Here is a 66,788-nt window from a genome sequence, read left to right as displayed (position 1 = left end):
GGATGTTGGGAAGTGTTAGGATGTTAGTTTGGAAGTGTTAGGATGTTAGTTTGGAAGTGTTAGGATGTTGGGAAGTGTTAGGATGTTAGTTTGGAAGTGTGAGGATGTTGGGAAGTGTTAGGATGTTAGTTTGGAAGTGTTAGGATGTTAGTTTGGAAGTGTTAGGATGTTAGTTTGGAAGTGTTAGGATGTTGGTTTGGAAGTGTTAGGATGTTGGTTTGGAAGTGTTAGGATGTTAGTTTGGAAGTGTTAGGATGTTAGTTTGGAAGTGTTAGGATGTTAGTTTGGAAGTGTTAGGATGTTAGTTTGGAAGTGTTAGGATGTTAGTTTGGAAGTGTTAGGATGTTAGTTTGGAAGTGTTAGGATGTTAGTTTGGAAGTGGTAGGATCTTAGTTTGGAAGTGTTAGGATGTTAGTTTGGAAGTGTTAGGATGTTAGTTTGGAAGTGTTAGGATGTTAGTTTGGAAGTGTAAGGATGTTAGTTTGGAAGTGTTAGGATGTTAGTTTGGAAGTGTTAGGATGTTAGTTTGGAAGTGTTAGGATGTTAGTTTGGAAGTGTTAGGATGTTAGTTTGGAAGTGTTAGGATGTTAGTTTGGAAGTGTCAGGACGTTAGTTCAGTAATGTTTGAGTCCACAGTCTTCAGGGTTGATGCTGATTTCTTTTGAAAACATGACTGACTGTATTTGCCATCTCCCCTCTCTCTCCCTATCTCTCTCTCTCTCTGTCTCTCTCTCTGTCTCTGTCTCTCTCTCTATCTCTCTCTCTCTCTCTGTCTCTCTCTCTCTCTCCCTATCTCTCCCTATCTCTCTCTCTCTCTGTCTCTCTCTCTCTCTCTCTCTGTCTCTATCTTTCTCTCTATCTCTCTGTCTCTCTCTCTCTCCCTATCTCTCTCTCTCTCTCTGTCTCTCTCTATCTCCCTATCTCTCTCTCTCTCCCCCCCCCCCTCTCTCTCTCTCTCTCCCCCTCTCTTTCTCTCTCTCTCTCCCCCTCTCTCTCTCTCTCTCTCCCCCTCTCTCTCTCTCTCCCCCTCCCTCTCTCTCTCTCTCTCTCCCCCTCCCTCTCTCTCTCTCTCCTCTCTCCCCCTCCCTCTCTCTCTCTCTCTCTCTCTCCCCCTCCCTCTCTCTCTCTCTCTCTCTCTCTCCCCCTCCCTCTCTCTCTCTCTCTCTCTCTCCCTATCTCTCTCTCTCCCCCTCCCTCTCTCTCTCTCTGTCTCTCTCTCTCTCTCCCCCTCCCTCTCTCTCTCTCTCTCCCCCTCCCTCTCTCTCTCTCTCTCCCCCTCCCTCTCTCTCTCTCCCCCTCTCTCTCTCTCTCTCTCTCTCTCTCTCTCTCTCTCTCAGGGTCTGCTAAATGAGTCTGACACCGGCACGTTGCTGGGGAGGTTCACCTACGACCAGCATGGAGCCTCCAGCCAGACCTTCCAGCTGCCTGTGAGTCACTCATCCTCTCACCGGCCCCGTCTCAATACTGTCACCGGCCCCGTCTCAATACTGTCGCCGGCCCCGTCTCAATACTGTCGCCGGCCCCGTCTCAATACTGTCGCCGGCCCCGTCTCAATACTGTCGCCGGCCCCGTCTCAATACTGTCGCCGGCCCCGTCTCAATACTGTCACCGGCCCCGTCTCAATACTGTCACCGGCCCCTTCACAATACTGTCACCGGCCCCGTCTCAATACTGTCGCCGGCCCCGTCTCAATACTGTCGCCGGCCCCGTCTCAATACTGTCGCCGGCCCCGTCTCAATACTGTCGCCGGCCCCGTCTCAATACTGTCGCCGGCCCCGTCTCAATACTGTCGCCGGCCCCGTCTCAATACTGTCGCCGGCCCCGTCTCAATACTGTCGCCGGCCCCGTCTCAATACTGTCGCCGGCCCCGTCTCAATACTGTCGCCGGCCCCGTCTCAATACTGTCGCCGGCCCCGTCTCAATACTGTCGCCGGCCCCGTCTCAATACTGTCGCCGGCCCCGTCTCAATACTGTCGCCGGCCCCGTCTCAATACTGTCGCCGGCCCCGTCTCAATACTGTCGCCGGCCCCGTCTCAATACTGTCGCCGGCCCCGTCTCAATACTGTCGCCGGCCCCGTCTCAATACTGTCGCCGGCCCCGTCTCAATACTGTCGCCGGCCCCGTCTCAATACTGTCGCCGGCCCCGTCTCAATACTGTCGCCGGCCCCGTCTCAATACTGTCACTAACTGCTTTGTTATATGATTCACTTAAATATCCTATTAGAGACGACAGGGATAGCTAACACATAATGGCCGACCATGTAGGCAACTTCTCTGTAACTATTTGTGCACTCTCCTGTTAGTCATGTCTCTCTTATGAAGTATCTAGCCCATGTTTACTGCTCTGTAAATGTTCTTAGCCAATAGACAACCATTTTCCAGGAGCTTGCTCCATCGTCTCGTTGAGAGGGGTCAGGGAAGAATTTTTACAGCTCCCTTTTCTGGCCCCCGGGGGAAACTGTCTTTTTGCTTCCCTCTGGAATATGTAGGGGTGGGACCAATGCCCACCCCCCCATTGCTCTCTGTAAAGCGCATTGTGTTGCCTCTGTGTATGAAATGCGCTATACAAATAAAGTTTGATTTGATGTGCTCCTCTCTCTCAGGAGCAGAACGGAGCGGTGTTTGGCCTGGTGGAGGTCTCTGTGCTGACTAACTGGGGTCAGGTGGAGTACACCTGTCTCTACAGGTTCAGGGTTCACGGGGCCGTGGTCACTCCACACGCAGTCTATCAGTAATATCTACCATCACACAGACCATCACCATCCTCCTCTCTCTCTCCCTCCATCTCTCTCTCTCTCTCCCCTCTCTCTCTCCCTCCATCTCCTCTCTCTCTCTCCCTCCATCTCTCTCTCTCCTCTCTCCCTCCCCTCTATCTCCCTCCATTTCTCTCTCTCTCCTCTCTCCCTCCCCTCTCTTTCCATCTCTTTCCTCCCTCTCTTCCCTCCCTCTCCTCTCTCCCTCCATCTCTGAAGCGGTACAGACCATCATACAGACCTACAGACCGTCACATAGACCCTTCCCTCCACATGTCAAATAAAATGGCCTGAATGAAATATATTGGCTATTATCAGAGTGTATTAATATGCTGGACACTGTCTAGCAGAGAACAAAGGTGATTCACTCAACTAGAGACTCAGGACTTTCATTCAGATTTCGTGTGAGTGGATGGAAACAATTTGAGAGCTAAAAAAACAACCTGCATTGCAGAACCAATCCAAAGTCTTTAGGGCGTAGCTTTGTTCAGGTTTGAACCAATCCAAAGTCTTTAGGGCGTAGCTTTGTTCAGGTTTGAACCAATCCAAAGTCTTTAGGGCGTAGCTTTGTTCAGGTTTGAACCAATCCAAAGTCTTTAGGGCGTAGCTTTGTTCAGGTTTGAACCAATCCAAAGTCTTTATGGTTTAGCTTAGTTCAGCTTTGAACCAATCCAATGTCTTTAGTGAATAGCTTTGTTCAGGTTCGAACCAATCCAAAGTCTTTAGGGCGTAGCTTAGTTCAGGTTTGAACCAATCCAAAGTCTTTAGGGCGTAGCTTAGTTCAGGTTTGAACCAATCCAAAGTCTTTAGGGCGTAGCTTTGTTCAGGTTTGAACCAATCCAAAGCAAGCATAGTCTTGTTACCGGCCGTTCTAGCGACTAACATAGAAAACCCCAGACATTCAGAAGGCGGAGTTGATACCAGAATGTCTGGTATTGCGAGACGGGTTTGTTCTATGCAACGTGTTACTATCGCATAACTCCTGTGAGTGTACTGTGTTCTTCTCATTAGCTTGAACACTGTATTTTGAAATGTGTGCGTCTTCTGTTTGGACAGTGGTTTGGTTGGCTGGTTACGTTTAGTTGAGTGAGTGAGTGAGTGAGTGAGTGAGTGAGTGAGTGAGTGAGTGAGTGAGTGAGTGAGTGAGTGAGTGAGTGAGTGAGTGAGTGAGTGAGGTACAGGTACAGGTACAGGTACAGGTATTGATGCTTGTAGATTATTATTGTTTTCCTGCATATTTCACTGACAAGCAAGTACCTTGCTAATAATAATATTATTTAGGAAGGTAGGAAGGATATGATTTCAATGGCTTGGTACTTGGTAAACAAATATGTTTATGATTCTGATCAGGTTACATAAAGTTTCCATAGTACGGAAACAGTTGACAGTCACATAGCAAAGTGTGAATTATTTTGTAGACGAAAGTACAGCTTAGCCTCTCTGACAGGCTTGCTTTATGCTTCATGTATGCTTTCTTCATCTTTTACAGGAAGTTTAATCTATATTGGCGTTTTACCAACTATTTCCACAATACTTGAATTCATGTTTTTGGAGACCTCAAAAACAAATGTTAGATTGTTCCGTTAAAATGTCGCATTGAAGTTTACAGTACATTTACATACTGAGAATCCCACTATCCATTACCTATACAATATCATGCAAAAATAAGTACTTTGCAAAATATTTTTTTTTGAAGCTCAACGTTTGTGTTTTGTGTAATAACAGCACTGAACGCACACGAACAATAAGATGATTTGAACTTGCACTTTTTTAATCAAGTTACTTTGCTTCTGTGCACTTTTACTTTAAAGGTATTTCCGATGTAAAGATTTTGGTTTTAACACGTACTTCTGTAGACTGTAAATGATGTAGGTCTGTCTATGTATTTATCTGATTATGTGCTATGTATGCCCATTCTGCTCTCAAAGATTAATGTCGATTTTCCTATCTTGTCAGATAGGCATATATATATGTATGTATGTATGTGTGTGTGTGTGTGTATGTGTGTGTGTATATATATATATATATATATATATATATATATATATACTTGGGGTACACTTGATTTAAATGTGTAAATTTAAATGTAACAGTCCCATAACGGCAAACTGTTGAGATGAATCAAATCACCTCAAATACTTTGGACCCAGGCCCAAGGACGCCTATCTGTAACATTGTGTGTAACTCCCTCTGCTGGTAGGGGCGTGCTATAACAGATGACACAGGGGGTATTTACATTAACATTTTAGTAATTTGACAATTCTGTGTCAAACTCATATGACTGTATTTATGAGTATATTGTACTGTATGTAACATGATTGTTACATTTCAATTGACAATGTATGAAAGCCATAGCTGCAATGTTTTGTCTATTATAAAAAATAAATTTGTGCTATATCACTATTAACTGGTGTATTTTGTCAGTGCTTCTACACTATAATCCAACATTCTCATAAACCCTTTCAACAACTGTACCACCAACTCCCACGTGCGTTTTCAGACACATGAGGGCAGTCTGTGACAGTTAATTTGTTCATTAGCCAGTAGCATGTGTTGGAAATAAGTTATGTTTTGTGTATGTAAGTGTACTGCAATAGTATCTTGGTTTGTTGTTATATCCTGTATATGAATGAAAAGAAAACTCAGGCCTGGTGGTGGTCTATTGTTGTCAATCATTCCTCCAGTTCGGTGTCAGAATCTTCCTTTTAATGACGGTCGCTGTCCAGGTGCTGAACTGATGGCAGGGATGTCCGTCGCTGTCTACATGTCCATGGTGCTGAACCTCCAGCAGAGCTATCTTCACATGTCCATGGTGCTGAACCTCCAGCAGAGCTATCTCCACATGTCCATGGTGCTGAACCTCCAGCAGAGCTATCTTCACATGTCCATGGTGCTGAACCTCCAGCAGAGCTATCTTCACATGTCCATGGTGCTGAACCTCCAGCAGAGCTATCTTCAAACAAAACCGTCAGTTGCGAATTTCATCTTTCATGACAGAAATGTTCTGTGCCTGCGTGTCTGTCTGTCTGCATCCCCCCGTAACCCCACAACCGGGTCACTGTGTGTCGCTGGCGTACGGGTTCAGAATCAATGATATATCAGCTAAGTAACTAGCTAGTTAGTTAGTATTAAGTTCTATTAATACATCCATGGTAACTAGCTACAGATAGGGGGGCTTCCATTGACCAGCACAGTACTGAACAGGACAGCATCTAAGTGATTTAGGGACCAATATCTCTAGATAAATATATAAAGTAGCTTTATGTCCACAGTCTTAAAATGAACCGAAAAAGTGTGACCACTGGGTGGCGACACGTACACATAAAATACAGTAGGTCATGTTTTCATCATCTGGGAAAAACTGGGTTTCTTCTGACCTGAGAGTATTTTTAATTATTAGTCTACTGTCTATTAGTCCTGCTATTGTGCCTTTCACAATAAGTAGTCTCGCGAGACCATCATGATCTCATAAGCACAGTAAGATAATAGTTTTTGCCCTCGTTGGTACACTGGCGGAGTACCAAATATGGCTTTAAGTTTTACAGTAGCCTACTGCGCTTGATTGACAGCTGACACGTGTCACTCACACCGTCTAGGTAATGATGCTCACCTGAAAAGTGATTAACTCACAAATCAGTTCCGGGGGGTGGAGACTTACTACCATCTCATTGGATGATGGAGCCAATCGGTTCTGTTGAATTGGGCACTATTGCACTGTGGCACGAGAGACACCAGCTACCGTGAACCCGTCTATTTCAGGAGACAGAACCGAACCTGGAACAGCCTACACACACAACCAATGGATGCTGCGGTGTGGAAATCTCAGAGAATGACGGATGTCGACTGCAACAGCAATGCCGTGAACGCCGAGCTGGAGGTGAAGAAGCTGCAGGAGCTGGTTCGGAAATTAGAGAAGCAGAATGAGCAGCTCAGGACGAGGGCGAGCGCCGTTAACGGATGCACCGGTAGCGCGCGCATCCTACCTCCCTCGCCGGCCCGGGTTACCGGGAACACCCCCGGGGGATATCACCTGCCCAGTCCGCTAACTACTCTCTTGCGCCGGACTTCCCTGGGGTCATTTTGCACGGTGGACGGACCGTTCGGGTACTTCCATCCGCATACTGCTGCCGCCGAGGCGGACGGGGATGAGGGCGAGTCCACGGTTCTGGACGGGGATGAGGGCGAGCCCACGGTTCTGGACGGGGATGAGGGCGAGCCCACGGTTCTGGACGGGAATGAGGGCGAGCCCACGGTTCTGGACGGGGATGAGGGCGAGCCCACGGTTCTGGACGAGGTGGAGGTTCTAGACCTGGATTCCATATTTCCCTTTGAAGAGTCTGAGGATTCCTGGTAACGTTTCCCTGTCGCATAAACATGCCTTAATGTGTAGGCTGGCTTTATTCATAACTTGTGGCAGGTGGAACATTTTATTTTTATCTGAATTTGATTTGAAATTGATTTTACACCATGTCGTGATTTAGGCTCTACAGTGTGTCTTGATAAATTGATTGGGCCGTATAACATCTGATCACACCGTTGCAAGCAGCCAATACCCAATTCTTCATAATGACCAATTACCTTTGAAGGTGTGGCTTTGTAGTCTAGTCTTCTGCACTTGCAGGCCACTCCGAGATTTTACAAGATGAAAACACATCATTTCCTATAGGCTGTACTGCCCCATAGACTGGGCTAATCAAATTTGAATAAAATCCGAATGTATATGTGCCTGTTGAAATGGAGGCGCTGCTCTATTCCTCCGTTGGAAATCAGACATTCAGGGACGGTGGGTGTGAATAGAATGAAAACAAGCATTGGTGGAGCATTCAACATCCTATTTGAACACTAAAACCATCCCGTTTTGGTTCTGTTTATATGGCACATGTACCTCCTACCGTTTAGTACCATTGTGCTGTTTTTGTCGTAATTCACGTTGCAGGATATAAGACAGTTCAGTGAACTCTTATCTGTCAAAATCAGGAGAGAAGGAGGATTGGAGGCAAAAGTCAAAACAACTTTTTCCTCTCCCCTCTCTCGTTCGCACTTAACACGGTAGGGTCCAGGTCTCATGAGCAGATCCTTAGAACAGAGCAGGCTTGGAAAGCAGGTTTGAATCACTGAATACCCTAAATGGTAAATGGACTGCACTTGGAGTGCTTGTATCCAAAGTGCTTTACAATGGCCTCTCATTCACCCATTCACACACGCATTCACACCAATGGCGGCAGCTGCCATGCAAGGTGCCAGCCTGCTCATTGGGAGCAATTTGGAGTTAAGTCTTTTGCTCGGGGACACTTCGACACGTGGACAGGAGGAGCCGGGAATCTCACTGCTGACCCTGCTTGCCGAGATTCGACGACCAAAACCAAAACAACTTTCGACGGCCCCCAAGTGAAGAAGTGTGAAGGGGATGAGGTGGGTAAGGGCTCACTTTTTTGGACCGAGCGTTTCAGTAGAATCTGTCCTTCTCCCCTTGTCCCCCCGCAGGCTGTACGTGTCATCCAGGCCGCGGCCGCGGGGGAAAAGCTACGCCCTCTCCACCCTCCAGTGGTGCCGGCAGGTGCTGGACGGGCCCCGGGGTGAGGTGGAGGCTTCCAGACGCTCAGTGTGCCTCAGATTGGACCAAGGTGTGTGTGTGTGTGTGTGTGTGTGTGTGTGTGTGTGTGTGTGTGTGTGTGTGTGTGTGTGTGTGTGTGTGTGTGTGTGTGTGTGTGTGTGTGTGTGTGTGTGTGTGTGTGTGTGTGATTCCCCAGTGTAATTAGTATGATGACTAGGATAATTAACCCACGTGAGATCACACCACTGTCTCTTTACCATAACAAGCACACAGACTGCTGAGCGTCAGCGTGCTGCTCAGAGCTCCGTGTGGATGTCAGCCCGGGAAATGCTACCCACAGGCTAACCTGGCCCCTCACAGGCTAACCTGGCCCCTCACACAAACCCCCCCCCCCAAGTCCCAGCCACATGCGAGGATGTGGGTTTCAGAGAATGTCTTTTGTACGGAAACAAGGGGGAAACTAAACCGATCATTTGCATTCTTGTAAGTCAACAAAACAACATTTTGTCGACCTTAGATCAGTTTGTGCTGTCTGGACATTCGAAGGTGGATCCTCTTTGGAATCAGCGAACTCCTGTCTATTTTGGACGGAGGCCTAAGTACAGAAGCTGTCTCTCCAGACACCCCCCCCCCCACACACACACACACACCTACCTAGAGAGACCCCCAGGAGAGTTGCAGTCAAGTGTTAATTCTAAGTGACCCTTCATTTGTACAGTAGTACTCCATAGAGAAGGTATTTGGCAGGGCAGGGGACAGGTGAGGCAGCCTCACCAGGACCCGAGGGGTAATATAGATAAAATCCTACACTCTCCAGAGATAATGTAGATAATATCCTACACTCTCCAGAGATAATGTAGATGATATCCTACACTCTCCAGAGATAATGTAGATATCCTATTCTTTCCACAGAGATAATGTAAATAATATCCTACACTTTCCACAGAGATAATGTAGATGATATCCTACACTCTGAACAGAGATAATGTAGATACTATCCTACACTCTGAACAGAGATAATGTAGCTGATATCCTACACTCTGAACAGAGATAATGTAGATACTATCCTACACTCTGAACAGAGATAACGTAGATACTATCCTACACTCTGAACAGAGATAATGTAGATTATATCCTACACTCTGAACAGAGATAACGTAGATACTATCCTACACTCTGAACAGAGATAATGTAGATTATATCCTACACTCTGAACAGAGATAATGTAGATGATATCCTACACTCTGAACAGAGATAATGTAGATGCTATCCTACACTCTGAACAGAGATAATGTAGATGATATCCTACACTCTGAACAGAGATAATGTAGATCATATCCTACACTCTGAACAGAGATAATGTAGATCATATCCTACACTCTGAACAGAGAACCCCGGAAGGTGAGCGAGCATTAAAACGAGCTTACCACCTTCAATCTCTTAATACGGACTTTAAGCAACGACCGCTACGACAGGTCGCTACGGTGACCGGAAATGGATCAGTGCTCGATAGATAAACCTGCCTGATTCTACGACGGCAAAACCCCCTGTTTCGCGTAGAGGCTACAAGGTCTCAGAGACGCTTGGCCATAGGGACCGGTCGGCTGTTTGCTTAACGGTTTTGACCGCTACGGCGATAGCGTCATAGCAGATCTATTTCCGGCCACCGTAGCAGTCCTGAAAACCATCGTTGCTTAACCCTTTTAACCCTGAAAATAAAGTGACATTTCGAATATTAATTGGATTGACATTTCGAATATTAATTGGATTGACATTTCGAATATTAATTAGATTTTCCCTTTAATACTAGAAAGCGCAGTTTCTCAGCTTTCAGCAAGTGTTGGAGTGATGAATTTTTTAGATTTGTTAGATTTTTTTTTTTTAATATTATTAAATATTTGTTAGATATTTTTAAAATGTTGCCGGTGACGTGGTCGTATTAAAAGGGTTAAAGTCCCTAGTGAGAGTGGCGTGAAGAAAGACGGATCATGATTCCGCCGTAACGTTTCTGGAACCGAAATGGGAATTCCGGCATTGGCGTTCCGTCAGTCTTCTCACCTCAAAAGTGTGCGTGAGGTTTTTCAAATGCACTCTGGGCTCCGCCGGTATCTGGCTTCCCGCCGTCTAGGTCGGCTCCGCCCATCGCCCTGGTCCGCTGCACGCCGCGCCGACGCCACGTACGTCTTCTCTCTCTGCCGCAAGCCCTCATCTCACACGGGTAATTGGAATCGGAGCGAGACCCCGCCTCCCACCGGCTTGGCCTACAATCCAGCTGGCTGTCATATTTCAGCTCGCTCCGGGAAACCCCGGGCCGGTTGCCGTGGAAACCGTGTTTACGTGAAAGGAATATGCCCTTCCTTGATGCTGCGTGGCTTAAATTCCCATTGACGGGTAGCACCCCCCCCCCCCCTCTCTGTCTTTTCTGGATGCATCTGTTGGCTACTGTAGGGCCACACACACACACACTTTTTTTTTATTCATCCTTTATTCATTCTGTGCATCTTGGGAGAGATTGGTTATTTGATATTTGGTAGATCTGATATTTGCTTTGCATGTGTTCTTCCCAGGGTAAGCCTCTGCCCTGTGAATAGCCAATGAGGTGTGTGTGGTTGTGTGTGTGTAGCATTGTATGTGTGTAGCGTTGTATGTGTGTGGGGTTGTGTGTGTGTGTGGGGTTGTGTGTGTGTGTGATGCGGTTCTTGGTGGTGGCTAGTGTTCAATGGGTTGGATTGAGCAGAGCGTGAGTTGTGTGTGTGTGGGGGGTTGTGTGTGTGTAGCGTTGGTTGTGTGTGTGTAGCATTGTGTCCTCTGCCCTGCTCACCAGATGCTCTCCTTGGCTTCTGCTGAATGGTGGTTTTATGACGACCACTCATGTGACCCTCCGGCCGTGACGTAACTGGACATCACAGTAATGACCACTGTTCATAGTGAGTGGTCTAGAGAGCACTGACAGCTGTGTGCGCGTGTGTGTGTGTGTGTGTGTGTGTGTGTGTGTGTGTGTGTGTGTGTGTGTGTGTGTGTGCGCTCGTGCTGAGGTGGTTGGATACGGGTGCCCTCCCTCCACTGCATGTGTGCGATTGGAGGGGTCAGTTACAATACACTATATCGACTTATTCCCTCCTCCCTCCTTTCCTCCTCCTCCCTCCTTTCCTCCTCCTCCTCCTCCTCCCCTGTGCTCCCTCCTTCCCTCCATAGTATCCAGGTGGCGGGGGGGCTTCTCCAGCCCCTCCTCTCCTGCTCGGTCCCTGGGGGGTCGAGTAGCTGGCGTCTCCCCCCTCAGCTCCGCTCCCACCAAATCCTGCTCTACCCCCACAGCTCCTGACAGACCTGGTAAACACACACACACGCACACACACACACACAGGCTGTTTACCATTAGGTTACCCTAATCTGCTAGTTATTATCACTAGATTATCACAGTATTTTGTCCTGTGTTGCGATTCATCCTTATTATCCAAATCACCATCTCAAGTGAGCGTCTCGAGGCGGCCATTTTGATATAGCCTTAATAGTCTGGAATTTAACCTGCAGTAGTCGCAGTCGTTAAAATGGCGGTTGACATCTTGAATGGAGGTTTTTATGCCTTCCTCTAGTGGAAACCTCTCTCTCCATCTGTGGTTCATCCTCCTTTCCTCTCTCCCTCCCCCAGCCTCGTTCTCCCGCTCCCTCCATCCTCTCCTCCACCTGGCCCTGAGTCCCGTGGGGGCGGAGCCCTCCGCCCCGACCGAGAGAAGTCCCGCCTTCCTCCCTCACCCAGCCAATCGCAGTAAGCCGCTCCGCTCCGCTAGTTCGCCCTGTGTCCTCGTATCCCCATCCCTGCGATCCACACCGAGGGCTGGATCTCAATAGTCCACGGTGGCTTCCTCTATTTTCCTCCTTCACATTTAGTTCTCTTAGTTGGAAGACTCAGCCGACTTCTGTGGCCTTCTCCTCTTAACTGCGTTCCCAGATAGCAAGCGGATCTGGGCCATATACAGGCCAGATCTGGCCCTTGTGGCTTAGTTCCGGCCCATATATGGCCCAGAATCATTACACATCCGCTTGCTATCTGGGTTGTTTTCAGCTCAGTGCAGATGAGGGGAAGGGAGGTACTTGTAGTAGATGGGTAGTACTTTATTGATCCCCCAAGGGGAAATTACAGAGGCTCTGCCAGGGGAAAGGAAGCCACTACAGACCGTTGAGACGCCCCCCTCATCGTTCATCATTCGTCACGGCGAGGAACCCAACGGCCGCGGCTCATTCCGCGTTTCTGCCACTGCAGTTGTCTTTCATGTGAAGGTCTGTGGCGATGCGGCGGCCATATTGGGGAAATTGCCATCAATAAAGATGGTGGTTCTGTTGAAAGTCCCTTTGCAGGCTCACCCTTGGTAGTGTGAAATATGGTGTTTTTGTCACCAAAGGCGGTATTCCGTGATGCTTGTGCCCCGAATGTGTCACAGCAATCCTTGTTAAAGGCATAGTGACGGTTTTTGTAGTCGTTAAGTACATCTTGAATGTCATTCAATGTCACAATTTATGGTAATTATGTGTTCAGTAATTATTATTAATTGCTATATCAGATCCTTTCACTATAATATGGTATCCTATAAGCCTTAAGAAAAGCAGCTCATACTATAATATGTGCTAGGCCTTAGATACACTGTACTGTAGCCGGGTGTATATAATGTGCGCGTGTGTGTGTGCGTGCGTGTGTGTGTGTGTGCGCAGGACACAGCCTGAGGCTGTCGGCCTTGAGTCCCCAGTCTTCGCTGGACAGCGAGCTGAGCGCGTCCGAGCCGGAGGACGACTCCGTGGCGCTGGGCTACAAGCTGCAGGACCTCACGGACGTCCAGGTCATGGCTCGCCTGCAGGAGGACAGTGAGTGGCTCTCGGCTCCGCCCCTAACGGCTCCGCCCCTAACGGCTCCGCCCCCATCAACCAGGCCCCATCCATCACCTGCGTACTAGCGGAGATTAGGGATGTTAATCCACTATCGATTAATTGTCAGAATTTATTCGAGTAAGATTTGGTTACTCGATTAATTGGTTGTTAAGGGGACCAACGTTATCAACGGGAGTTGCGTGAAATGTTATCATGATTTAGGGTCTGATTGCACATGAGGGCGCCACACAAGGCTAATTGGGATGCTGGGAAATTTCAACGACACAGCGGAAGACGACACAAAAATTAAGCGAGCAAAGCGCAGTCCAGCGCGGGATGTTCTTATCAATTAAACCACTATCGTTTGTTAAGGTTAACAGTTATCGATTAATGAGAATCCTTGAAATTTGCAACCCTAGCGGAGATCAGACCGAATAAGATGTGATGGGCATAAGCGATATGGTAACGGCTGTGACATGCGTTCGCTTGGCTTATTTTAGCTGAAGACATCGCTTATACCTGTCTAATGCAGTCAGATATCCGCAAGTGTTTAGGGGGTGGGGTTTAGGGTTTGATCCAGGATATACCTCTGGAACTGTTTTTGGGTGTTGTAGAAGAAGTGTGCCCTGTTCACTTCCCCTGTCAACACCCTTTTTTCCTTTTTCTGTCCATCTCATTCGCCCCCCCTCCCAATAACATGTTGTACTAGACCTCCGAGCCCTACTTTAGCTTTATTAACCCTAGGAGATGAAGAGTGTGTGTGTGTGTGTGTGTGTTGCACGCTTTTACACATCTCTCCCCCCCCAGGTCTCCGTCAGGACTACGCCTCCTCCTCCGCCCTCGGCCGCCGCCGGCGCGCCAGCTTCTCCCTGCATCTCTGCCCCCGGCGGGGCGACGCCCACCTGGAGGAGGAGGAGGAGGAAGACTACGGCCAGCTGCCCCCTCCTCAGCCCCGCCTGGTCCGCGCCGGCCCCTTCCAGCGCGGCCTCCCCTGCTCCCAGACCTTCTCCAGCGCCAGAGACTGGCGAAGGAGCTTCTCCACGCCCACCACGCCCTCCACCCCCCAGAACCCCTCCGCCAGGATGGTCCAGCCCCAGGACAGCCCCGCCTCCAGCCCCGCCTCTAGCCCCGCCTCCAGCCCCACCTCCAGCCCCTACATGTCCAAGCAGCGGCGCTTACGGACGGGGTCAGGTGAGCAGGAAAGACCCAGGCTCCTATCACATATTATGCATATATTCCTGATCAACACTATCTTTTAATGTAAGGATCAAAGAAGCATAGTATAGTAGTAATGAGTCAAGATTGAATTCAAAGAAGTAGCGAGTAATGATTGGATTCCCTTTCCAAGACGACTTCTAATGAAATGTTTGTGTGTGTTTGTACTATGTATGTTTAAATGTACGCACGGTTATTCGCCATAATGATTTGGATGAATCTTCCATTTGGAAATGAGCAGAATACGAGCTCTTGTGTGATATCTCACGTTGTCATCAACCTCTTTCGTATGTTCAAGAATAGACCGCTGCGAGGTTGGCTTATCGGTCTGCTGTGCGCTGCTCAGACGAGCGTTCTCTAATGTGCTAACGGCTCTAATACAGCTGCCGCTAGTAAGCCTCTCGCACCGGCGTTACATAAGGTCTTAGACTCGAGGCTAATCCGTTCCCCCTCCCCGAGCTGAACAGGAGAGGGACTCTGCATAGGGCGAGGAGATTAAGCCACAGCAGAGCCGAGCCATTGTATATCTGGAGGCTTTGCTTCTGAAAGAGCGAGCGAGGCAGTGAGGGAGTGGCGTCGGCGTAGCCTTCCTGAAGAGAGACGACCCAAAAAGTCGAGTCGGAAATATGAAACGACGTGATGTTGATGTTGTTTGCGTGAACCTTCGTACCCCGTTTTAGAGAAACTGCGGCGGAGCATGCCGAACCTGGTCAGAGCTCCCAGCATGCCTAGCGTGCCCAACCCAGCCAATCACTTTGGGTCCCCCTCCCTGCTCCGGAACAGCCAGAGCTTCGACTCGTCCAATGGGCTGGCCAGGCTGCAGTGCTCCAGTAAGACGCCTGACAAGCTTCCCTTTTAACTACACCTGATGTGCACCTGTTTTAAAGGAACAGTACTGCACTATACACACTATATGCAGATAGTCACAGCCTTATGTTCCTCAAGGAACAAAGAGGATTAAGTAATTAAGTATTGTATATGTATATGACTTAATTTATTACTGTACTGTATTTTCTACTGTTTATTTGTATTGTATTTTACAATTGTAATAGGACATATCATTCATCCTGTGTGAACATGATGCTGAAGTCAAACTCAAGACTCATCTATTACACTAAACTGTTCAAGCTGTTCCAGGGCCATAGTGGTGTAGTGAGGTTTTGGGATCTCTGTGGAACAGGTAGATGACGTTCTCCTCCTCTCTCCCTCCAGTCCCCTCCCCGGGTCATCTCCAGAACCGGGTTCAGAGCGTGGGCAACTTCCAGGCGTCGTCGCGGCAACCCCTCAAAGCCACCGCCTACGTCAGCCCCACCGTCAAGGGCTCCGTTTCCATGCCGATCTCCTCCAGCCTGCAGTCGCTAAGCGGCGGCGGCGGCGGTAGCAGCGGGATCCCGTTACCCGGGAAACCCCCCGCCAGCTCCCGCAGCGGCTTGCCCCGCCCCGCCTCCTTCATGGGTACCAGCTCCGCCCCTCGCAGCAAGATCGGCCAATCCGCACGCAGGTAGGCCGCGCGCCAAGTCCTCCCGTCAGCTGGACAGTAGATCCAAAGGAAGGGGAACTATAACTGCACTTCCTGTCCTGGCCTGACCCCTCGTACCTTCATAAACTACGTTCATATTCAGATTGAGTTTGTAATTAGGGTTGTAAAATTCCGGGAACGTTCACAAACTTCCCATGGGAATTGGGAATATGGGAATTAACAGGAATAAACTGGAAAACCAGAATTTATTCATATTAATTCCAGAATTTATTCACATTAATTCCCTTAAAGTTCTAGCTCACCTGATCCGGGTGGCGAAGCCAGGCTAAATACATTTCCAGTTTATTCCCATCAATTCCTGTTGGGAATTTGGGGAAGTTTGTGAATATTCACAGACTTTTGCAACCGTAGTCTTGGTATATTGTCTGTTCTGTGATGACGATCATGGGTGTCACGGGGGGGAGTGGAACTGACTACCCAGGGCCCCACTAGGGAGAGGGGCCCTTGAAAATCCTGGAATTTGTTTGGATTCTGGGGAGGGCCCATGGTTAATGTATAGGGCCCAGAATTTTGTGGAACACCCCTGATGACGATGCTCATTTTCTGCCTGTGTCGTGTCTCCTCCCCCCCAGTCTCCTGACGCCTCCGAAGAGCCTGTCCACCCTGAGCGCCCTGCGCTGGAGAGACGGGTGCTACTGAGCGCCCCATGGGGGGATGGATCAAATGAATCGATTGGGGTCCAGTGAAGTGGAGAAGAGTGGAGAAGATTCTAGCAGTGTAGCGCCACCCTGCTGGCTGGGGTCACTGACTGCAACCACCAAGTGTTCTTGAGGGTACGTAGCCTATAGGTCGACCAAACAGAACCTCAAGTGTAGACTGCTCATCAACTGAGCTCACTATTAGAGATGAGTGTGTTTTGAGATGCACAGTTCTTGCGAGATATTTTTAAAAAGCATCCTACTGAATGAATGTGCTAGACGCTGTTTGAGGCGTGGTGAATATGCGGTGATCTGGGTAGATCCATCTTTTTATCTGGGAGCCCAAATATTGACAGGGCAAAATTGAATGGGTGTGTCCAATTTGGTCTGTGTCGCGGGGAATCGATCCTCATGGCTATATTGTGCAATAACCACAGGTTCGAGGGCAACTCTGACTTACTAAAGATGGCTGCCAATTCATACTAACCAAGCCTCAGATTTTCTTGTGTATTTTTAAAGTTTGACTGATTAATAATCAGGTGTGTTTTCTCCCAGTGGAGAGCACCAAAGTTGCTGCTAAAACCTAAATCTGAATCGCTCCTGGTTGTTTGGGTATATTTGGTCTTATTTATACAAAGCGAAATATAAATATATATATATAATATTTATTATTTGTGTAAACTTTTAACTATTGAGTGCATTGTATTGCTGCAATATTCTTGAATTTTTAATGTGAAGCATTGTAACCAAATTATAGCAAATGTCTGAATGTGTTTCTCACCAACTTAATCTCTCCACTGTGACAAAGTTGTTTTGAAATTAACACTTTTTACGATAAAGTTCTATTCCTTTATTGTAATTGTTGCACCAATAGTGTTTGAACGAAAATCTATTGTTAATTTTTCTTTTTATGATTGCACTTTTTTGTTCAGAATTAAGCACTGAATTAGATGTTTGTTGGGATTAAGGATTGGAAATGTAGCATTTTCTCACAATTTTTTTTTTTTAAGATGTTTTTTAGATGTTAACTGCACTTCACCGAGTACATTTTCACACTGCACATTTCAAAATCTCACACCAACACTTTTTGTCACTATATTCAATTGAGTGAGTGTATGTCCTAAAACAACTTGAATAAATTCATTTTTACATTTGCTTTGTTGTGGTTTTTGGAACAGATAGTTTCTCGTGCTTTTGAATTGCACTTTTTTATTACAATGTTGAATTTGTTTTCTAAAGGGGGAGTTGTTTTATTCAGTTTCCGTTTACAATTATAAGTATTTTATATAGCCTATATACTATTCATGGAAAGTAATAGAAATTCATGACAATTAGTTAAGGCTAGTTTTTTATTTTTATATATATACACACACACACACACACCCCAATGACGGCATATATGGGTCGTAGTAAGTCGTTTTCATCAACAGATTTTGTTGCTTATTTACAAAAGTGTAATTCCCATACCGGGAGTCGAACCCGGGCCGCCTGGGTGAAAACCAGGAATCCTAACCGCTAGACCATATGGGAAGTCATTGCTTCTCACACGGCTGCTGCGCTTTTAAAGAAAATATATTTAAACACTGAATTTTTGTGTAAGATATGTCTGTTTTATTTACATTGCTCACATAGAAAGGTCAAAAGATACATTTCCCCGAAGAACGAGTAACAATCTGAGTATTTTGCCAAAATACACAAGGGTGACGTCGCCTATAATTTACGTCATCACAAGGGGTCGACGTTTTTACGTTGATGGTTTGTGGCACTGGAGAAATGTGCACAAGTCCCACTCGTTTTTAGCTTAATCAGACTTTTTAATCATATTTCAATAGATTGTAATTAACAATGTGAGTACAAACCCATTCAAAGCTTGTTTTGTAATTAGGTATTTAGTTAGGTACGTTAGCCTACTTGCTGCATCAGTTCATACAGCTAGCTGGTTGTGTAGTGGCTAACGTTAGCTGGTAGCTAACCGAGTTGTCTGAGTAAGATTGCTATTTCTTTTAAAAAAAAGAAGTTTGCCCCTACTAAGTGCTAATGTGTTATATTATTTGACTTTAAGGGCTGATTATTGGAAGTCACAACCGAAGAAATTTTGCAAATACTGCAAATGTTGGATAGCTGACAACAAGCCTGTGAGTGACAATGAATACTGGGATTGTGGAAGTGGGATTCAGCCATAAATTACTAATGCATGCTCCATCTCATACATTACTAATACACGCTCCATCTCATACATTTACTAATGCACGCTCCATCTCATACATTTACTAATACACGCTCCATCTCATACATTTACTAATGCACGCTCCATCTCATTCACTTACTAATGCACGCTCCATCTCATACATTTATTAATGCACGCTCCATCTCATTCACTACGTATTTATAGGAGTAATATTTGTTTAGCTATCTCAAGCAGAGTCGACTGTACGTCGTTAACATCAACATACCTGTATTCCCTCTTGTAATACCTTTACCCCCATACCTGTATTCCCTGTTGTAATACCTTTACCCCCATACCTGTATTCCCTGTTGTAATACCTTTACCCCCCATACCTGTATTCCCTGTTGTAATACCTTTACCCCCCGTGTCTCAATGCAGAGTGTGGAGTTCCACGAAAGAGGGAAGAATCACAAAGAAAATGTCTCTCTCAAGATTGCCGAGGTGTGTTCTAGTGATATCACTATTGTATTGTGTTGTCTGTCCAACATTAGTCCCCACACACTTCACACCGACATCATTCTGAAGACATTGCTCAAATATATCCAAACACATTGTTTCACTTTATACTATTTTTTGTGCTTTTTTAACCTCTCTATATTGCTAAATGTTTTCTGAATCTAGGAGCTAACAGACGAACATGTCACAACCAGTACTCGTACCTGTATGATGTAGTATGTGACAAATCAAACTGACTTTGAAATGAGCTAGTCAACTCCTTAGATAAATACAGTGACTTAGCAGTAGGGGTCGCTATAGCTTAGAGACATGTTCATGTGGTACAAACAGACAAACACAGATATGACAGACTGACACTTGAAGTCCTGTTTTATTGTGGTTGGGCACGTCTGTGTTGCGGTCGTAGCCAGCACAGCCGTGCCCAACAACCACGGTAACCATGGTAAGGCACAACCTCAAGTGTGTTATTGCTTTTATACAACAGCACTGCACTGTCGTTCATTTTTGTGTGTGAAAAAGATGGGTTTGTAGTGTTCAATTCCGCAAAAAACTGTTGCTTTCAGACACGCGCAATCCGAAACAGTTCTCCATTACCGTTGCTATGGCAACTCATCAGCCCCAGATAGCAAGCGGATCTGGGCCATATATGGGCCGGAACTAAGCCACGAGGGCCAGATCTGGCCTGTATATGGCCCAGATCCGCTTGCTATCTGGGGCGTTTATGGAGTCATACCTTTACCTGTGATTGGCCCGTTGGTATATCGCGGTTATCGGCACGGCATCCGAATGCCTCTTGGCCAATCGCAATGCGCGGTCAGAACTAACCGTTGTATAATAGTACATCAACTGAGCATTACTTCGCTTTCAACTGAGATAAGGTCCGGGGCGGCCATTGCTGTCTCCTGATTGGGTGAGTGATATCTGGGACCTCTCCTCTGCCCTCCATGTCTGCGCAGATGCAAAAGAAGAGCATGGACAAAGCCAAGCAGGAGGACCGCCAGTCAAAGGAGTTCGCAGCCATGGAGGCGGCCGCACAGAAAGCATATGAGCAGGATTTGAAGAGGTTGGGGATAGAGTCAGGTACTGTAAATCATATGTAGCTACAGTAACGGCTTCATAGAGACACTGAATAACCTGACTGCTGTGTTACTATCACAAAACGATAGCTAAATGTCCAACTGGGATTGTCAGTTGGCTGCTTTGGGTTTACTGTAGGTTACTCTCTCTGTTAATGATGGTATCTGATATTCGATGTGTCTTCGCGCGTTCGTGTAGGTTCCCAAGCCCAAACTCAACCCCAAACCCAAACCAAACCCCAGCCCCAAGTTCAGCCCCCCCCTCAGAGAAAAGAGAAGAAGCAGAGGTCTGCAGGGAAGGCGTCCAGACAGCCCGTGAGGGAATCGGACGCCTGGGTGGAAGGGCAGTCGGACGACGGAGTGACGTACTACTTCAACACTGTGACCGGAGGTGATGGCCTGTCTGATGACCAGAACCGAGTGGTCAACTCCACATCCAAATGAACAAACCTTCAAAACAATCCTACAGTCCTATGAGAGACTTAGATCATGCCTGCAGCAAGTATTACTAGGTATTTGGCAAGGCAAGTTTATTTATATAGCACATTTCAGCCACAGGGCAATTCAAGGTGCTTTACATGAGATATTAAAAGCATTAAAACAAAAAGCAAGACATTATAGACATTTAAAACAAAAAGCAGGACAAATTAAAAGCATTAAAACAAAAAGCAAGACATTATAGACATTTAAAACAAAAAGCAGGACAAATTAAAAGCATTAAAACAAAAAGCAAGACATTATAGACCTTTAAAACAAAGAGCAAGTCATTATAGACATTTAAAACAAAAAGCAGGACAAATAGAATACAGGAATAAAAGTTACAGTGCAGTATACAGACAAACATAACTCCTCTTAGAAAGCAGTGGCAAAAAGAAAAGTCTTCAGGCTTGTTTTAAAATAACCAAGAGTTGCAGCAGACCTGCAGTTTTCTGGAAGTTTGTTCCAGATATGTGGGGCATAAAAACTGAACGCTGCTTCTCCATGTTTTGTTTTAACTCTGGGGACAGAAAGCAGACTTGTGCCAGACGACCTGAGAGGTCTGGATGGTTCATAGCATATGATCAGATCAGAAATATATTTTGGCCCTAAACCATTCAGTGCTTTATAAACCAACAGCAGTATTTTAAAGTCAATTCTTTGACAGACAGGAAGCCAAGTTTGGGTACTGAAAGCTTGTGATTAGAGATGATAGTATTAGGATAGGATTATTATAGTATTACTGTGCCCCCCCTTTCTAGAATCACAGTGGGTCAAGCCTGAGGATGCAGAGAGAGGAAGTTCCACCTCCACCCAGAGTGAGGTAAACACACACACACACACACACACACCATAAAACAACCAGTTGTCTATGGGGTTTTATCACCTAGCATGTTGTGTGTTTTACGATATCAATAAAGACTCTGGGTGGGGTCATATGTACCATAGTTTAATATTATTATTATTTATATTATTTATTATTTTATATCTTCTCTGCGCAGTTCCCACAGAGCGCGGGCAGCGCATGGAGGGAGGCGGTCAGTCCTGACGGGTTCACCTACTACTACAACACCGAGACCAGAGGTGAGCCACACCCCCGCCACGCCGCCACCCGCCACACATTTAACACCCGAGTCTGACCGCAACCACGTCCCTCTCGCTCTCTCTCACGCAGAGTCCAGTTGGGAGAGACCGGCTGACCTCCCTACCGGGTCAGGCTCGGGGTCGGAGGGCAAGGATGATAAGTCCCCCGCCCCCAAGCCAGGGCCCCTCTCGGAGGGCTCCGGCAGAGCCACCGGCGCCAAGGATGGGGAGGGCGAAGGGGAGGAGTCCAAACAGACCACAATCGCCAAGATCAGCTTCAGGGTGAGAGTCGCTCATATCTCTCGCTCATATCTCTCGCTCATATCTCTCACTCATATCTCTCACTCATATCTCTCACTCATATCACTCACTCATATCCAGGATTCAAGATTCTTTTATTCGTCACATGTAATGTGCCGTGTACAGTCACAGTGAAACGTTGCTGTCGGCTCCAGGATTATGCTACAGATAAACTGTAATACTCAATTCCCAAGTTACAAATCTACAAGTCACAATTTACAAAACTACAATATCTGTGAATGTTAGTAGGGTCAACTCGTTTTCTCTTTCTAAAACCCTTGACCTTCAGACTCGGCTTGCGTGGTTTCTATCGAAACTCATAGACTCTAAAAACTCTAAAACGAACTAAAGACTCTAAAACCTCTAAAACGAACCTCTTAAATGAACCAAAGTCTTCCTTCCCCCAGAAGAGGAGAGGGGAGGAGAGCTCGGAGAAGGAGCGAGGGGACGAGAACGGCGGAGGTAAGGAGGAGGGCGACGAGGGGAGAGGAGGCGAAGGGGACAAAATGGCGGCCGCTCCGCCCGTGGAGGAGAAGAAGGTCCCCGCCAAGAGGCCCCGGAAGACCACCCCTTACGGGGCGTGGGAGCAGATCAAGGAGGAGGAGGACCCGTAGTAAGTACTTCATCCCGCCCAGAGTTCGAAATGAACACACGCCAAGCGTGAAATGCGTGTATATTTTTCATTTGGCGCGTTTGTTTTGGAAGCCAGTTTGGCGGGAGATGTTTTTTGCAGCAAAATATCAGCATTGATGGTTCTGCGCTTAACATAATATCAGCCCTTGCTATAAAGCAAGCAATTATTATGCAGATTAAATGTACTGTATGTCTACGTGACACAAAAAGGCTATTTATTTTTTGGCTGGTAAAAAAAAGGTTTTGGCGGGTAGACTTTATCTACCAGACATTTGGCTAAAAAAAGTTAATTTCGACCCCTGATCTCGCCACAGTCATCTCTCCCATCTGTTGAAAAGTGCGGTACTGTGAAGTCGATGCGTAGCCGTAGAAGGAGTGGTTGTTGGTTTATATGCTCACGTGGAATCAGTGTACTCAGACTCAAGCTCGTCTCTGCTCTCTACCCCCCCCTACAGTGAGAAGGTGGACCTACAGCTGCCCAAGGTGGAAGGAGCGTCCAGCGCCCCCGCGCCCACAGAGCTGCCCAGAGAACCCAAGCCCAGGTTTAGGGAGCGCACCATCACCTCCCTGGGGGAGGACGGGGCCGGGGGGGCGGCGGCGTCTTTCAGGAAGAGGAAAGCGGAGAGCGGCAAATCACGGAGCCTCCGGCAGAGGGGCGAGGACGACTGACGCCCCGGACACAGATTTTGGTTAAAAAAAAAAGAAGAAAAAAACAACAATAAAACACATTTATTTACGCGCCCTCGGAGAGCAGAGATGATGTTTGTAAAGACTGAGATCACCTGAGGGGGAATATTAATATAAAACCTCTCGTGGATTCAACAGTGGATGTCCTACAAATGTTTGACTACCCAGCTTCAGTCAGCTGTCAGCACCTCGAGGCAGTTTAGGATTTAGAGTATTTACTTGCTTGTGTGCTTCGTGTTTCCTGTCAGGAATAGTTTTGGTTTTTCCACCAGCCAGCCAGTAGAGGGAGCACTTGAGTAATGTTGGACTGGAGCAGAAAGGACAGCAAACTGCCAAGTATTCTTAATAATGACGTCTCTGAAAGCCTTGGCGCTGGGATACTGTCGTCTTCTACTCTTTCTCTCCCGGTTCTCCTCTCGACAGACCCATCTCGAGGCCCCCCACCTACCATGTTTCTTAGTGTAGACGCCAAGATATTTTCATTTATTTTGTTCGCCTCAAGAATCGATAAACCATTTACAAAGACATTGCAACATATTTTCTTTACCTGCGTAAATTATGAATGGCCCTTAATATGTTTGTGAATTTCTCCTTGTATAGGGTCACATGAGATGAAAATGTGTCCATATTTGATTGGACAAGTGAGATAAGGAGAATGAATGTTTTCTACAGTATGATTATATGAAATGACTAAATATTTTACCAATTATACTTTTTTTTTTTATTGCAAGTGTTGTTGAATTAAACATTTTGCCGGTGTGTGCCATGTCTCTCTCGTCTACTGGACAAGGTGGATATATACACGTCTGTTTACTGCTGAGAAACCACAGCATACATTCACAGAAGTGACATAGTTACTAAATACACAGAAGTGACATAGTTACTAAATACATTATCTGTTACATCACAGAAGTTACTAAATAAATTATCTGTTACATCACAGAAGATACAATGTTAACCCCCCCATGTTGCTTTTAACATACTAGCTGATCCATGGTCAGCGGTTTAACACTTCTCCCATGCTTGCTGTTAGTCCACCTGTCCATCAAGCTGATCTCCAGTCAGTGGTCTTGTAGCGTAGTCAGGGCTTTAGCTCAGAGGGCGTGTCCAGTCTTAAGATCCGAGATAGTGGACAGACGGCCCCCTGTTGGCCGTCAGGAGTAATGCAGCCGTGCGCCTTGTGTCTACTCAGCCGTGGGCGCCGGTCCAGAGCGCCTCGGACAGAAGCTTTCCAGCAGGGCCTCTCCCTGTCCTCCAGCAGGTCTGAGATCAGCTCTCCAGCAGGGCCTCTCTCTCCCTGTTCTCCAGCAGGTCCAGCAGGGCCTCTCTCTCCCTGTTCTCCAGCAGGTCTGAGATCAGCTCTCCACCAGCTCCAGCAGGGCCTCTCTCTCCCTGTTCTCCAGCAGGTCTGAGATCAGCTCATCCAGGGGCTCGCCGCCCCTCATAAACTCCTGGCCACACAACAGGGAATAAACGTTAACCTTCTGGAAATCACAGTCTGGTGGAATAGGTCTGATTTGACAATAATAATAACTTTAATTTATATATCGCCTTTCATGAAACCACTGGCTCTAAGCACCTTGATGTCTCGGGTTACGTAGCCGGTGCGGTGGTCCGTGACCCGGTCTTGACTGAAGTTGTAGGTTCGAATCCTGTCGGATTGGGAACGCGTGCCCACCTGGAGTTGGGAGAGAAGGAAGAATCAAGCTATCGGTACTAAGGGTTGAGACCCAACACCTCGCGTTCAGAAAACGTCCTATGACGTCATATGAAATGGGGAGGGGGCGGGGGGGGGGGGGGCGTGGCGGCGGTGGTCACCTGGTGTTTTCTCGCCGTGTGTCTCTGTTCCGTCTCTTTACCCATCATGCACTGGTACAGGCGCGCTCGCAGCGCCTGCATGGCCGTGTCGCGGTTCTTCAGCTGGGAGCGCGACTGCTGACACTCCACCGCCGTACCTGTTGTCAGGGGTCAGTAAAGGTTAAAGGTTAAAAGTCCCAATGATTGTCACACACCATTTGACCCATCCCCTGGGGGAGCGGTGAGCAGCAGCGGTGCCGCGCTCGGGAATCATTTGGTGATGTAGACCCCCAATTCCAACCCTTGATGCTGAGTGCCAAGCAGGGAGGCAATGTGTCCCATTTTTATAGTCTTTGGTATGACTCAGCCGGGGATCGAACTCCCGACCTCCCAGTCTCAGGGCGGACACTCTAACCACAAGGCCGCTGAGCTGGTAACTATGGCGACGTGGCGCACAACACTTATTCGCTTATCGCTGAATAGCCACCACACAGCTGATCGATCTGGACAGAGGTGTTAAGGACAGGTACGCGTGTCACCAACGTGCCGCTCGTGGCTACTCCGCAGAGGAAGGGGGCGCTGTGACCTGTCCAGGTGCGTCGGTCTTACCTGTGGGCAGGTGAACTATCCGGACGGCGCTGTCCGTCGTGTTGACGCTCTGCCCGCCCGGGCCCTTGGACCTGAACGTGTCGATGCGCAGGTCCTTCGGGTCGATGGTGACGTCCAGCTACGACACAGAACGAGGACAGAGCGTCGTCCGACAGGCTACTGTAGCTCACGTTTCTTATTTTGTGTGCAAGACATACAATACACGCTGTATAGGGTTGAAAATTTCAAGGAATTTCATTCATCGATTGTTGACTGTTAACCTTAACAAACAATAGTCGATTCATTGATAAGAACGTCCCGTGCCGGACAGCCCTTCCACTGTGTCGTTGAAATTTCCTTAAATCATGATTACATTTCACGCAACTCCCGTTGATAATGTTCGTTGAAAAAAAAAAATACAAAAAAGTTCTGTTGCATTAACAAGCAGTTAATCGAGTAAAGAAATCTTACTCGAGTAAATTCTTATCGGCAATTAATCGATAGTCTAACTGTTCCCAACACATCCCTAACACTGTACATAAAACATCCAGTCATAACATCAACACATTTCCAATGCGGTATAAGACACATTCTCACACAGGGGTGACAGTATTTATTTCCTTGATTTGTTTGTTTTTATAACTGTCTTTCATATGCTCTGTATGATGCTGTGTTATTGTTTACTTTCATCTTGTGTCATTTTAGGATGCCTATTTATAACATCTTGGCCAGTGACCACTGATGAAAATCAGCCTCCTGGTTAAATCTGGTGTATTAACATTTGTTGTTGATTGATATTTCATTTCATTTCAAACCTTTATTCAACTCGTTAAGACACCGAGGTTTCCCTCGTTTGCGGTGTCGACGAGCTAACACACAATCATACACAAAACAATTAAGAGAGAACAATAATAAAAGAACAACAGATCAATGTACCGCGTTACAGACAGATGATATGCATTGTCCCTTCTCAAATAAAGTGAAGTGAACCAGGGGTACCTCGGTGGGCTGGGGCAGGACGATGACCGTCATGGTCCCGGTGTGGATGCGCTGCATCCTGGAGGACAGGCCCACCTCAGGGATCCTCTGGACCCGGTGGATGCCCCCCTCGTGCTTCAGACGGCCGTACACGCCCTCCCCGGCCACCCTCACCGCCGCGTGGTGCAGCCCACCTGCAGGGGGTTAGCGGACAATCAATCTGTCAAATCCGTCAACTGTGGATGAGGAGGGTGCGTTTGTTCCCAATGGAACTAGATAGGCAGACAGACAGACAGAGAGACAGACAGACAGACAGACAGACAGACAGACAGACAGACAGACAGACAGACAGACAGATAGATAGATAGATAGATAGATAGATAGATAGATACAGTAGATAGATAGATAGATAGATAGATAGATAGATAGATAGATAGATAGATAGATAGATAGATAGATAGATAGATAGATAGATAGATAGATAGATAGACAGATAGATAGATAGACAGACAGACAGATCCAGTACAGACAGACAGGGTCCCAGACAGACATACAGACAGGGTCCCAGACAGACATACAGGCAGATACAGACAGACTGACTGACTGAGACAGACTTACCATAGTCCGCAGGTGTGTAGTTGAAAATCTCAAACTCCCAGCTCCTGTAGCTGGCGTAGCCTTGGTACATGTCCAGCATCTCCCTGGTGAACTGCTGGCAGATGTCACCTGGATCATCACAGCCAACACACACAATAAGAAGATAAAGACAATAAATCAAGTAAGATACAATATTTTTCTTACCAATACAACATCACAAAGCACCAAAATCCCACAAATGTGTATAGGACTTCTTGTTGTGTCATAAAACCCAATTATCAATTTTTAAATGTATTAATTTTAAAAACATAGCACTTGCAGCCGGGTCACCCACCTCCCGTTGTCCGCCCGGAAAGCACCTCCAAAAGGACACTGCTGTTGTCATGAGGATCGCTGGGAACAAGTGTCTGGATCAACTGGGAAATATTCACAAGCGTTAGAAGAATTCAAACTGATTTCCCCTCTAGGATTAAGACATAGGTGACTTTTTTCAATGATAGGTATCAAATAATGAGTCCTTACGTGTTTTTTCAGCGCCTCTATTCTTTGGGTGAGCTGTGCCTGTTCTTCGTTCAGAAGCTGGATCATTTGTTGGTCCTCTTCTCTGGTATCAGCTGTATCTGCAGGGAGAGCATGTGAGATACAAACAAACTGACAGAGATCCGTGCACTCCAACAGAAATGCCTATGACAGACCACCGAAGGCACAATCACACTGTCACAGGGATGATAGTGAAGATACGACAGCACAGTAGGTAGCAGTATACATCATTCAACCGTTGTGGAAGAAATGGCGACACCCTGTGGACAAACGCCGCAATGACAGGCTCTTCTGATCAAATAAGCATGGCACACAAACAACCACACCTACTCCTAAGCAGAGATTCGACTTCCTCCAGATCTTGCATGGCCTTTATGGTGCACTGGGACGCATCTGCCACAGGTGACAGTTCCGCCCGTCTGCAGCTCAGCTCCTTCCTATCCGAGTCGCTGAGACACGCATGCTGCAGCTTCTTGGTGACGTCTCTGTGTTCCTCCACGAGCTGCTGAAGGTATCTTTGCACAGAAGCACTGCGATATAAATCCGCGTGACAGTATCCTCGCAATGAGAAAGCCCAAGGCACAGTAGTGTTAAAGCAAAGCGTGGATCTACGACTTGACTGTAGTGCAATCCACCCTCCTCTCTTTTTAATGTCTTGATGAGAGGTAAGACGCGCACGCGACACGCACAGTCGAATCCATTTTTGCGCGAGCATCTGTCTACATCAATCAATCAATCAAAGCTTTATTACATGGGCCTAGCCAAAGCTGTAATTACGATAGAGGAAATATTAAAATAGTTACATATGTTTATCCTCTAGTGTTTGGTAACACTGTGACAGGCAGCATGAGAAGTAGGAAGCAAAGCAAGGTCAACGTTTGCTTTGAACACTGGGAAATGTAGTGCCGAAAGGAACCCTGCGCGTTTTGTAACAGCGCCCCCTCCCCGCGGAGGCCGGATCACACACTGAAATCTGATTGGTCGGAAAAGAACCGAAATAATCCCACCTCAAATTGATCGATAAAGAACATTGCATTAGTTTCCACTCCGAGTAACGGATATGTGTTTTATATATGTGGAACACATATGAACTATATTCGACTGAGAAAATGGAGAGAACTATGGAGAGAACTAGTCCAGGATTACAACACTTTCAGCAGAGTAGAGGACAGACTTCAAACAAGGCATTTATTATTGGTTCCCTCGTTGTAATGGGACTGCTCCAGATGGCATCAAGTGTTGCATTCGTTTTGCATTTGACAGGTTATCTTCAACACGTGAGTAGCACTTAAACTATCTTTACCACTTATGATCATAAGGCGGACATCTAACGTTCAGTCTACTTTGGTCATTATTGATTATACAGCTCTAACCTACACACACACAAAAAACATCATCATCATCATGAAATTGCGCTCTTAAAACGCAGTTTAAAATCGAAATAAGTGCATAAATATTCAACACAATATGATAAGATAGACAGCCAGCCACACAGTGAAGCTACAGTATACATTATGCTTTGGGCGGTTAATTGTATGGGATATTAAATTGATTGGTGACCTTGCTAGTGTCAGTCATATGACATGTGTCAGCTGTACCTGAACCCTTATCTTGACATATCTTGACCTCTCCGGCGTCACCAGGATCACGAGCCAGCTCTCAGTCTGACTCCGCCCCCTGAGAAGCACGGTGGCGGTGAGCAGGAGCTCCTCACGAGGCTCGGGGAGGTCACACCTGCAGCCCACCTGCCCATCCAGCCTCCTCGAGGAGGCGCCCAGAGTAAGAACGAGACACGAGTAGAGGAGAAATGTGCTTTTTTACCATCCTTTTATGACCATCTGAAACTCAGTTCCTGGTCTTCACCTCTTCCTCTGCTCCCCTCCTCCTCCTCCTCCTCCTCCTCCACCTCCTCCGCCTCTCTTCTTCTCCAGAGGACCACACCACCATGATCCACTGGAACCACGCCCAGGGACGCTTGTTCAAGATCGGATACCACGACGGGCGCATCCTGGTCCTGGAGGGCGGGCTGTACTACATCTACGCCAAGACCTGCTTCCGATACTACAGCGACGTGGAGGAGTCCGAGCCAGAGAGAGCTCGTGCTCCGGGAACTTCCCAAACCCCGGCGGGGGTTGAGACTCGACCTCAGAACGGGGCTGGGGTTGGGCCTGGTTTTCGGGCTGGTGTTAAGCCAAGGCCTCAGACTGGGACTGGGCCTGACACTGGGGGAGCCGGGTACTTGCTCATGCAGTACGTGTACCGCGAGCAGCAGAACCCCCGCGGGCCGGCCCTGCTGATGAAGAGCGGGAGCACCAGACACTGGAGGAGGGGCCCCTACTACTTGTGCTGCCAGCAGCAGGGAGGGGCCTTCCCCCTGGGGCCCGGGGACGCCCTCTACGTCAGCGTGTCCTACTCCTGGATGCTGGACCCCGAGGCTGAGGGAAGCTACTTCGGAGCTTTTAGAGTAAGCAGTTGAACGAGAAAAACCCCCCTCGGCAGCACCATACTGTACGTATCAAAAAATAGTATCACCTGAAATTACAGTTGCACGTCATCTTTCGCAAAATAACATAACGTATCCCCGAAATAATTAGCTGAACCTGGTTCAGCTGATCAGGTTTTATTATTCATTGCTTGATTTGTAGAATCAAGAACGTTAAGAGTGTGGATCGAGCAAACTTAAAATGTCAGGGTGAACAGAAAGAGTAGTGGGAGGAAGAAAGACAGAATTCTTGCTACACAATGAGCCACTGGCCTGGATAAGGTGTGCTTAGATCTCCCGTTAGACAGCTGGGCTGTCTCTGTTATCATTTGATTGTCTTTTTTTTAATCAGAAACTGTGAAATTAAAGGAGTAGTAAAGGGAAAATGCATGTTTAGCCCTGTTTTAAGGTTACTTATGATCATATACAATGGTTCAGATCAAAACGTTGACAAAACTAGCACTTTTGAGAAAAATCTGATAATTGCTCTACCACCGTTTTGGTCATACAATGGATGTGGGTGAAAAATCTTTCAAAAACATGTTAAACTCTCAATTTCAAAGACAAGAAACTCACCGAGGTGTTAGTTGGCGTTCTGACATATAATTCGCCATAAAGTAAGATTCAAGTTCATCTGGAAAGGCTTTTTAAAATATTTAGCATAGAACTATTTAGTCGCAGCACATACGTGTGTAAACTTCCGCAAACTAGGTAGCCTAGCAACATAAACAATAACAATAGCTACCGTAAGTAGTTCCGCTTCCTGAATCCCCTCTGCGGATTGATCTACACATCTACACGCTTCAATACAAGTCAATGGATTTCATAAAATGATCAATAAAACCCTACAGGATTCATACTTTGCGGCAAATTTTATGTCAGAACACCAACGGACACCAATAACCCCCTCGGTGAGCTTCTTGTCTTTGAAATCGAGAGTTTAACATGTTGAACATGTTTGAATAATTTTTCAAGGTGCCCACCCACATCCATTGTATGACCTAAACGGTGGTAGACTTTCTCAAAAGTGCTAGATTTGTCAACATTTTGATCTGAACCATTGTATATGATCATAAGTAACCTTAAAACAGGGCTAAACATGCATTTTCCCTTTACTACACCTTTAAGTTGTTTTTGTCTTACTATTTTTTTAAACAGTAAATATTATGTACATTGTAATATTGTGTGTATTGTATTATTACATTGTAATATTGTGTGTATTGTATTATTACAATATGTATGTACTGTAAAGCATAAATTATATTATTTTCACTGAACGTCTTATGTATTCCGATCTTGTGAATGGAGTGAGCAGCTAAATGCTTATGAAGCCTGAGCTAAATCTGTTATTTGTACCATATCCATCACTGATTGTGAGTACCTGCCCAGTACATTTGTACACAGTGATCCTGTTTTTAACCTTTTCTGTGTGGGGAATCGGCCAGCCCCATCACACACAGATAGCAAGCGGATCTGGGCCATATATGGGCCGGAACTAAGCCACAAGTGCCAGATCTGGCCTGTATATGGCCCTGATCCGATTGCTGTCTGGGCATTCTCTGCAAATGAATCCTAAATAAATGAATCCACGACTGAAATTGTAAATGCATCTGTTATAGCTAATTTAAAAACCTAAAAAACCTCCTTAGCTCCTTAGTTAGAAAACAGGGCTTCCAAACGATCCACAGGCCTGTGATTCTTTACTGAGAATAATATTGACGACCTCAGCAGATTTCTCAACCTTGAACACTTTCTGACTGAGGCACGTGAGGGAGGGTGACTGGTTTTATGGTCTCTGCGGTTGAAAGAGAATAGCTTCACCATCTGATTAATGCCGCATGCTGGAAGACTGTAATTCTGGCACATTCCCTCAATTTCATATTGGAAACAATCGAGCTTGAATCAGCTACTTTTACCAGACGGATCTCAAGCACTTCACCTTAGTCATCAAGTGACTACAGTATGTACTGTGTTCTTAAACGTGATTGTTAACGAAATGATAGACCCTTTACCAAGACCATTTCTGATGAAAAGCAGAGCATGAATGTTGTTTCCCAAACCACAACTCATCACTGGTCACACACCAATGGCAGTCTGTAAACAAAATATATTAAAAATAAACCTTATAGTCAACAATCTTCCATTGTTACATGTTCCAGTAGAGATTGCGAGATATAGTTAGCTTATACTGCAGCCTATCTCTTCAAACACAATGCACTGTGGGTAAACAGGAACCATGAAGATGGACACTTTGGCACACGGGAGAGTTTTTGACGCCTGGGAAGCGAGAGACGGTGCCAGAGATGGTGGGGGAAGGCAGTCAAAGGGAGGGAAGGGGGAAAACCCCGGTGAGTCATATAGAAGGCTAATGCTCAACCCATCCTGTTGTGTCTAGACCAAGGTCGTTTAAAAGCCGGTCTGATCTGCCTCAGTGACTAAGGGTGGGTTAGGGGGAGGATTCTCACATTAATTGAAATCAAATGCATACAGAAACATTATGCATGTCACTTGTAATAGAAATTGTAATAGATACATTCAAATGAGTGTATTCTCTGTATCAAGACATTGTGTAAAGCGAGAAGCTGCCCTTTGTTTATTGCCCTGACCCCTGACCCCCTATCTCCAGGCCTTCTAATTGACTTCATGGCAGGAGACCTCACCAGGGGTCCCCTCCGCCAAACTATCTTTGATCCCTGTCTTTGTTCACTTAAGCTGTTGTCACTGTGTCACTGATAATTGGCTAGTGAGGTATTGGCATATGCAGGTATGGTCACACCCACACTGTTTAAAATGCTCTGTTTTCATGATAATCTTGGCTCTTGGTGGATGGTCCTTTCTCTTTGAGCCCGACTTTGCAAACTAACCAGCTTGGGCTTTCAGAGAGGAACCTTGGCATTCTCGACTACTCTTTTCTTAATTATTAGAATGATTCTACTACACACTCATTCCATAATCTATACAACGTTAGATCTTAATTTACAGTTCATATTTGGCTAGGCTCACCCACTACCTGGTTTTATATCCAAATACAGATAGGATCATTTTGTTGGTTGATCAGACTAGTGCACAGAGCCCGTGGACACATTGTGGTTTGTCCTGCACATTCTATCTATCCATCCATCCATCCATCCATCCATCCATCCATCCATCCATCCATCCATCCATCCATCCATCCATCCATCCATCATCAGTAATTAAATATATGACCCATACATTCATGTATAAAGCATTACAACACCAGGGGGCGACAAATTGACTAAATAATTAAAAATTCACACCAGAAATGAATCATTTACCTCCAGCATACATCAAAAACAAAAACTATTTTTTTCTTTCATGCCAGAAACCGACACAAATACCGATTGTTGCCGGTTGTCTGTTTCTGCCATTATAGGGGGATTATAGAGAGATAGGTTACACATATTAGGCTTACAGATATTGACGTCTCTGCATATTCCAAGGTATACCTGGTCCAGGGTGATAGTCGGGGCTCCGGTAAGGGCTTGGGCGAGAATCGAACTCCAAAACTCCCACTTCAGAGGCAAACAGGCAAACAATTGCGCCAATAGGAACGTACTTCTTGGAGGGACTGTTAGCGCTCATTTGAGGAGAGCACTCGCTACCTCTACCTGGGACTAGGGTTGTAAAAGGAATTTATTTGGGGAAATTAACAGGAATTTATGTGAATTAATGAGAATAAACTGGAAAATAAAATTGATTCCCATAATTAATTCACATAAATATCCAGTTTATTCCCGTTAATTCCCATTAATTTCTACCTGGGACTCACAAGGACACTTTCACTCGGTTACATCAAGAACATTCATTGCACCATTTTGTTACTCACCGAAGTGAAGACAGTTTTCGAACAATACAAGCATTTTCTCCTAGTTGGCTTCACTTGCAGCCCCCTGCTTTGTATATAAAAACACTTTTTTTGCATTTAAACAGCATAAGCATGGCTTTGCGATGCTGACCACGTGATCATTGTTTAGTTTCTGATGGAGAGAGATCATGTGATCAGATCACGTGATCATTGTTTCTCGAGAGAGTGGCGCTAAACCATGGCTAACCTTAGAAGCAATGAACATGGTACTGCTTGTTAGGTCATTTTAGGTTGTTTGGAGAACTGTGCTAGCGAGATTATTACCAGTATTATAGTTCTATAGTTTTAATTATTCGGTTTGGTGCACAGATACATTGAACTGTGTGTGTATGGTGTGCTCTAGCTGCTGAGCTAGCTTGGCCTAAAGTTAGCTAGGCTATATAGCTAGCTAGCTTAAAGGTGCCATTGTAGCTTAAAGGTGCCATTGTAGCTTAAAGGTGCCATTGTAGCTTAAAGGTGCCATTGTAGCTTAAAGGTGCCATTGTAGCTTAAAGGTGCCATTGTAGCTAGGTAATAAAACAAGTGTTTTTGGTTCTGTTTACAGGTGCAGAGATGCAAGCAGGCTCTGAGTGCACACTCACTGAAGCAATACAGGGTGTTGCTCAACAAGGCCGCGCTCAGACGGTGGCCCTCCAGGAAAAACAACAAACACTTATCAGTCTTCAGGTGAATCCTGGTTCACTAGCCTAGGATAGTCACCAACACAGACTAACCGCCTGACTTGACCAGTACAATAGCAATAAGAAAACCCTGCCCCCTGACAGACATAATCACTTTCAGCAGCTAGATGGATAGATAGATAGATAGATAGATAGATAGATAGATAGATAGATAGATAGATAGATAGATAGATAGATAGATAGATAGATAGATAGATAGGTGAAGGTATATATTGTAGGAGGTAAATGTCCTAGGGACCTATCTAAAATTGGGTTGGTGGCTGAGTGCATAAGTACCCCAGATAGCAAGCGGATGTGTAATGATTCTGGGCCATATATGGGCCGGAACTAAGCCACAAGGGCCAGATCTGGCCTGTATATGGCCCAGATCCGCTTGCTATCTGGGACAGGAGTGACCGAGTGACTTACGTTATGTCCACCTGCTTATATCCAGGCCACACTCTCAAGCATAGAGGAGAAAGGCGAAGAGGCAGATCAGCAGTTGAAATCCAAGGTCCGGCAGATCCTCGTCCTCCAGACAGAGATGGAGGACCTGCAGTGGACCCTGCGCGACCTCGCCTCGCGCTCCTGGTCCGCCTACAACCAGAACACCGAGCTGAGGTTCCAGCTGGAGGACGAGGAAGATCGGTCCCGCTCCGACATGGCGAGGTACAACACCTACCGCAACAAGATGGAGGGCCACAGGGCGGCCATGTTGCATGCAGAGAGCCTGACGGTGGCCCACAAGGAGCTGGAGGCACAGGTCAGAGTGGAGAGAGCGAGTCGAAATGCGAATTTGTGTTCTTTCAGAATAGTCTATGAGGAGAGTAGGCATTTCACACTCCTGAGGTATTTTCTTACATTACATTTTTACATTACATTACAGTCATTTAGCAGACGCTTTTATCCAAAGCGATTAACAATAATTGCATTTAACGTAGGAAAAGCCAATGTACTACTACTTGCCAGAACTCACAAGTGCATCTCCTTTCTAAAACAAGTGACTAAGAGCATAATCTAGTGCTGAAGGCAAAGTGCAAGGATAGCAATCTAAAATACAATAGGTGCTTAAGAGGGAGGTTTGTTGTAGTACTTCTTGAAGAGACGAGTTTTGAGCCTGCCACGAGGTTTTTAACTTTTCTTAGCCCCTCGTTTGGATCCTTCTCTGTTCAAAATGGTATTCTGAATCTGTTTCGATGGTCAAAAGCTATGTGCCTGTAGAGTTCTCTCTCTGCAGAAAGAGATTGATGAACTGAGGGAGCAGATCGAAGCGCTGAGAAACGCACTCCCTGAGAAACGGGAGCTGCTCCTGAAGGAGTTTGAAAATCACACACTCATCAAGAAAGATATAGAAGTACGGTTTGTATAGAAGGATCAAATCCCGAGCTAGCTTTAGATAATTGCCCTAGTTTCAATTATTGAAACTGTGTGTGTGTGTGTGTGTGTGTGTGTGTGTGTGTGTGTGTGTGTGTGTGTGTGTGTGTCGTCTCAGATCCAGAACAGACGATATGAGGCTATAGTGAAGCGTTTCCATTGTCAGCTGAAGAAAGCCCAGTCATGCCACTGGCAAATCTCAGCGGACATCTGCCAGATGGAGAGACAGATAGAGGACCTCAAGACACAGCTAGAGACACCATAGCTAGTTTAATTAAGTATTTTCAATCTGTTATTCTCAGGGATAAAAAGAAGGATATGAATCACGCAGTAGTGAAGTGGGCCGTTCAGTCTTGGCTATTTTGATGGCTGTTTCATAATTTATATCAGCCTCTGTTTGTATGGTATTTTGTTTATATGTTGTGTTCTTTCTTGAAATTTGAAAGCCATTTGAAAGAGGAATAGTTGGGATGTACCTTTGTGTCGAGAACATTTTGTGGCAGTTGGTGATAGTGAACAGCAGAGGGCAGTAGAGTCAACCGAAAAGCCATGAGAGAACATTCTACTGAGCGTTTTAAAGATGGTGTGTATATTTTGTAACACCAAGTCATGGCCTGTCAGTCTTCTGGCAGAGTGTGTTATGGGTTGTTTGAGCTCAAGACAGCGTGAAGTCTTACAACAAACGGACGCACTGCCTCTAAGGCCATTAGAGGACTTAGTTAGCCGTTACTTGAGGGCCTCATGAAATAAAGAAAGCTATGTCATCACTGTCTGTTGTCAGTTATAATGTCATGTTTCTCTGTTCAAGGTCGAAGCTCTGTTTGGGAGCTTACTTGCAGTTTCATTACACACCATATTGCTACTCGTTATGGTCGTCGGTTATGTCTATGATTTTGTGTTGTGTGTTGTGCTATTTCCTTTGAGCCATGTGATTTCAGAGAGTTTGAACAAGCTGTACACAGTACATTTATTCACAGTTGTTGGTTGCATTAGTTAAATTAATGCACTTTGGGCAATGAGTTCTCACCCTTACTATATGACGTGCTTATCAACAATGGACATAAGGTATAATAACATTTAACTCTAATTTGAAAGAGAGGTTGGCTACCCAGATAGCAAGCGGATCTGGGCCATATATGGGCCGGAACTAAACCACAAGGGCCAGATCTGGCCTGTATATGGCCCTGATCCGCTTGCTATCTGGGTAAACTACTGTAAAACAAACATCTGGTCTTGGGGGGACACATAAAGAGAGTTATCCTAATTGATTGAGAGTTATCTTTATTGATTTAAGGGCACATTTACAGCATGTAAAACAGGATTTACTAGCCTAACGGCCGTGTCTAATGGTGGATCAGCTTGTCCAGGAAGTGGCCCCTGGGACCTGGCTGGTCTTAACGAAGCCGAGCGCTCTGCGGTCCACAGCGGTAGCGTGTCATTATTTTGGTTCACGCTGCTTCCGCTCCGGTGGGTCGGCTGAGTGGATACGAGCCGACAGTCCTCTGTCCGCTAACAAGGGTGCGACTGTTTCAGCCGAGCGCCCAGTGACTCTGCATCTGCCTCTCGTATCACTTGCCTCATTAGCATGTTCCCAGCTAAGGGACGTTCACGCTTAAGCCTCCAGGCTCTTCTTCCCAGCTGTCAAGCGTCCACACACACACACACACACACACACACACACACACACACACACACACACAGCAGACACTGAAATGCATAAACAGAGGCTTACAGTACACACACAAGTTCCCTGTCCATATATACATTACATATGTATATTGTGTAACACCTGCTGGGCAGATGCACCAGACAGACCCAAGAATCACACATAAACATAGTCACAAAAACACAGGCTTACTGTATATAAACCCCTAAACATACAGTACAGTCACATGCAAAATAGAATACATAGTCTACATTCATGAATTATAATTTATTCACATACTGTGGGCTTAGGACACAAATATCCTCTTTCTTGCATAACACATCACATTTACATGTACACACATTTTTGCGCGCTGGCCTCGCACAGGCAACCCGATCCGACACGCTCACATTCTGTCCGTACACGGATCCGAAAACAGAAACAGAATGTGAGTGTGTGGGAACGGGATGGTTTTATCAGGCTACCCATAACCTACAGCTACCTGACTCTGAACAGTGAAATACTCTGACATACTGTAAATATATTGGATTGCCTTTGAATGCTTTTGTTGCATCTGAGCATACTGTCCCCAGATAGCAAGCGGATCTGGGCCGTATATGGGCCGGAACTAAGCCACAAGTGCCAGATCTGGCCTGTATATGGCCTTGATCGGTCTGTCTGGGTCTCTACTGTACAGTGAAGCAGCTTTTCCTCTATGGATAGAGGAACCGACGCGCCTCGTACTGCTATCACATGACCTTCCTGCATCACGAGGATGCATGCCACGTCTTGTCTCACTTGGAAATAGCAGGTACAATCACATTCCTATAAATACCATTAAAAAAAACAGCAACATATGACACAGCGTCTCCCAGTAGTTTAACTGGTTACACTGACTGACATTTTAATGAGTAAATAAGTAGTAGGCTAGTAGTAGTAGTAAAACTTGACTTTTTTCCCCAAGGGTGCCATTTGTTTTTGCAGCAGTAAAACTAGGAATGGTGCTCAGAGAGCACAGACCTCCGGCCGTGAATGCATTTCGCGGCTCTGTGGGAGTGCACGTACGTGCGTGCGTGCATGCGGGACATGTTTGGTATTGCTGCGTTCGTTAGGTTGAGAGCTATGCCAGTCCAAACCCAGATAGCAAGCGGATCTGGGCCATATACAGGCCAGATCTGGCCCTTGTGGTTTAGTTCCGGCCCATATATGGCCCAGATCCGCTTGCTATCTGGGAACCCCGTGTCTCTGTGACCTTCTCATGTTGAGATTGCCGTTTCAGTTCCCCCTATTGACGATGACGAGGGGGGGGATTTTTCACTTCTTAAGTCCAAAAAATGAATGGAGGTGAATGGTGTTTAGGCGTCTTGTGGACCGGCCCCGTGATTCATAATCCGCTTCAAAATGTCTAAGTTCCCAGATAGCAAGCGGATCTGGGCCATATACAGGCCAGATCTGGCCCTTGTGGCTTAGTTCCGGCCCATATATGGCCCAGAATCATTACACATCCGCTTGCTATCTGGGTTGGCCCATGCTCCACCCCCCCACTGAGTTTCATGAACATCGGTAGGGTAGTTTTTGCGTAATCCTAGTTCAAAAAATGAATGGAGGTGAATGGATAAGCCAGGAAACAGCTCGTTGACCTGCCCCATGATTCGGATCGGCTCCAAAAGTTTATGGGTTTTAAGTTGCTCGCTCAGTAGTTTTAGTGGTCACAGTGACTGACATTTGAATGGAAACAGTTTGAGAAGCAGTAAAACTTTATCTGTCTCCCAAGGGTGCCATTGGTTTCGCAGTAAAACTAGACATGCTCCCATTAATGCATTGCGTGGCTCTGTGGGAGTGCACATATGTTAGAGATGCGAATATTGAGGATATATCCGCAACATGGGTGGGCCAATAAAAATCAAAAACTCCATCCGCGCATCTCTAACGTGCGTGTGAGCAGGACATGTTTGGCATCGCTGCGTTCGTTAGGTCGAGAGCTTCATGCCAGTCCTCTGTGACCTTCCCATGTCGAGATAGGACTGTTTCAATTGCCGTTATTGACAGTGAATTACAAATTACAAAATTGAATGGGTTGTTAGATGACCCATGCTACATCCCTCCACCGAGTTCCATGAAAATCAGTTTGATAGATTTAGCGCAATCCTTTCTAAGAAATGAATGGAGGTGAATGTCTGGCTGTGTTTGGGCAGCTGGTAGAACCTCCCCATGATTCGGATCCACTCCAAAATTGAATGGGTTCTATGTTGGACACTGCTACACCCTTCCACCGACTTTCCTGAAAATGGGTCTAGTAGTTTTCGTTTTGTAATCTGGCCAACTGACGTAGGAACGAACAAACCCACCCACGCCACCGGAAACATGTCCAACTTGTCACCCTGCGCTGTCGCCGGGCGGGAGGGATGTAAACACAAGTACATCCCTCAAATATGAATATTTTGTGTAAGTCTTAATAATCTCTCATGTACTCAAACCTGAGTGCCCTCCAAACGAATTAGTCACCTGGGACTTTGCTTCCCTCTGGAAGGGAGGGGTAGGATCTATGTCCATCCCCCTTTGCTCTCTGTGCGCGTTGTGTTGCCTCTGTGTATGAAATGTGCTGGATTTGGGACTTCTTTGTAGCATTTCCTCATATGATTTGAGAACAGCTCGAAACAATATGTCACAATATACATCATGCAATATACATCTACAGAACAGATGTTGTAGACATAATGTCAAAGATCATTCCTATAAGGGAAAAGGGGTGAACACATACTAGAACAGTGTCACACCGTGTCCTAACTGCTTGCGACGCGAGCAACAGAACGCAACATCGCATGCTTGCTGTCCTAACTGAAACCGTTAAATTTCCTGTTCTGTTACGTCATTTGTCTATATTCCCAACTGAAGACAGTTAAAGAACGAACGCCTGTCAACGCGAGCGACAGGAGGAAAATAGGAACAGGGCGAGCGTCAAAAGGGCAGTTAAAACGTCGCTCGCGTCCAGTTTGGACATAACAATAGAAAACAAAGCAACGGAACGCATTTTGTCGCTGACGCTCGCTCGCGTCGCGTGTAGTTAGGACACGGTGTTACGCTAACAAATATGAATGCCGTTAGGGCGACGGTGTCAACAGACAGATACAGAGGTTTGCTCATTTATGTGCTGACTGCTGTGGGTCGTGCACGGTGCTCTTTAATTAGCCTACTTAATTAGCCTAATTGCCTAATTCAATTATTACTTGCACCACCGCAAGGCGATTTCCGCACGCTTAGATCCACACGGTGCACTTCCCAGATAGCAAGCGGATCTGGGCCATATATGGGCCGGAACTAAGAGACAAGTGCCAGATCTGGCCTGTATATGGCCCTGATCGGATTGCGGTCTGGGTTAATTTTGCTGACTAAGGCTTCCGGTCTGGCAGGGACCCAGACAGCAATCCGATCAGGGTCATATACAGGCCAGATCTGGCACTTGTCTCTTAGTTCCGGCCCATATATGGCCCAGATCCGCTTGCTGGTACCGATACTGTGCATGGAGATTGTGCTTCACATTTTGTCCCCTTGCCCTCTTTCATAATCGATAGAGTTTTAATCTACTCTGCATTTACCCTTTCAATCTGACTATAACCCTAATCCTGATCAACATTCGATCTTCGCTGAGGATCTATTTTCATCATTAAATTGCAAAGGCCCACCTGTGCTTCGGTTCGTTGACGGCCAGACGACTCGATACTAACGGTACGCTGTGCATAAAGGTCAGGCGAATCTAGGACTTCCATCATGTCAAACCACATGAGGCGGCCTATCATGTGTCCGGGACTCCTATTTGCAGCACCTGTGTCCTTTAACGAGCGTGTCGGAGGTACATCCACACCCCAAAAAGGTCACACCGATGAGTATTTTTACGCATATGAACAGACGGGCAGGTGCTTGTCGACGGCCCTCGCACCTCGACACGTTTCTCACGTACAGATAATGAAGAAAGCCAGATGGATGTGTGTGCCGGGGCTTGAGAACCCAGTGCCCTCCCAGATAGGAAGCGGATCTGGGCCATATATGGGCCGGAACTAAACCACAAGGGCCAGATCTGGCCTGTATATGGCCCAGATCCGCTTGCTATCTGGGCTGTACGCAGTACAGTGTGTATATTATGTACGTATATAAAAGTAGCCCCGATAGAAAGCCTCTGTGTTTGAAGTGGATTGGGTGTCAGGTTTGGACTCAAACTCCTGATGTCTTTGTACAGGCATATATACACTGACCTCTCGGAAGACTAAAATGTCGCCGGCGATGACAGAGGGGCTTTTAACGAACAGCAGATGCATTGTGGGTCACTGCTTAAGTAATAGGATGGTGTTTTCTCCCGCGGCGGTTAAAATGGTCTATATCTCCCAGTTACTTAGCGTAACAACCTGCAATGAGTTGTATTTCCTCGTATCAAACCGCGCTGATGGTACCGTTACGCTGCTGCTGAGAGTGGTAGAGAACACGGTGGTTTTGACCTGCGGAGGGAATTAATGGAGCACACCCAGATAGCAAGCGGATCTGGGCCATATACAGGCCAGATCTGGCCCTTGTGGCTTAGTTCCGGCCCATATATGGCCCAGAATCATTACACATCCGCTTGCTGTGGAGGGAACAGATGGCCGGGGTGAGAGTTGAAAACACGGGAGAGTGAGAGACTGAGGGAGGAGAGAGTTGCTCTGCCGTGTGGCTGTGTTGTCCGGGGACCCAGCCCTGGTTTTCTGAGGGCCCCGGAGGACCCGGCCAAAACCAACTCTGGTTCCTGCTGCGCTGCATCCTCCCCACCTCGTCTCACACCTCGACACTCCAGACCCCCTCCTCCCCCAGGGCGCCCTCTCGTTCGCTCCCCTCCCCGTCCCAGGGCCCTGGCTGCTTTCCAGCTAGGGCTCTGTGTATAAACACTTATTTTTTAAATGCCCCAAGGGGTCGTTAACCAACCACACGGAGACACACAGGTACTCACAGGTGAGTGGCGACACAGTGCACAACACACACACGCAACTTCGGGGGTCGCCAGTGGAATTTGTCCTCTGCGTTGTCCCCATCCAAGCTGCCTGGGGCAGTGGGCAGCCTGGTCAGTGGCGCCCGGGGACCAAGTCCAAGTGCTTAGTCCAAGTCCTGGTTAGGGACAGGACTGAGGAGCATCTGTTCTCCTGCATGTGTTTCGTATTGGGTTCTTGGGAGGAAACCCTTGTGAACACGGGGAGAACATGCCAACTCTGCACCCCAACAAAACAATACGCACTTTTTCAGACCGTTTTTATACGTATGAAACAATGCAGAAGGCATTTCGAAAGAGAGAGAGATCAAAGTCTCTCACTCTGCTAACAAACTTCCCTTCCTTTCCCACTTAGATTTATATTTAGGCTGTGTGATTCAGTTTGTGTGTGTGTGCGTGTGTGTGTGCTCGTGTGTGTGTGTGTAAACACAGACAGAGGGCAGTGACCCACATCTGAGTCAGGCACACAGCGGTCTTCGCCAGAATCAGCTGAGGAGTCGGCTGTCGAGTCACTGCTATTTTGGGGGAGCGGTGGGGTGTGTTGTGTCGGAGGGAGGAAAGTTTTCATTCAGCAAAGGTACAAAGACAAAGAGGCCCACGTTAGATGTGATGATGGTCAGCTGGACCGGGGCTAACTGTTGTGGGAAGGAGACAGACGGTGTGTGGTCGGCCGAGAGCTTATAGACGCCAGCACTCTCACTGTGGGAAAGAAGCCGGGCCCAAAAATAGACGGTGAAAATTAGACCGTAATAGACTCATAACACAGCTGGCTGCGCCCTGCTGGGCTTGGACTGCGATACAAACAAGAAGGGCGCCCGCGGAGAGCGCAGACCCGCGACGCGTGACGTCAGCGTGTACCCAGATAGCAAGCGGATCTGGGCCATATACAGGCCAGATCTGGCCCTTGTGGCTTAGTTCCGGCCCATATACGGCCCAGATCCGCTTGCTATCTGGGTATAGTTGTCGAACGGGAAGGCGGCAAATCACACCGAGAGCCGTTGCTAGAAATGCGTCTCCAGTAAAACCATTGGTCACACTTTACAATAACGGTCACAAAAAACATTAGTTAACTGTTAACTAATGCTTATTTAGGGTTAGGTTAGGTTACTAATGTTAATTAATACCTTAGTTAAGGTTAGGGTTAGTGTTAGGGTTAGGTGAGTTAACCTTAGTTAACATAAATAACATTAGTAAATGGTTAATAGAGACATTAGTTAACTGTTACTTAATGCTTAATAATGCATTAACTAATGCTTATTAATGTACCCTTATTGTAAAGTGTTACCAAACCATTGTTTTCCTGTGTACGGTTTCCCTACACGGACAACCGAGTTGCGGAAAAAACTTCAAAAGGAGAAACATGGCCAATGATGTCACTGGATGTGTTTGTCCATTATTTCCTCAATCCCGTCTTCCGTGTGGGGAAACGACTACACTGGCAGTGGTTTTTAAAACACCTACACTGAATTTAAACATTTAATCCAAATATCACCTGAAACAAGCGTGACTGCCCCTTTAACAAAAGTGAAAAATAATCTGTGGATCCACCCATGATTCAGATGCGCTCCTAAGTTGGCGCATGCTGCACCCCTCCACCCAGGTTCATGAAAATTGGTCTGGTAGTTTTTGCATAATCCTGTTTACTAACTAACAAGACAGACTCACAGAGGCGCGGCACGGAAAACATTACCTCCCCCGTCCTGGGCAGAGGTAATACACACACACACACACACACACACACACACACACCTCCCCCGTCCTGGGCAGAGGTAATACACACACACACACACACACCTCCCCCGTCCTGGGCAGAGGTAATACACACACACACACACACACACACACACACACACACAGCAGCACTGAAAACATTACCTCCCCCGTCCTGGGCAGAGGTAATAAACACACACACACACACAAATACAAACACACACACACACACACACATACACACACACACACACACACACACATTCACACACACACACTCACACAAATACAAACATTACCTCCCCCGTCCTAGGCAGATGTAATAAACACACACACACACACACACACAAATACAAACACACACACACACACCTCCCCCCTCCTGGGCAGAGGTAATACACACACACACACACTCACTTTCACACACACACACAAATACAAACACAGCAGCAGTGATCATCAGATCACAAAATGCTAACTGCAAAGAGATCCACATGTCTGTACATGCACACACACACACACACACAATTTCTGAACGTATATCTCAATGGGTGTTTGCAATATGAGTATTATGACAACCACATGTCCACATCTGGTTACACAGTAGTCTGTTTAACTTATAGTCCTCCAGTCCAATATACCTGGTTTATGTGTATGGTTGTAGCAGACCTGTTGAATATATTGTAGCTCCCTTGCCTACCAACCATGGAGAAAGTTGTCAACACAATCCCACATAATACCATGACACTATTGTTGTTATTAATGTTCTCTTTTGTTATAGATAACGCAGATGCTAATCTGTTTTCCAACTTATAGAAACACTGTAGCAATGGCGGCAGTTGTGTGTGTGTGTGTGTGTGTGTGTGTGTGTGTGTGTGTGTGTGTGTGTGTGTGTGTGTGCGTGTGTGTGTGTGTGTGCGCGTGTCCATCATTCTGCCGGTGTGTATGAGTCACAGACAGCTGGCGAGTGCCGTGTCTTTCGGAATTAAATATGCAGTACAGCTGTTCTCCTTCCTCCGCTCGGCACCGAATGTCCTGTCCTCCAGCAAGAAGGCCGGCTTTGTGTGTGTGCGTTTTTTTTTATTTTTATGAAAGAGAAGATGGAGTCTGAAAATTTAAAGATAAAACCACCACCTCTTTATGGCCCCTCCGCTTTACCATAAAGGCAGTATGCAGAGTCCTGCTAACCACGCAGTGAACACGCAGAACACTAGCAAAGCACAGTGTTCAACAACTCGGAGGTTACAATTAGCACTTTGTAAGGGAAAAAGTGGAACCAGAAAAGTGGAAATAGTAGCTTTTAGTGTCATTTTTTCCCCTCGACAAATTATCGACTAGCTGAGCACCCACAGCCAAGCAGACATTACAGGAAGCGCACCTGCTCTGCTTTCCAACGTTACAATTACCGCTGTGAGAACATAAAAACAGTAGCAAGGCCAAGCTGGTTCAGATAGCTTTTTACGGTCTCACAGTGGTAGTTATTTCTGCATATTTTCAGAGGTCAGCCTATCAGATGACATCTTCTTTTAAGGTTAATGGTGCCTGTCAGTGAGAACTATAATAGGACAACGTGGCCTGGTTTGAATCCCTGAGAATGAACTATGAAGAGTTCAGAGATAGGCCTAACAGTTGGCCTACTTAGTAGATGTCGGCTAATTGGTTTTTGAACAATCTCACATGCAGTTTTCTCCCGGTGAAACATTGCGGTAGCCTATATCTTTCGTACCTCAGCCATCTACCCATCTACAGAAGAAACTGTAGAAAAAAATTACAGCTCACTTATCTGGCCCCCGGGTGATTACTGTTTTTTGCTTCCCTCTGGAATATGTAGGGGTGGGACGTCTGCCCACCTCCCTTGTTCTCTGTAAGGCGCATTGTGTTGCCTCTGGGTATGAAATGCGCTATACAAATAAAGCTTTGATTGATTGATTGATTGAGAATCACAATGGGTTTTTCACAGGATCTGATGAGAGTTTGGCCTTACGACTTACAGTACACTACATACTGAAGTAGGTATTGTGTGTGTGAGTCAGATGAGAAGGTTTTTTTATTAGTATACAAACACGACATGCTGAAGCTTCGCCCAGGCATACTATACTGTTAATGGATCGAATGTGCAGCATGGATATCAGCAACCTTGCACAGGAACCTCTTTCCAGCAATTCATTGCATCACCCATATAGCAAGCGGATCTGGGCCATATACAGGCCAGATCTGGCCCTTGTGGCTTAGTTCCGGCCCATATATGGCCCAGAATCATTACACATCCGCTTGCTATCTGGGCAGGCTGTTTCAACCTGTGGAAATCTTAAGAGACTCACTCTCTCTGGTACTGTTAGTTGGTTCCTTCCTGTGGGAAGTAGAAGAAAGACAGTAGTTTCCAAGCAGCGTATGGTAGCCAGAGTATACAGTATGTATTTTAAGTCGGAGGGACTGTATCTAGCAAATAATTTGGACATGGTCATGTAGGCTGAATGCAGGACAGACGTGATACAGCCAGGGGGCGCTGTAGAGAGCGATAGGGGAGGAGGTTCAGTGTGACACCGTGAGAACAGGGGGTGTTTGCGTGCGAGTGGAAGGAGGGGGGGGGGGCGTGCCTCAGCCTGTTCCCTGTGCCCCCTCTCCTAATCGCGTGGCAGTGAATTATGAATGAGCCGTGAAGGGAATGCACTGTAGGCGGGATCTCAATTCACCTCTCCGGTTTTATAGGACACCCTGTACGGAATGAACAAAGAAATGTTCCTGATGGCCTTGATTCAAACATCCACACACATAAACAAACACATTACCTTTCAAACTATTCAATCATTGGGCGTGTGATTGTGTTTTAGGAATGTTATAGGAATGTTAATCTCTTCTCTTGTGTCCACACCTCTTATCAATCAGTCGAAGCTGTCATGCCTTCACACCAGGAAGGACTCGTCGTAGTGCCGGTGACAACTAAGGGGTCTTCTCTTTTGATGGCGGATTCTCAGGGGAATGACTTGCCAGCAGCAGAAATGGAACCCAGTGTCCTGGACACACACACGCACACACACACACACACACACACACACACACACACACAAACACACACACACACACACTCAAACACACACACAAACACACACACAAACACATACCACTCAGTCTCTCTAACTCTGGCTTCCAATAGTCTTAAATTCTAACAAAGATTCCCTAAAGCCATGCCATGATCCCTCTCATATTGCCACTACTGTACCTGGGTCTTTTTACATTACATTACATTCTTTCATCCAAAGCGACTTGGAATAATTGCATTTAATGTGTAAGACCAGGGCTGAAAATTAACACCTGCCACTGGCCAAATTCAGGGGTAAAAATGTTTGGCAGGTGACTCACCGTGAGCCAAAAAGTTAATTTTCACCCCTGTGTACGACTGCATTATTAATTGCATTTAATAGAGTACAACTACTCGCCAGAACTTGCATCTCCTTTCTAAACAAGTGACTAAGAGCATTAATAATAAATAATCTAGTGCTAAAGCCAAAGTGCAAGAGCAGCAAAATACAAACACAATACCCAGATAGCAAGCGGATCTGGGCCCTATATGGGCCGGAACTAAGACACAAGTGCCAGATCTGGCCTGTATATGGCCCTGATCGGATTGCTGTCTGGGTAGGTGCTTAATAGGAAGGGTCGGGGTAATACTTCTTGAAGAGGTGAGTTTTGAGCCTCCGGTGGAAGATGGACAGTGACTCTGCGGTCCTGATGTCAGTGGGCAGTTCGTTCCACCACTTCATAGGCATATAGCCGAACTACAGGACACCTTAATGCCAGAGTTGGGTCCTACATGGCTAGAGAACTCGCTTTTATAGATAATGCCATGTCTCCAAGTCTGTTTTCATGTGTGCGTGCATGCGTGTGTGTGTGCACATGGATAAACAAAACATCTAGGGCAGGGCAGACATGATGACTCATGTTTGAGAAAAGGAGTGTTGTGTGTTTGATCAGTATGAATGTTGCTAGGGCAGTAGACTGACAGACACTCGTCCAGGCCAGACTCGGTGTGGGGGTGGGGTGTGTATACTATGATGATATTTGTTGTAGTCTGTGCCTATCTGTTTTTATATATATACCTAGATAGCAAGCGGATCTGGGCCATATACACGCCAGATCTGGCCCTTGTGGCTTAGTTCCGGCCCATATATGGCCCAGAATCATTACACATCCGCTTGCTATCTGGGTATGCATCACAGACTACATTTTAACTCTGTGTGGATTGCTGTTTGGCCGTTATGTGCTGTGCAAGAGTGTGTGGGCATTGAAATATCACAAACATCATAAAATTAGACGCAATAAACCAGTACAGATAAAGAGTATAAAATAGAACAACTTGTGACAATCAGTAGTCAGTCAGTCATTAAAAACAGCTACAAACAGGCAGGAATGTGCAAAACCAGGGTTTTAAACTGCCCCTACGAGGGCAGAGAACTTATTTTCAGCGCTTTTTGCTGTGTTTGGGGCAGCGTGCGGTGTCCAGCGAGTGGCCGCTGAAGTGAAGCACAGGGTGTAATCTCTTCAGTCTCAGTATGCTCTCCTGTGAAATGTATCGCAATCCGAATATTTGTACATGTTTGGCATGGCTTGGACATAAGCATTCCCCTGGCGCTTGTTTTCACTGCTCCCACAGAGGACTATGTGCAAGTGATGCCAAACACCTAAAAATATTCAAATTGCGATACATTTCACTGGAGAGCACTCTGAGACTGGTAAGATTACACCCTGTGCTTCCCGTCTTGGAAAAGCACATTTATCATAGTTTTTCCTAAACATTTACAGGTGCCCCATTGACTTCCATTGGAGCCGCCCTCACTCACAGCTAGCTCAATACTGGAACGATCAGTGAGATCAGGACCTATATGTTACAGGTTCATGGTACACAGACCACAAATAGCACTAAATGTCACTACCCCTTTAAAACAGTGTAGCTCCTTGGGCTCAGCCACAGTGCTGTTAAGGAAAAAACCCTTACTTGGTTTAGATTTCAAAGAACACGCTGAGTGGTCGGTCAAGCTGGTTTTAAACAAAGGCAATAGTTTTATTCTGTTACGATTCTGCAGAGTCGGACTCTAGCACAGGAAGTGAATCCAGGCAGAGTGAGTCAGATGTGGACGAGGTCGATAGGTTATACAGTGAAAAAGGAAGTGACATAGTTTCAGGATGAAGAGGACAGGGAAGTGATGTTACACAGGAAGAATTTGTAGTTTTAACAGACTGATCTATGAGAACGAACTACAAAGTTAGAACAACAGTCAAGTAGGAAAACAGAACACTTTGTTGAGACTTGAAATTAATTCACAGTTCCACCTGCCCCGCTCAGTTACCTAGAACCACATGTAGCTCACGCGTTGGGCAGCATCGTGACTCCATCTGTGAGCGAGTCAGTGACCTTCCCTCTTTCCCCAAGATCAAGGTCTGCTCATGCGCCATGTACTTGGTTTACACATACTAGGAATTTAGCTAGGGTAATGGCATATAATCATGTACGTGACCTTGGGTGTTATGAAAGGCACCTTGAAATAAAATGCCTTATTATTATTATTATTATTAATAATAATAATAATAACAATAGTAATAATTATTATTATTATTATTTATTTATTTTACGCTGATGAAGATGACATAGGAAGCACGTTTTATTTATATAGCACCTTTCAAGATAGAGAATCACAAAGTACTTTCCAGTCAATAATAAATAGCAAGACAACACCAGCATATACTGTACATAAGAACAAATCGACAAAGACACGAATAAAATAAGTACAAGTACAGTAGGCCAAGATAAACATACGCACAAGAATATAAAACTCATGAGAGAGAGGAAAGGGGAACAGAAGACGGAAGAGGACACAGAGGACACAGAAGACATAGGACAGGACAGTGCAAATGCAAATACTGGACACAAAACGGTAGAAATATTCCCTCGTTCGCTCACTCCCTTCTCCACTGCCTCCTTCCACTGAATCTCATTTCAGCTCAGCTCAGACCCAGACCCGTGCCTACACTGTACCGTGCTGAACACACACACACACACACACACACACACACACACACACACACACACACACACACACACACACACACACACACAGTATCAGGTGATCTGTGTATGAATGAGAGCTTTAGTTATGGGAAAGCTGCAGTTTTGTGTCATCTGTCCTTTGATCGTCTCAAATAGTCATTCTGATAGATCGCCTGCCTCGTTTCATTCACCATAATAGCTCATACTAAGAATGTTTTCTCATTTATTGTACAACTGAAATAGTCAACTAGTATTCCCTAACTCCCTATATCAATCAATCAATCAATCAAAGCTTTATTCGTATAGCGCATTTTATACATTACACTACATTACATTACAGTCATTTAGCAGACGCTTTTATCCAAAATTCATATGCGTAAAAAAAATTAATATGCTGTATATATTATTGCATGCTAATAAATGGGTCAATTTTGACTAAAGTGATCTCGACTGAATTGCATTTAACGTAGGAAGAGCCAATGTACGACTACTTGCCAGAACTCACAAGTGCATCTTCTCTCTAAAACAAGTGACTATACACAGAGGCAACACAATGCGCTTTACAAAGAACAAGGGAGGTGTGCATACGACCCCCCCCTACATATTCCAGAGGGAAGCAAAACACCAGTTTCACCCGGGGGCCAGAAAAGTGAGCTGTACATTTTTTTCCCCTGACCCCTCTCAACGAGACGATGGAGCAAGCTCCTGGAGCGTGTTTGTCTAACGGCTAAGAACATTTATAGAGCAATAAATTACATTAAATAGGAGCGGAGCTTGTAGTAATAATACAGTACCATGCTTTATATAAGAGAAACCCTGTGAAAAGCCATTGGAATCACTACTGTCTGTGACCTTTGAGACTCCTCCTGTTTTACACATCCATAATTATACAGTAAGAACAGCGCCGACGACGATTAGCCGTTCTCCCGCGTGTGTTTTCCTCGTGCCTGAGTGTCATTCTGATTCTGCACCTGTGTGTCCTTTCTGCTGCTGGCTGATGGACGGCCCTGCCAACGGGGAGCAAACAGAGCAATGTCAAGAATGGTGGAACCGCGAGCTCTCTAGATGTCTGACTGTATGTTTAGCGTACGTGCGAGCGTACAGTATTATGCTCTATGTACAGTCTGTGCTGGAACACTTTGTTCCTCACAACGCTTGAGCCTCGTCGTAGAGACATGGGGGGAGGGGGTGGGGGGCACGGGTCGCCCCGGGGTGGGGGAATAACTCAGCCCACTTGTACTAGGTGACCTACATATCAATGAGTGTGTGTGTTTTTGTGTGTGTGTGTGAGAAGGAGGTGCTATGTGTATCCTTAAGTGTTCAATGCTGCTTAGCCCTAATATATTTGATTCCCTGTTTATGTAATATAATTTGTGGAACCAAATAAAGTATTCAATTGTGTGTGCGGGTGGGGGGGGGGGGGGGTGGGATCTTCTTATCTGTCTCTTTACAACTATCAATCTCATTTGGTCTGTCTGTTTCCATAACCTGGTCACAGAGTTCGTTCTCTCTCTCTCTCTCTCTCTCTCTCTTTCTCTCTCTCTCTCCCTCCCTCTCTCTCCCTCTCTCTCTCTCCCTCTCTCTCTCTCTCTCTCTCTCTAGCTGTCTAGGCTTGTCGATGGTTTAGTGGTGTGGTATTGCTTTGGAGAATTCATTTTTGAACGATTATTTTTTTAATTAATTAAATGAATTTCTCTCTCTCTGTTTCTCCCTCTCTCTGTACTCATAGTTACAGTACCGGTACATAAAGGTCATGTGCATCCACAGCTCGATAGGTATTATATCACTTCCATAGGGCTGAATAGAAGTACAAACTCCAGACTGCTGTCTCCTGAACCCTGGACCCTGAACCCTGAATCCTGTCCCCTGGACCCTGAACCCTGAATCCTGTCCCCTGAATCCTGTCCCCTGAACCCTGTCCCCTGAATCCTGTCCCCTGGACCCTGAACCTTGTCCCCTGGACCCTGTCCCCTGAATCCTGTCCCCTGAATCCTGTCCCCTGAATCCTGTCCCCTGAATCCTGTCCCCTGAATCCTGTCCCCTGGACCCTGTCCCCTGAATCCTGTCCCCTGGACCCTGTCCCCTGAATCCTGGACCCTGAACCCTGAACCCTGGACCTTGTCCCCTGAACCCTGTCCCCTGGACCCTGGACCCTGTCTCCTGTCCCCTGGACCCTGAACCCTGTCCCCTGAATCCTGTCTCCTGAACCCTGAACCCTGTCCCCTGGACCCTGAACCCTGAATCCTGTCCCCTGAACCCTGTCCCCTGAATCCTGTCCCCTGAACCCTGTCCCCTGGACCCTGTCCCCTGAATCCTGGACCCTGAACCCTGGACCTTGTCCCCTGAACCCTGTCCCCTGAATCCTGTCCCCTGAACCCTGTCCCCTGAATCCTGTCCCCTGAATCCTGTCCCCTGAATCCTGTCCCCTGGACCCTGAACCTTGTCCCCTGGACCCTGAACCCTGTCCCCTGAACCCTGTCCCCTGAATCCTGTCCCCTGAACCCTGTCCCCTGAACCCTGTCCCCTGAATCCTGTCCCCTGGACCCTGAACCCTGTCCCCTGAATCCTGTCCCCTGAATCCTGTCCCCTGAATCCTGTCCCCTGGACCCTGAACCTTGTCCCCTGGACCCTGAACCCTGTCCCCTGAATCCTGTCCCCTGAACCCTGTCCCCTGAATCCTGTCCCCTGAACCCTGTCCCCTGAACCCTGTCCCCTGAATCCTGTCCCCTGGACCCTGTCCCCTGGACCCTGAACCCTGTCCCCTGAACCCTGTCCCCTGAACCCTGTCCCCTGGACCCTGAACCCAGTCCGGCTGCAGGAGAAATCCTTGGATTCTATTTTATCTACCCTCCATCTGTGGGTCCTGTTCTGGGATATAACACTGTCATCATTAGAGAGAGTGTGCGTGTGTGTGTGTGTGTGTGTGTGTGTGTTTGTGGTTGATGTGTGTGTGCGTTGTGTGTGTGCGTGCATGTGTGTGTGGTTGATGTGTGTGTGTGTGTGGTTGATGTGTGTGTGTGCGTGCTGTACCCAGACTTCCTCCACTCTGCTTGACGAGGCCATCCACGTGCACTCTGCTCTGCTCCACGTGCACTCTGCTCTGCTCCACGTGCACTCTGCTCTGCTCCACGTGCACTCTGCTCTGCTCCACGTGCACTCTGCTCTGCTCCACGTGCACTCTGCTCTGCTGCCTGCATGCTGGCTCTTCAGTAGCCATGGACACTGATCTGTATGAGAGAGGACAGGGAGGGAGGGAGGGAGGGAGAGAGGAGAGGGAGAGAGGAGAGAGGGAGAGAGAGAGGAGAGGGAGGGAGAGAGGAGAGGAGAGGGAGAGATGAGAGAGAGAGAGGAGAGGGAGGGAGAGAGGAGAGGGAGAGAGGAGAGAGAGAGAGAAGAGGAGAGGGAGGGGGAGAGGAGAGGGAGGGAGAGAGGAGAGGGAGGGAGAGGGGACAGGAGAGGAGAGGGAGAGAGGAGGGGAGAGAGGACAGGAGAGGAGGGAGAAGATGTTAAAATGGGGAGAGAGAAAGAGAGAGCAGCAGCAGTGAAAGGCTGGTGTAGCTAGCACCAGGAAGAAGAGGGAGAGAGAAAATAAATAGTGGAAATGAGAGGAAAAAAGAGTGACTGGAGAGAGGATGAGGAGGGAGAGGAAGCGACAGACGGAGGGAGAGAGAGGGAGAGAGAGAGAGAGAGGGAGGGAGAGAGAGGGGAGAGAGAGAGAGAGTGTGTGTGTGCTCTGGCGTTTCTTTATGTCAGCGCTATAGAAAGAACAGACAGGAAAGCGTCGTAAAGATAGACGCTGACGTGTGTGTGTGTGTATGTGTGTGTGTGAGTGTGCGTGTGTGTGTGTGTGTGTGTGTGTGTGTGTGTGTGAGAGTGAGTGAGTGTGTGTGTGAGTGAGTGAGTGTGTGTGTGTGTGTGAGTGTGTGTGTGTGTGTGTGTGTGTGTGAGTGTGCGTGTGTGTGTGTGTGTGTGTGTGTCAAACATAAAGCTTAGCCCCATACCGAGGGGAGGAGGTCTGGAGGAAACGTGAGAGGAACACAACGTGCCAGAAGAGAACACACAACAACACACACTCTGATTGGACGGATCAAGATTTCATTCAGATTTATATAAATAAATTTGTATAAAGCAATATATATACAACAAGAAACACTCTTGACTTATACATTTTATGTCATGGGGCCACAGAATATACAATAGTGCAGGTAGGTAAGTAGCTACTGTTGTAGGTACTTTATTAATCCCTGAATGGAAATTATACTGTTAAAACAGCCACATTCAAGGGACAACAAAGAGGATTCCTAAACAAAGCACACCCAGATAGCAAGCGGATCTGGGCCATATATGGGCCGGAGCTAAGACACAAGTCCCATATCTGGCCTGTATATGGCCCTGATCGGATTGCTGTCTGGGCAGTAGATGCACGTACAGCTTAAATAGCAGACGGTCTTCGCACACACACACACACCAAATCACACTCACACACACACTTAGGCGCGTAATAGAGAGTACTCACACATGATGCGTTGTGGCCCCGCTCACTGGTAAAACGTGGTTTAACCCGGCAGGGGCCAAACAAATGATGGTTTTGAGGTCTTTTAAAGGAGTAGTAAAGGGAAAATGCATGTTTAGCCCTGTTTGAAGGTTACTTATGATCATATACAGGTTCAGATCAAAACGTTGACAAAACTAGCACTTTTGAGAAAGTTGATAATTGCTCTACCACCGTTTTGGTCATACAATGGATGTGGGTGGGCACCTTGAAAAATCATTCAAAAAACATGTTAAACTCTTATGACCTTTCCTCCTTATGTCCATCCTGACCACACCTGGTCAAACGTACTGTCTGGGAGGAGAGGCCAGGTGTAGGAAGAGGGAAGGGGGACTAGATACTGGTTCATTCCCAGATAGCAAGCGGATATGGGCATAAAACAGGCCAGATCTGGCCCTTGTGGCTTAGTTCCGGCCCATATATGGCCCAGATCCGCTTGCTATCTGAGTTTGAAGTAAACAATTATTATGAGAATATGTGTGTGTGCAGCTGACACGATTCTATTACTGTCGCTTGACCAGCCATTTTGTCAGGTCAGCTCTTTTCCAGTCCAGTCCAGCTCTCAGTGGCGGTGCTGGGCATTGGTGGGCGGGAATAACTTCTAAGATGGACGGTCATTCTAGGTCGGTCACATCGCTGTGTTTCAGGATGTCTCTCTCTCTCTTTCTCTCTGTCCTGCTGTGGTCGTGCAAAGTCAGACACCAGCTGACCCACTCGCTGCACAACCCGCTGATGTGATTGGACAGCCGGGGGTTCCGACTGTTTGTGAGTAATCAGCAAAAGCACAACAGCCAGGAACGCGTCTGCGTTTGGGGTCCCAGTCAACACAGCCGCGACGAAGACGAGAATGTGATCTTCTTGTCTTTAAAACAAACATTGCCACTACAATGCATTTTAGAACCTTACGTTAAATGCAATTATTGTAAGTCGCTTTGGATAAAAGGCAAGGCAAGGCAAGTTTATTTATATAGCACCTTTCAGCCACAGGGCAATTCAAGGTGCTTTACATGAGACATTAAAAACATTAAAACAAAAAGCAAGACATTATAGACATTTAAAACAAAAAGCAGGACAAATTAAAAGCATTAAAACAAAAAGCAAGACATTATAGACATTTAAAACAAAGAGCAGGACAAATAGAGTACAGGAATAAAAGTTACAGTGCAGTATACAGATAAACATAACTCCTCTTAGAAAGCAGCGGCAAAAAGAAAAGTCTTCAGGCTTGTTTTAAAAGAACAAGAGTTGCAGAGTTGCAGCGTCAGCTAAATGACTGTAATGTAAATGGAATGTAGAATCTTAAGAATTCTTAACATATTTGATACTTTGTTCTTTAAAACTGATGTTTTATCTGATAAAATCGCTGCCATAAACATGTCCAGATGGTGAATGTGGACACTGGATGAATTCTAGGTCCCAGTTCTGCACTACTTATAGCCTTATCCTAGACTATAAACACACGGTGTCACCAAACAAACACATCATCATCCCAAACCACGTCTACGGCAGGGAAACCCCCGGTAATTAAAGAGCTGTCCATCTTCCTGTGTTGTGTCTAGCCTCCCTTTGTGTGTGTGTTCGCCTATCAGCGCCTTAATGGTGGTGAGTCAGGCGTGGCAACAGCTGTACGGCGTCCCAGACACAACAAGAATAAAGATGTGAGGAAGGAGATTTTTTTTTTTAAACAGCTTCTACAAACACTTCTTGCGTCATTTGGGGATAGTTAAAAATCTCTTTGACCTGAGGAACCGGCTCTTATGTATGTTGCCGCTGAGTGTGCATAGTAGGGCAGTTGGGCGGCGAAGGTATGTATCCCAGACAGCAAGCGGATCAGGGCCATATACAGGCCAGATCTGGCACTTGTGGCTTAGTTCCGGCCCATATATGGCCCAGATCCGCTTGCTATCTGGGTTTGAAGTAAACAATTATTATGAGAATATTTGTGTGTGCAGCTGACATGATTCTATTACTGTCGCTTGATCAGCCATTTTGTCAGGTCAGCTCTTTTCCAGTCCAGTCCAGCTCTCAGTGGCGGTGCTGGGCATTGGTGGGCGGGAATAACTTCTAAGATGGACGGTCATTCTAGGTCACTTGTGGCTTAGTTCCGGCCCATATATGGCCCAGATCCGCTTGCTATCTGGGATATTATTACCTCCACCCCAGCGACAGGGCAGGATGAGGGGTAATGTTTTCGGTGGCGTGTGTTTCTTTCGTTCTTTTGTTTGTTTGCTAGTAGGATTTTGCAAAAACTACTAGACCGATGCTCACGAAACTCGGTGAAAGGGTGTGTGCATGGGCCAATTTAAAACCCGTTCAATTTTGGCGTGCACAGAAGCCACAAAATGCATTCAGGGGCCGAGGTCTGTGCTCTCTGAGCACCATTTCTAGTTGTCTTTTTGTTTTTTGACAGACTTGACAGAGAGGAAGCTGCCACAACCAGTCTCAGTCTCAGCTGTGATGACGTAACGAGCGCAGATGTCATAGTTGGCACCAAACCTGTTGACAGTGAGTGAGCAGGGGAGGGAAGTGAGGAGGGGGGGGGGGGGGGTAATCCCCTCCTAATCCCAGTCTCTTCCAGTGCCTCAAGCGTTCTCCACGGGTGTTTCTGTTGTAGTTAAACTCTCAGGGTCTGTGGACAGGGGGTGCTGACAGGGGTTATCAGCCCAGCACTGTCTGAGCGAGGAGAACAGGGGAGTGTGTGTGTATGTGTGTGTGTGTGTATGTGTGTGTGTGTGTGAGTGTGTCTGTGCGTGTGTGTGAGTGTCTGTACATGTATGTAAGTGTTGAAGAGCATTCATACTAATCATCCAGATAATAAAAGGACCCCCCCATTGGTGAGTGCTGACGCGTCTCTCCTAAACAAATTTAAAACCTCTGCCTGTTTTGAAGATAACACTGGCATCTGAGTTGAGGCAGGGGGAGAGAGAGAGAGAGACGTCCACTCTCTCTGGGCAAAATGTGAGAAGGGAAGTCAGGTGTGTAAACACCAGGAGGGCAATGGGTCCAGACAGTATCTCAAGTCATGTAGGGGCGGCTGTAGCTCAGTTGGTAGAGCGGGTCGTTCGATGATCGAAGGGTCAGCGGTTCGAATCCCAGCTCCGACTGTCCACATGTCGAAGTGTCCTTGAGCAAGACACCCAAATTGCTCCCAATGAGCAGGTTAGCACCTTGCATGGCAGCTACCGCCATTGGTGTGTGAGTGTGTGTGTGAACGGGTGAATGAGAGGCCATTGTAAAGCGCTTTGAGTGCCGCTAAGGTGGAAAAGCGCTTTATAAGTGCCGTCCATTTACCTATGTGCTGATCAACTGTTCACAGCGATATTCAGCCTGTATCTGACCCGGTCTGTATCTGGCCCGGTCTGTATCTGGCCCGGTCTGTATCTGGCCCGGTCTGTATCTGGCCCGGTCTGTAGTACCCACGTGCTACCAGGAGTCTATCAATCAATCAATCAATCAATCAATCAATCAATCAATCAATCAATCAATCAATCAATCAATCAATCAATCAATCAATCAATCAATCAATCAATCAATCAATCAAAGCTTTATTTGTATAGCGCATTTCATACCCAGAAGCAACACAATGCGCTTTACAGAGAACAAGGGAGGTGGGCATACGACCCACCCCTACATATTCCAGAGGGAAGCAAAAAAAAACAGTAATCACCCGGGGGCCAGATAAGTGAGCTGTAAAAATTCTTCCCTGACCCCTCTCAACAAGGCGATCGAGCAAGCTCCTGGAGTATGTTTGTCTACCGGCTAAGAACATTTATAAAGCGATAAATTACATTAGATTACATTTTCAGAGTAAGAGAAGCTAAAAACAACATAGGAGAGACATGGCAAATACTGGTGTGTGTTTGCTATGGCCCAGGCCTAAAGCCCGAAGTGGGCTGGTGTATGTCTGTGTGTATGTGTGTGTATGTGTTAACTAAATGCTACGACATCGACAGCAGACACAGGGGTATCTATCGGACTCAGGGAGGTCTGCTGGTGACAGTGGGGCATCCACTGGACCTGGTTAGAAGATAGGAGGGAGAGAGAGAGGCACTAGGGGAGGCAGAAAACGGTTAGTAGCACGCTGAGCCATTGAAGCAACACAGATGTCAGAACAGAACAAGCTTGTTTCAGGGTAACCAGCTTCTGTACACTACTTGATATACATACAGTGCATAGCAGGATAAATACCAATGTATACAGAGGATTCACAGGTAGGTTGGAGGCTGCCTTTCTGTGTCTCAAGGTCCTGGCTAGTGATTGTAGGCTAGGTCGAAAAGGTCTTAAAATCTTGAGATCTCGCTTAAAGACCTCCGTTCTTTCGGCCCTTCTTAGGCACTCCGGTAGGGTGTTCCAGAGGTTGGGGGCATAGAAACTAAAAGCTGCCTCTCATTACCCCCCTACCCAAGAAGCCGTGTCCTTAGGACTACTGTCCAGTAGCGCTCTGTGGTGATGAAGTGCACTGAGAGGCTGATCAAGGGCTACATCTGCTCCAAACTGCCCAGCACACCGGACCCTCTACAGATTGCATCAAATCAAATCAAACTTTATTTGTATAGCGCATTTCATACACAGAGGCAACACAATGCGCTTTACAGAGAGCAATGGGAGGGTGGGTATAGGTCCCACCCCTACATATTCCAGAGGGAAGCAAAAAAACAGTTTCACCCGGGGGCCAGAAAGGTGAGCTGTAAAAATTCTTCTCTGACCTCTCTCAACGGGACGATCGAGCGAGCTCCATGCGGCGAGCTGCATATCGACCCAATAGGTTCCCCAGAGGACGCCATTGACCACATCCTCCACTCTGCCACGCCTGGTCAAAGGGAAGGGGAATTATGCAAGATGACTGTTTAGTAACTATAGTTCAGCTTTCAACACCACAACCCGCCCCCATACTTCACCAAACTCAGGGACCCAGACCTGGAAATGGAACACTCCCCTATACAGTTGGGTCCTCAACTTCCTGACGGGCAGCCCTCACGGGCAGACCTTCCCACCGGCCACGCCTCATCCCCCCCTCACCCTCAACATGGGAGCCCCCTGGTGATGTGTCTTGTCCCCCCGGGGATGTGTCTTGTCCCCCCGGGGAAGTGGAGGAGGTGGGGTTTCTACCTGGAGGAGGTGGGGTGTCTGACTAAGTGATGTCAGGACAACAACCTCCACCTCCATGACAGTAAGATGGAGAGGCTAGTGCACTATGGGAGAACTAGGGTACTATGGGAGAACTAGGGTACTATGGGAGGACTAGTGGACTATGGGAGGACTAGTGGACTGTGGGAGGACTAGTGGACTATGGGAGAACTAGTGGACTATGGGAGAACTAGGGTACTATGGGAGGACTAGTGGACTATGGGAGGACTAGTGGACTATGGGAGAACTAGTGGACTGTGGGAGAACTAGTGGACTGTGGGAGAACTAGTGCACTATGGGAGAACTAGGGTACTATGAGAGGACTAGGGTACTATGGGAGGACTAGTGGACTGTGGGAGAACTAGTGGACTGTGGGAGGACTAGTGGACTATGGGAGAACTAGTGGACTATGGGAGGACTAGTGGACTATGGGAGAACTAGTGGACTATGGGAGGACTAGTGCACTATGGGAGAACTAGGGTACTATGAGAGGACTAGGGTACTATGGGAGAACTAGGGTACTGTGGGAGGACTAGTGGACTATGGGAGGACTAGTGGACTATGGGAGGACTAGTGGACTGTGGGAGGACTAGTGGACTATGGGAGAACTAGTGGACTATGGGAGAACTAGGGTACTATGGGAGAACTAGGGGACTATGGGAGAACTAGGGGACTATGGGAGAACTAGTGGACTATGGGAGAACTAGGGTACTATGGGAGGACTAGTGGACTATGGGAGAACTAGTGGACTATGGGAGAACTAGTGGACTATGGGAGAACTAGTGGACTATGGGAGGACTATGGGAGAACTAGTGGACTATGGGAGGACTAGTGGACTATGGAAGAACTAGGGTACTATGGGAGAACTAGGGTACTATGGGAGAACTAGTGGACTATGGGAGGACTAGTGGACTATGGAAGAACTAGGGTACTATGGGAGAACTAGGGTACTATGGGAGAACTAGTGGACTATGGGAGAACTAGGGTACTATGGGAGGACTAGTGGACTATGGGAGAACTAGGGTACTATGGGAGAACTAGGGTACTATGGGAGAACTAGGGGACTATGGGAGGACTAGTGCACTATGGGAGAACTAGGGGACTATGGGAGGACTAGTGGACTATGGAAGAACTAGTGGACTATGGGAGGACTAGTGGACTATGGGAGGAATAGTGGACTATGGGAGGACTAGTGGACTATGGGAGGACTAGTGGACTATGGGAGAACTAGTGGACTATGGGAGGACTAGTGGACTATGGGAGGACTAGTGGACTATGGGAGGACTAGTGGACTATGGGAAGACTAGTGGACTATGGGAGGACTAGTGCACTATGGGAGAATTGTGGGGAGGCTTTGCCTCAGGTAATACAGCGGGTCTCAGCACATTGCTTTTATGCACAGTATATACTTTGTATTTGGTTTATTTATTTATTTATTTTGACCTTGCTTATTGTGCATATTTAAGGAGCTAGCAGAAAAACATTTCACGGCTCATTGCACTGGTTTGACCTGGCATGTTCCAAATAAAACTCTTAAATGTTGAACTTGAACTCTAGGATTCTGTGTGAAGAGCACTAAGCAGACGTGGATGATCGTGATCCAGAGTATTTCCAGAGCTCTCCACAACACAGTGTAATGTGTTTGTCTTCAGCAAGCAGCCTTTCAACCAGACAAGATCAGATCAGCGTGCACATATTGAGTTAGCTGGTCCCTGTCACCAAATATATAGCTAACCGTCTATAGAGATGCCGAGGTATCTTCATCCCATGAACCCACTTATCCGTCTCTTCACTTCAAACAGTAATGAAATGATCATATCTACAATGATTGGATCATCGGGGGGATTCCGAACTCACTTCCCAGAAGCGGGAGAGAGCCTGAGTGCACGTGTGTGTGTGTGAGAAATGAAAAGCTTCCTGTGGAGGTATATTGGTGTGTCTCGCTGTGCAGGCCGAAGCCATTAGTGCTGTGATAAAACATACAGTATATCTCCCTGAGCAATGGGCTAGCCGTAAATCTCACCTCGCTAGAGTGTGTGTGTGTGTGTGTATGTGTGTGTGTGCACGAGCAACGGAAAGCTTTAGCTTAGCCTGAGGTCTATTGGTGTGTCTCGCTGTGCAGGCATACCCTGTTAGTGTAGTGTAACATAAAGTATATTCCCCTGAGCTGGCTAGCCATAAATCTCACCTCTCTTGTGTGTGTGTGTGTGTGTGTGTGTGAGAAACGGAAAGTTGTAGTTTACCCTCAGGGGGTCTATTGGTGAGCCTTGCTGCGCACACAATTTGGCGCTGGTGTGTGTGTGTGTGTGTGTGTGTGTGAGACTGTGTACATGACGGGGCAGTTTTTATCCACTGGAAATATATCAACACATTATTATTTGGATCAGTCGATGTTCTGTTTAACTTTCCCCAGATGTCTCTGTCTGGTTAGTCAACCTAGCTGTGTAAACATGAAAGATGATCCCCCCGCTGTAAGCCTGCCGTTTAGAAACCATTCCCTTTCCCCTCACACCACCCAGCTCCCAGACACAGGGGAGTATAGCAAACATGGAAAGTTGTTTATTAATCGTCATACAGCAATTAGCACAAACCACTCGGGTGCAATGGCCGGCGACGCCGAGAACACACACATGCATGCGGTAGTGGTCGCCGATGAAATTTATCCTCTGCGTTTATCCCATCCCGTCCTCCACCAGGGACAGCCAGGGTCCAAGCGGATCCGGTCCAAATGGTCATGCCCTAGACAGGACAGCGATATGCTCCCCAGATAGCAAGCGGATCTGGGCCATATACAGGCCAGATCTGGCCCTTGTGGCTTAGTTCCGGCCCATATATGGCCCAGATCCGCTTGCTATCTGGGTCTGTTTCTGCAAGTGTTGATATTGTGGTTCTTTGTGGAGGAAACATGCAAATTCCACACAGAAAAGCCTGGGAGATAGGCTACCTGGGCGACGCAGGCCTGGGGAGAACATGACCCGCCACCCCCCCCCCGTGCCGACAGCGCCGCAAGCGGGACTCAAACCCAGGACATTCCTGCTGCGAGACGGCAGTTCAAAGCACCGTGCGAAATTACATTCCATCCATCCATAATCTTGTACAGCCGTGAGGGAGTGTGTTATTAAAGTTGGCCGCTGCGCGTGTGTGTGTGTGTGTGTCTGCACTGTGTTCTCCATCCAGCCAGGACAAGACCGTGGCAGTGGTGTGTGCGGCTTTAGTCATGGGCGGAGAACTCTCCAAGATCATCGAGACTGCAGTCACTCAGTCTGGAGTAACCAGCGACCAGAATGCATTGCATCAGCACAGGGGGAGGCCTGTTAATGAGGGCAGACATAGAAACTCCTCTTGAACCTGTGAAACTGTCATTAAGAATACTGTAAAATATATCTGTATCAAAAAAGAGCATTTAATCGTATCCTAATAATAAACGAAATATGAAACTAATTTTGAGATTATAAATGATTTGTTCAGTGCTGTGATCCCGTCCAACTAAACATATATCCTGCAATCAACTTGCAGGAAAACACCTTGAGAACGAAATGATTTGTGAAGCTGTGATCCGGAAGACGATCCTGAGAAGTCGCACCTCCACGAGAGAGAGCAAGAGAAGATTATTCAAATGATGTCTAGTCCTCTGTAGTCATTCTTTATTAAATAACACCTGTATTTTATCTCTTTGCATCATTCCCAGTGTGTATTTGACTACATTTGCGCCATATTTTCATATTTCAGTAGCCTAACCTACAGCATAAGTCAGACGCCAGCCCTGACAGCGCCCGTGGGCGGTAGCTATTCCAGCATGTAGGTCCACGTGAACGAGCTGTGGGATTACCTTTTGAAATGTACTTATTTTCTCCTCCTCTTCCCCTATGAGACACAAGTCTTTGTTTTTCCTCAGTAATAACGATAGGCATCTCTCCTCTCCCTCTTCTCTGCTCGAGGCAGTCAGTGGAGGAAGATGAACAAAGTACAGAGCAACACATGAAGGCCTCAAGTGGCGAAATGGACAAGAGCAGGCCGAACACGTCAAGTGGAGGATTTGGAAACACTTGGTCCTGGGCAGAGGTAATAAGTACCACATGATAGCAATTTATTTTGATTCCCATTTTTATTCAATTTGAGGTGCAGCTGTTTAGTGCAATTGTAACGTCACATTTGTGTTGGGCTGAGGAACATGCACAAAACATCTAGTCTCCACATAATTCTAGTCATCTTCCTTGACCAACTTTTGTTTCATAATTCAACTCCAGACCCCTAGGGAGTCCCGAGCGCTCACTTGTAAAAAATAAACAACTACACACTTTATTCCCAAACAGTAAAACAGATGAGACCTCCGAGAGCGAGTGAAGATCTGCAGAGTAAAGTCATATACAGTACGAAGAGGGGGTCCATGGGAGAAACAGTTTTTAGTGGTGAGGTAAAAAACAACAAAAATAAACCTCTCTGTTCCAGGCCTGAGCCATGACATCAGGTAACTGAAACCTGGTGAAACCATAGATATATAAATATATGTGTATATATATATATATATATAATATATATTAAACAAAAGCGTATATACAGTTATACATTTATGTATCTATGGTTGAGACCAGGCACTTGGCTGAGTGAGAGTTGAAATTGAATCTGTACAATCCTAGAAACGGCCCTTTCGTTTCGTTTATCTCCATTCACACAGAATCTTGTGTTATTCAACAGGACCGCTAACGGCAATTACGAGGACAAAAAAAAAAAGAAAGAACAGCCACCTTTGTCAGCCCCTCACTGAAACAAAGATCCGCCTCCTAAAACCTTTCAGGTTGCATCAACACTTGTGGGGATGGAAGCGTGGCCTAGTGGGGGAGGGGGGCCATTATGCGCGCCGAAAGTACACCGAGTTCCTAACGTGAACACTGGAGCGCTCCTAATGCACCCCCCCACCCCCACCCCCGTGCCCCCCAGCCATCATATCAGCTCACACTTCATCTCATGAAGTAGAAAGAGAAAGGAACAGCTGAGAATAGTGATTAAAACTACTAGGTAGTTTCTCTACCCCCCCCACCCCCTCCCCAAACCCCTTCCCATTCCAGATGGGGGTATTCTGTCCTGTACTTGTTCCTCAATGGTCCCTAGAGTTACAGGTTACTCTTCTCATCTTCCACTGACAAAAGTGCTTGTTCTTGATTTCAACTTGCAGCTAAAAAGAAATGAGAAAAAGAAAAAAAAACTGACGGGAGGTTGACGAGGGACTCGGTGAGGAGTGGCAACGACGACGACGAAGAGGCAACGACCCAGAGTTTCTGCGGGGTAACAGGACAGCATTCGGACAGGGGCATGCAGACAGGGCGCGCTCGGCGTGTCGCGGGTGAGCCGACGGGGCCTTGCGGTTCTCAGGGGCCTCCCGGTTCCGCCCGCCGGAGCCACACCCATATCACCACACAGACGATTGTCTGAAGCAGCAAAAAAAGCTTGAAGGACACCACCACACCGACACACACAAGTGTCAAAGTCTTTTAACGTCAGTTAAAATTAAAATGTGCAAAAAAAACAACGACAAAAAAGTATTTTTTCTCATTTGTAGCGTGCTCGTCCTTGATTGTGGCATATTCAGGTGTTGCTCGGCGTGGGTCAGTTCACAGTATGGTAAAAAAACAACAATGAAAACTCCTCTCGCTGCACCTGTTCCCTCCAGCACAACCCACCCCTCTCTCCTGGCGTGATGGCGTGCCAGGAGGGTCGAGGGGCGGGCCTCCAGGGCGCGGTCGGTGACATTGGCAGAACCGGCGTGCTATGAGGAGGCGCCGGAGCTCTGTGAGGAGGGGAGCGCCTGCAGGGGGGCGGGTGGCGCCTGGGGTTGGGCGGCGCCCGTGGGGGAGCCCGGTTCCACCTGGGCCTGGAACTGGGCCATCTGCTCGGGGCTGGCCAGGGTCTTCAGCAGGTTGTTCTCCTGCTCCAGCTGGGAGTTCCTCTCCATCAGCTCCTTGATCTGCTCCTTGAGGACCTCCACCTCCTCTCGCACCGCGTACATCAGGTGGCTCTTCACCAGGTCCTGGGGAAAAACGGAAATAACACGTCAGATGTGCTTATTTCATTCATAGGGACTCTGTCCATAATATCTATCAGGTCTAGGTATATTTCCCCCCAAGGTTTAGATCATCTCCATCACCATCAGCGCTTTTAGGAAATCCCCTCCAGGCAGAGACAGAGGAACAAAGAGAATGTGACACAGTAGAACATCCACAACGTACGTGATCTCAGAAAGAATCACTATCAAAACACTGAATATAGTAGGTAATGAATTAAGTAATTAACGTCCTGACCTTC

The 66,788-nt window shown here is 46.7% G+C and overlaps 6 protein-coding genes across 9 annotated transcripts in view; 4 read left to right on the top strand and 2 right to left on the bottom strand.

Moving 5' to 3' along the window:
* Positions 1-6,552: 6,552 nt before the first annotated feature.
* On the top strand, positions 6,553-16,561 carry slain1b (SLAIN motif family, member 1b; the record flags this gene model as incomplete). The annotated part of the gene is made up of 8 exons (XM_084446535.1): positions 6,553-7,103; positions 8,238-8,377; positions 11,503-11,637; positions 13,015-13,164; positions 13,975-14,358; positions 15,063-15,212; positions 15,595-15,883; positions 16,495-16,561. The coding sequence occupies 8 exons, from the start codon at positions 6,553-6,555 to the stop codon at positions 16,559-16,561; spliced, it is 1,866 nt and encodes a 621-aa protein (XP_084302661.1).
* Positions 16,562-18,300: 1,739 nt separating this feature from the next.
* wbp4 (WW domain binding protein 4) lies at positions 18,301-24,115 on the top strand (the record flags this gene model as incomplete). Of its 4 annotated transcripts, none has more annotated exons than XM_084447457.1 (10): positions 18,301-18,407; positions 18,623-18,695; positions 19,166-19,228; positions 20,200-20,323; positions 20,519-20,710; positions 21,558-21,619; positions 21,807-21,879; positions 21,971-22,161; positions 22,587-22,792; positions 23,268-24,115. In XM_084447457.1, coding segments are annotated over exons 1-10 (1,200 nt in total). In that variant the 5' UTR covers positions 18,301-18,405. The 4 variants fall into 4 exon arrangements, with proteins under 4 accessions (XP_084303583.1, XP_084303582.1, XP_084303581.1 ...); XM_084447456.1 differs by having other exon boundaries at positions 21,798-21,879; positions 22,590-22,792; XM_084447455.1 differs by having other exon boundaries at positions 21,798-21,879.
* Positions 24,116-24,838: 723 nt separating this feature from the next.
* mtrf1 (mitochondrial translational release factor 1) lies at positions 24,839-28,475 on the bottom strand. Its single transcript, XM_084447297.1, has 9 exons — positions 28,330-28,475; positions 27,982-28,079; positions 27,794-27,875; positions 27,481-27,588; positions 26,884-27,056; positions 25,906-26,023; positions 25,318-25,454; positions 25,079-25,177; positions 24,839-24,950 (listed from the first exon to the last, which is right to left on the bottom strand). The coding sequence occupies exons 1-9, from the start codon at positions 28,364-28,366 to the stop codon at positions 24,855-24,857; spliced, it is 948 nt and encodes a 315-aa protein (XP_084303423.1). The 5' UTR covers positions 28,367-28,475; the 3' UTR covers positions 24,839-24,854.
* A 634-nt stretch (positions 28,476-29,109) lies between these two features.
* Positions 29,110-31,587, top strand: LOC311316602 (tumor necrosis factor ligand superfamily member 10-like). Its single transcript, XM_084447491.1, has 3 exons — positions 29,110-29,276; positions 29,643-29,778; positions 29,931-31,587. Exons 1-3 carry the CDS (start codon positions 29,121-29,123, stop codon positions 30,473-30,475), a joined length of 837 nt encoding a protein of 278 aa, XP_084303617.1. The 5' UTR covers positions 29,110-29,120; the 3' UTR covers positions 30,476-31,587.
* A 3,983-nt stretch (positions 31,588-35,570) lies between these two features.
* Positions 35,571-36,665, top strand: ccdc122 (coiled-coil domain containing 122; the record flags this gene model as incomplete). Its single annotated transcript, XM_084446533.1, has 3 exons — positions 35,571-35,789; positions 36,264-36,380; positions 36,519-36,665. 3 exons carry the CDS (start codon positions 35,571-35,573, stop codon positions 36,663-36,665), a joined length of 483 nt encoding a protein of 160 aa, XP_084302659.1.
* Positions 36,666-65,561: 28,896 nt separating this feature from the next.
* The window catches only part of LOC311315835 (TSC22 domain family protein 1), a 36,710-nt gene continuing 35,483 nt past the window's right edge, over positions 65,562-66,788 (bottom strand). The window contains exon 3 of the mRNA XM_084446532.1: positions 65,562-66,513. Within this exon, the coding sequence (XP_084302658.1) occupies positions 66,253-66,513 (261 nt within the window). The 3' untranslated portion in view covers positions 65,562-66,252. The remainder of the gene's footprint in view (positions 66,514-66,788) is intronic.

The sequence above is a fragment of the Borostomias antarcticus genome (assembly GCF_949987555.1).
Source record: "Borostomias antarcticus genome assembly, chromosome: 12".
Classification (NCBI taxonomy): domain Eukaryota; kingdom Metazoa; phylum Chordata; class Actinopteri; order Stomiiformes; family Stomiidae; genus Borostomias; species Borostomias antarcticus.
This window is presented reverse-complemented; position numbering and strand designations above follow the sequence as displayed.

Excerpts from the sequence above, each read along its gene's own strand:
- mtrf1 (XM_084447297.1), bottom strand. The coding sequence starts at position 28,366 with ATGCAAGATCTGGAGGAAGTCGAATCTCTGCTTAGGA. Across the intron at positions 25,178-25,317 it reads ACACGGCGAGAAAACACCAG|GTGGGCACGCGTTCCCAATC; the intron begins GTGACCACCGCC and ends TCCCAACTCCAG. Across the intron at positions 24,951-25,078 it reads ACGTAACCCGAGACATCAAG|GAGTTTATGAGGGGCGGCGA; the intron begins GTGCTTAGAGCC and ends TTGTGTGGCCAG.
- LOC311316602 (XM_084447491.1), top strand. The coding sequence starts at position 29,121 with ATGGAGAGAACTAGTCCAGGATTACAACACTTTCAGCAGAGTAGAGGA. Across the intron at positions 29,277-29,642 it reads TGACAGGTTATCTTCAACAC|GATCACGAGCCAGCTCTCAG; the intron begins GTGAGTAGCACT and ends CGGCGTCACCAG. Across the intron at positions 29,779-29,930 it reads TCCTCGAGGAGGCGCCCAGA|AGGACCACACCACCATGATC; the intron begins GTAAGAACGAGA and ends CTTCTTCTCCAG.